The sequence below is a fragment of the Melospiza georgiana genome, chromosome 5, assembly GCF_028018845.1.
Source record: "Melospiza georgiana isolate bMelGeo1 chromosome 5, bMelGeo1.pri, whole genome shotgun sequence".
Taxonomy (NCBI): domain Eukaryota; kingdom Metazoa; phylum Chordata; class Aves; order Passeriformes; family Passerellidae; genus Melospiza; species Melospiza georgiana.
In genome coordinates this window covers 13,489,966-13,551,197 of record NC_080434.1, presented here as the reverse complement: position 1 = coordinate 13,551,197, position 61,232 = coordinate 13,489,966, and the positions used below count along the sequence as shown (strand labels likewise).

The 61,232-nt window shown below is 37.8% G+C and overlaps 2 protein-coding genes across 2 annotated transcripts; one reads left to right on the top strand and one right to left on the bottom strand.

The window, feature by feature from the left end:
- The first annotated feature begins 3,818 nt into the window (after positions 1–3,818).
- On the top strand, positions 3,819–15,136 carry TDO2 (tryptophan 2,3-dioxygenase). Its single transcript, XM_058024046.1, has 12 exons — positions 3,819–3,907; positions 4,277–4,382; positions 5,482–5,572; positions 6,397–6,467; positions 8,187–8,314; positions 9,959–10,145; positions 10,908–11,015; positions 11,975–12,086; positions 12,207–12,264; positions 12,761–12,840; positions 13,414–13,504; positions 14,336–15,136. Exons 1-12 carry the CDS (start codon positions 3,873–3,875, stop codon positions 14,487–14,489), a joined length of 1,221 nt encoding a protein of 406 aa, XP_057880029.1. The 5' UTR covers positions 3,819–3,872; the 3' UTR covers positions 14,490–15,136.
- A 56-nt stretch (positions 15,137–15,192) lies between these two features.
- Positions 15,193–24,319, bottom strand: CTSO (cathepsin O). Its single transcript, XM_058024047.1, has 8 exons — positions 24,188–24,319; positions 23,512–23,617; positions 22,387–22,520; positions 21,260–21,427; positions 19,721–19,842; positions 18,388–18,551; positions 17,833–17,925; positions 15,193–16,494 (listed from the first exon to the last, which is right to left on the bottom strand). Exons 1-8 carry the CDS (start codon positions 24,317–24,319, stop codon positions 16,460–16,462), a joined length of 954 nt encoding a protein of 317 aa, XP_057880030.1. The 3' UTR covers positions 15,193–16,459.
- Between the last annotated feature and the right edge of the window lie 36,913 nt (positions 24,320–61,232).

The following is a 61,232-nucleotide window of genomic DNA, read 5'->3' as shown; positions in this document are numbered from 1 at the left end:
GTCACGAGCTATCAAAATTAGAAAGTTACATGAATATTCTGGGGAAATTATTGCACTATAAGCTTGCTTATAAGCTTGCTTTTTAGTTTGCTGGGGTTGGTTTTTTGTTTTGGTTTGGTTTTTTGCTGATGGTGTTTTGTTTTGTTTTTTAACATTTGTTTCTTTTGTTCTAATAGCTCTTCCCAATCTTTTACTTTCTCTTTGAAACTTTTCAGCATGGCATGACCTACTTGGATCTTTGACTGACTGCAGGCATTGTAACATAGGTAGAAGCCATGTGTGCTGGGTAGCTCCTAGTCTGCAATTGTTGGACCAGAGTGCTGGGAAGCTTCAAGCGTCATTTGTTTGCAGTCAGAAGCTCTCTGAGCTCTTTCTTCAAGTTAGCAAACACTAGACAAACAAATTGATTTGTGAGGATTTTGTAATCAGGATGAGAGTTTGAGCAGTAGAATGGGTGACATTGTCCAAACCACTTGTGTGTGTACTTTTTCTTCTCCATAAGTGATTTCATGTAGGAAAACTTGAGATTTGGCTTGGGTGGACCGGTCACTTCCAATTCATACTTTTTTTGGATTCATGACAGTGTGTAGGACAGTCTTACTGACCTGTTCTCATCAGACCATAATGTTTCAGACAGAGAGCCCCACAGTGAGAACATGCCAACTCCTGGCTCTGGCTGTATCCATAAATCATGCTGCAGGCCACCTCTGCCTTACATGGGACCTCCCTTGGCCAGGCTGGGGAGAGGCTCCCTTTTTGCCCATGTGAATCACTGCTCTCAGTCCAAGCAAGTTCAGTTTGTCCCTGCTCGGCAGCCCTACTGCAGCCAGTCCAGCCACCCCACATCCCCCTGGGAAGAGCAGGTAAATGGAAAAGGGCCAGGGTGAATTAAGAGGGGTGCTTAACAATTCCCAGGCTTGGTCATGAAGGCTGTGGCAGTGCATTTGAAGGCCACAAAGAGCAGTTTTGGGAAGCTGTGGGGTTTTTTGTTTGTTTGTTTTGTTTTTAGGGGTTTTTTTGGGTTTTTTTTTTTTGGTTTTTTTTTTCTGTTGTGTGTAACTGTCTTGTATTCAGCCCAGTCACAAAACAGAACATTCTCACTGTCTGCTGAAGATAAGAGTCCCCTGTGATGAAAAGAAGGTTTTTTATCTGACTTTCACATGTTAGAAGTAAATTAACAAATAACTAAATAAAACTCAAGGGCGCACACACTCTTAGTTTTCACAGCCTTGCTCAGTCATCTGCAGCATGAACAGCAAGTCATGCATGTGGCTAGATCTGCTTCTTTCTGGTTTTGAGTGTTCAACATGAAAAAGGGAAGTGAAGGTACATTTTGAGAAAAAAGCAATACCATCAATTAAAATTAAAGTTATGTTTTGCTTTTGGATACATTCACATTGAAGAGCTTTTTTCATCAAGACTTGTTTATGATTATGCTAGTAGGAGAGATGACCAAGTGGCTATAAATCTCTGTCAGGATATAAAGGACACTCCAATAAAAATCATGTCCCTACAGTGAGCCCCAGATTTGAGCAGCATGGCAGAAGCACATTTATTTCTAAGGGTGTCTGCAGCCATGCCAGAGTTCAAGGCTCTGAGCTGATCCAAACCTGAGGGCTCTTGTAAGCTGTGCTGTCATCTACACTACCAACAGACGGTTTCATAATCAGGTCATACAAGCCACTTAAATTATTTTACTACCAAGTTAGTTACATACTTTGAAGCCTTATCGAGATGGCTTCAACCATTGTCTGAAAACCATTGTCTGTGGTTTTTTTTCAGGGGTTTTCAAGTCCTCATCAAGATATCTTTTTCCACTGATCTTGGAGAGTTTTAGATCTATTGTAGTTGCAACGGTTAGAGAGCTGAATTCAGCTAGTGTGAGATTAAATTTTCTTAAATGAATGGATGCAAATGTTATCCATAACATTACCCAGTTCTTTAGGAATTGATCAGTTTACAGCTTTGGGACCAATCAGCTATGAGGTCCTTAAACAAGGAATTTGACATGTTGGAAACACTGGAAAAAACTTTCTAAATTGCTCTTGTCTGGCCGATTTACTTGATTGACTGAAGGCTGTCTGTTGCTGAATTGGAAGGGGTGTTTGTATAGTTGTTGCTTAGACAATATCCCCAGCTAGATTTCAAGTGAGTTTGCTAACCCTGAGTGAATTAATGGTACTATTACGTCCCAAATAGGGAGTTAATGTTTTGTTAAGTAGAGAGTGTAAAAGGGCTCTGCTACTTCAAAGTCCTTTGCCTGCTGGGTAGGCAATGTAAAGGTTGCCTGTCAGAGATCATTGCACCGGAAGTTTATAATTCTCTGTATTTCACAGAAGAAAATAAAACTGCACAAGAAAACACACATTAACATGCTTTGTGAGGTTAAAAGTTCAATATTTTCCAACTGTCCTTATTTTTACTAGTTTTGCATTCTTACTTTCTTTGTGCCATGAGAAAAGATAACAGCTTGATTTCATTATGCAGGCTCAGTCTGGATGTTTCAGGTGAAGATATAGAGGAATGACAAGATAAATCTTCTTTTTCTTTTGAGATATACGGATGTGCAAGATTTCCACATTTGTAAATCAAGCAGTTTGAGTGCAAATATGTGAAAAGTGGCTTTCAGCATTTGGTTTGTGATGTCCTCACTTTCATCTCTAGTTGTCTGCATTGCTGAGCACATGTAGGTGTGTGTAAGGAGAGGATTATTTTCTTCTGTCAGGTTTTATATCAGGAAGGAAGAACTCCTTGACCTTGCTTGGTAGCTGCTTCAGTGAAGTCCTACATTTCTTGTGGCTCAACTTCAATTTAAGCTGATTTGTGTAAAGCCTGAGAAATGACATCTGGCTGAATGGGGTATCTATCCCATCACCCACATCCTACATCTGCCTTTTTTTAATGAGAAAACTATTCTTAAGGGACTGGAACAGCTGAAACCACCACACAGACACCACTAAGCAGAGTAAGTCTTGCAGAGAGCAAATGATCCAGGGTCACAGAGGTCCTGTAGTTTTGTTTGCAGTGAAACTGAGCATTAACTTTTTTTTCAGAAAGGGCTGGCAGGCAGAGAAGAAGTGTATGCTAGTTACATGTTACTTCATTGTGTGTTGAGCTGATGACCAGATAGAATTGAGTAACATTTGTCAATAAATGAGACTGAAATTTTTGTGCAAGGAGATAAAATTAAGAAATAATTCTGAATTAAATACTTGGAAAACCAGCATGAGAGGTTCATGATGTTTTTAGTACTTCACTTAATCTGTGTACATTCTTTAAAAATTATATCTATTACTTGAAATCTCTTTGAATAAGCACTATTTAGTCTGTCATGGAAACATGTTTTTTCACTTCCACCCCCATGCCCATCCCTCTTTTCTCTTTCCCTGTGTCCAATTTTTTAAACTTAATAGTATCCTGATACAAAAGGCTGCAGGTTAAAAACCTACTCTAACAATTCATGGTTTTATTAAATATTGCCTTTTTATCACACACAGACCTCTCATTGGTTTACATCTTACACGCTGCACCATACAAATGCATCCAAAGAAGCAACTGGTGGAAACCTTGCATAAAAAGCACAAAAAGCTTGTGGCATTGGACAAAACAAGCATTTCATCCATTCATTTTTTAACTGGCAGGGAAAAACACAGTCCTGGAGAGCCAACAACACATGAACTTCCTGACCTTTGTGCTGTGATGGTTTCTGCCATTATTGAATAGAGGGGATGGGCTGAGGGCTAAGGAGGGGAATTTGGGGGTTGGCCTTGGCAGTGAGATAAGGCTACATAAAAGGGAGCTGCAGCAGGTTTGGGGACACTATCAGGGTATTTTCCCCCGTGTGCAGCTCAGCGAGTTTGGATCCTGAAACCATGAGCCAGTGCCCCTTTGCGGGGAAGAATTACCTGTGAGTCCTTCCTCTTTCTGTTTTGCTCTATTAATTCCAGTCAAATGATAAGGTGTTAGTGCAAAATATGAAATCTCAGAGAGGAATTACTTATTATCAGCAAATAGACAGCTGTAGCTGTAGCTATCATTTAGCTGTTACTAAATAAGTAGAGATCATACAAGGACTTGTCTGAGCACTTGTTATTTTATGTGATGTTACCAGCTGTTACTGTGACAAGAGGAATTTCAGTTTTTATCAAGAGCCTGCTTTACTGGTTCTGTTTATCAAAATAAAGCATTGATTGAATTGTAGATGTTAGTAAAAAGGCAGGTATATTCATAATTCTTTAATTAAGCAACTCACATATTTACTTCATTTTCTTCTTAGATTTAATTTTAGCAAACTATCTTTGGAAGATGAAAATAATGACAAATCTCAAGAAGGCATAAATAAAGCCAGCAAAGGTGGGCTTATCTATGGAGAATACCTACAAGTAAGTTAACTGGTTTCATGTGTGCTGTGCTGGTTGCTCTTGAGGCAGCCCCTGTGACTGACACTGCTGCCAGCAGTCGGTCACTGACTGAGACACATCTCCAGGTGTAGCAGGCACAGGTGCCCATCTCACCTGGGACCTCAAGGTGGGCTCTCAGACTGCAAGGAATATGGATATTTTGTGGGGGTTGGTAGGGAATTATCCATGTTGGCAAACTGCAAAGTGACACACCACTAAAAGCTTTCTCTGGTCAGCAATTTCTGCACGTCAGCAGGATCTGCACAATGTCCTTGAACATCCAGAACACTTGGCTGGAAAAATCTATTTCAGGGGGAGGGTAAATCTAGGGGGTAGGATGATGACTACGGGGGAACATAAAAGAAACCTCCCCCAAATAAACCCTTTTCTGCAAAAGCTGGAAGTAATTAAGAAATAAGTACAGATAAAGTACCATAGATAGTAAAAGAATCCAGAAGTTCTTTTGTGTTTATTTTTTAGACAGTGTGAACTGAAGGGAATTACTCTTCTTTTGAACTAAAGTAAGAGTATGTTAACTTTGATTTGTTGACATACTCTTTAGAATTTTGCAAAGATTAATTTGAAAACAGCTATGATTAGATTGTAAATTTGACTAAGAAAAAAATTTAATAATATCAGAACTGAAATTATTATTACTGTCTCAACTCAGAGCTCTTATGCTGATGTTGTTGCATGATTACTAAGAATTTTACTATAGGAACTCTGTTTTCATGGGACAGGACAGTATAGATCTAAAATCTGGAAAACATGCTGGATATTTTGTTTTCTCTATTTTTTAAACTATGCATACATATATTTATGTAATTAAAATTACCCTTTAAATTATTGTCAAAACTTTATTATTTGAGGTACCTAAATGTTCCATTTCAGGCAAGATTTTTTCTAATTAAAAATTAAAAGTCATACCTGAGACAATTTAATTAAATTTTCATACAACCTAGAGTGTGAGGTCTGTATATGTATTTTTAAAAATATTATTCTTAAAAATTAGCTGTATGCAGTAACACTACCATTACTGATAGCAGAGCTTTACAGAACAGTTCTTACCTTTATTTTTAAGCTGAACAAAATATTGAATGCTCAAGAACTTGAGAGTGAGAAGAAAGGGAAAAAAATCCATGATGAGCATCTTTTCATTGTGACACATCAAGGTAAGTGGAGGGGTGCAGGGGTGGTTTACTTAGCCAATATTTTTGCCACAGAGAATTAATTGGTGCTGACACATGCAATACACCATTTTTTCTAATTTCAGACATTGGCACAGCATTATCTTTGTATTTTATCTCTTTTTGTATATGCATATATTCATCTATAAATTGTAAGGCAGTAATCAACTCTTTGCTTGTGAAGGCATAAGTATAACATTTGGATTTGGTAAACTAAGACATGGGTAGTTCTGTTCTTACAGAAATGAAGGCAGTGAAAACCTTGGGGTCATCCAAGCAACAGGATGCTATGCAGGTTATTGTAGGCAAATTTTGGGTGTTGCCTTGTGCCTTCTCTGAAACTCCAGTTTTAGCCATCTAGAATCTGTCTAGAAATCAGCACACCAGTTAGGTACTCCATAATGCCCATATCCTTCTGTTTTTCAGACCCTGGCATGATGATATTTTCTGTTACTGACAGAAAACACGTAGTTTGTAAGCAGGTGTTGAGTTAGACTTTATTGAAGTATATGATCTGGATTTTCTCTTTCCTCTTTTTGTGATGAGCAATCTGCCGATGAAATATCTGATGTGTAAAACATATTTTTAAAAATTTTGTCAGTATTCTCAACTCTAGATTATTTTGCCTAATACTTCAGGTAAAGGACAGAATAGTGTAACAAGTAATAAGTTAGATATATCTTCTTTTGCACTGGCAGTGTCAATGTAGGCTATTAATTTCAAATCAACATGTAAAAATTTTTTTTTCCTGGTGCTAAGAAGAAAAAGTAACTTTGAAGTTGTTGCTAACAGTGTCTTTCTTGTTGTAGCATATGAACTGTGGTTTAAGCAGATTTTGTGGGAAATGGACTCTGTGCGAGTGATCTTTCAAAATGGTCATGTAAGTTAAAACAAATAAGAATTTTGGGAAAATTCAGCCCTGGTTTTCTCTTGCTTCTTGCCTCTTAGTCTGATATACTTGGGTTTACTTAAGAACATGTGCTCTTTTTAGAAACAGCATCAAAAGACCAAATAAAATTTGGTCTTATATCCCATTAGTACAGATTTTTGATCAGCAAAATTTTACTTCCTCCTGAAGTATGCCTTTTGTGTAGATCACCTTCCAGGGCCAATTTCATTGGCCAAAATGCTCTCATAGTCTCTTGCTAGTGCTGAGTAACTGCAGAAACTTAAGCTGGAAATATCTACTGCAGAAAAGGCAGGCTCAGAGGCAAAACTAAAAAGCAGAAGGCTTATAGGTATTTTTATGTTGAAAAGTAATTTCTGCCTTTGTTCAGTTTCTGAAGTCTACATACCATCTCCTTCCATGCAATATCTGCTGTGAGGAGAACACATTTTTGTGATTGTGTAATAGTAAATCCAACAGAGAAGCAATAATCCAAAGCAGTGTAATACGGCACAAGAATTTCTGAAAATTAGAAATATAAGCAACTCTTCACATTTGTCCAAAGCTAAGCAGACATTATAAGAGTGGGTAAGAAAGGAAAACTCTTGAATTTGTACTACATCCACAGAAAAACCTGACAGCATGCAGTTTGAGAAATACCTTGAGTACATCATTAGCATGTGTCTAAGCAGCAGATTTGAAACTAGACCAGATTGAAAAAAGGAACTTTCTTTTCAAGGTCCAATGAAAATGTTCTCTGTTGTCCATTATATTCCTAATTTCATTGGCATTTTAGTTTAATATTTTATCAAATTGTAACTTAACCAGTTCTTAAGAGAAATTTTTTTTTTTTTTTTTTTTTTTTTGTGAAAAATGAAGCCTTGCTTGTGATCAGAAATTGAAATGTCAATGTTAAGGTCAAATACACAGCCAAGCAATTAGGGAAATGAATATCATCTGCCATTTTTTGTAGTTTGATATTTCCTGGTTGCATGCCCAGATTTCAGAGAGAAGTTGAATCCCATTGAAACTGAACAGAATTTTAGCAGACTCCTCTGCAGGCAGAGTGTTTAATTTAGTGAAAAAAAAGAACTTCTGCGTTTTCCATTTAATATTATCTATTTCCCACCAGATGGAGTCTTTTCGCTTCTTCTCTGCTTGCTAATGCACGTTTCTGATGAACATGTTTTAGATGTGCTCTCCTGATGTAGCTGTCAGATCAGTTAGCTTCTCAAGTTCTAAGTAATTTCCTTAGCTGCCTTATGGCTTGCAGAATGGAGCAAAAATAGAAATTATTCTAGAAGTAATTATAATGGAAAATTTATAATTTTCATATATATAATATCAAGTTACAATAATATTGCAAATATTGGAAATTATAAATTATTTTTAGAATTTATTTTTTTTTAATTCTATTTTAGTCAAAAGCAGAGAAAAGAAAAATAAAGAAAACCCTACATTATAGGCCTACCTATAATGTAGCATCAGTCAGAAAAAAATATATTTCAATCTTTGAAATTTAGAGTTTTAGTTTTAAGTTAAAACCAGAGTGCTCTGTTCCATATGAGATTCTGCTTCTATGGATTTCATATGGGAAGGACTTGGGAACTACAGTGATGTACAACAGTGAAAAGACATGAAAAAACTACATAGATCTATAAAAAACTACAAAGCACCATTCTGGTTATGATCTTTATTTGTTTTTTTTTACAGGTAAGAGATGAGAGGAACATGCTGAAGGTTATTACTCGAATGAACAGAATTTCACTGATTCTGAAATTACTTGTGGAACAGTTCTCAGTTTTGGAAACTATGACTGCATTGGACTTCTTTGATTTCAGGTAAAGACTTACTATTCCTCCACAGCAATCCAGGAGCTGGTAATTCCCACCCTTAGAACGGATTGTGAATTTTGCATGTGTGTTGGTGTCTGTCAGCAGGCTGAGAGCTCACCTTGGAGAGGCAAACATGACATTAAAGTGCAAGGGTCAGTTATGAAATTGACCCTGACTGTGAGTCCAGAATGTTCTGGAAAGAAGTACAAATGAATTGTTGACTCTTTTGTGTAGGGTGCTGCTGACTGGTTTCAGGGTCAAAAGTTAAAACAGCAGAAACAACAGAAATAGCTCACGGTTCTGATAGCAATTTAGTTGAAACTTGGCACTGCAGATTGAAGACTTGCTCAGTGGCAAATCATAGAAGAGCTTGGGGGAGAGACATGCCCTCTCTCTAGATTATCAAACAGGTATTTCAGCTGTCTTGGTTTGCATGGTGCTGCTTTGGCCCTGCAGTGCTGGAGGCTGAAGGAAGCATTGCTGCCCCTTGTCCTTTTCCCCAATAACTTCTGCTGTCCAGTAGCAGCTCAGTGCATTGCTGGGCTGGGTGGTTGTACCTCTTCTGCCTTCTGCTCAGGCTTTCTCTGGATCCTCTCACATTTCCTTCTCTTCCCTCTCTACATCTAGGCCCTTTCACCACACTACCACGTGTTACAGCTTCATCCATAGTCTCCCTTCCCTATTCTTCTCCTGCTTGTGTCGCTTGTGCATATCTGTCTGTCTTGTGACCTCAGTGCCATCCAGCATCCCATCCACTTTTGCATTTTGGCAGCCTTTCCCTTCTTTTAATGTTCCCCATTGAAAAGAGCAGGAAACTATGAATTTTCTTCACTGGTTTGAATTGAGCATTACCCTACAGCAGGGGAAATCCATGGGCTAATCATCCATTTTCATCCATACCTGCTTCAGCTTTTCAGCCACATACTCATTTGATAAGTAAACATAAGATTAAATCAATGATGTGTCACTGTCAAATCTTGTACTCACAATTCAAAATGCATTACAATTATCTAGCAATGTGGGATTTCAGGTTGCTTTTATATATAATTGTTTTTCAGCATGGTCAGATGACTAAACTCTTTAAGATTCCCATTAATGAATCCTTCAAAAAAAAACCTCCACTGGAGTTCTTTTGAGCATTATTCTACTCTATAGAATAAGGCAATATACAATATTGCAGATCTATATATTGCATGTATAGACTATTATACATAATAATATATAGGAATTATGTTGTGTATCAAGACTATTTAAAATGGCATGTTGTTGCTGTGAAAATTTTTGTAATAGCTTTTTGGAGTGCAGCTGCTTAGTCTATTTGGAAAGGAAATTCTATTCACTGACACTGCCTCCTGTACATCACATGCACAAAGCTGCCCTTTTAAAGCACAAATTCACATGTTTACGTTTGCACTACCTGTGTATGCACAAACAACACAGAACTAGAAAATGAGATTTTAATTGCACTGTAGTTGCATAAAAATTGCTTGTTTTTTTTTCTTTTCCTAAGCACAGTCATATAAAAAAGTCTTCAGATAGCTATTTGATATTCTTCAGATGTGAAATATGGGGGATTTTTAGAGAACAAGAAAAACCCACCATTGTAAAATAACATCCTGCATTTTTGTATCTTTTCTTCTGTTCCCAAAGGTACTACCTAAGCCCAGCCTCAGGGTTTCAGAGCCTGCAGTTTCGCTTGCTGGAGAACAAGATTGGAGTTCCCCAAAGCCTGAGAGTGCCTTATAACAGAAGGCATTACCGTGATAACTTCAAGGGACAGGATCATGAACTACTGCTTCAATCAGAGCAAGAACCAACACTACTGCAACTTGTGGAGGTAACAATGTCTGTCTTGGACCTTGCCGCATTTTCCCCATCTCCCAAGAATGTCCTTCATTAGTGTCAGTGACAAATTCTCCTACCTTAAGAGAAACAAGCATGTTGGCAAATTCTGTCAATTGTATTTTGGATTCTTGACAAATTTGGCATGAAAGAGAGTTAATTGTTAGTAAACCAACTGGTTTTTCACAACATCTTGCTTTCATCTGAAAATTCTGGCTGTTAAACTGGTAAATAGCATTGTGGAAGTGTGAGCTAAGAATGTAGATGCACTGTTTCACTTGCATTGCTTTTTGTGACTATAAGCCCTTTTGGGAGGAAAATTTTAAAAATAGTCCCACTGTTAGTGATGGCTGTTAGAGAGGTTAAAAACTATAGATGGCTCTGTCTTCCTTCTGAGACTTATCATTACTCTTATCTTATATACATGTTGGAATAAGGTTTGTTTTTCTGTAGTTTGCTTTAAATATATCCTTAGAATGAGACAGCTTCTGTCTTCCAACATTGTCCATGCAACCTGGAACCTGAGGGGGCTGGTATGGCACCATTATGGTATGGCAGGTGTAAATCATCCACATGGACATGCTGAATTTAGCACTAAGCACTTCTGCAGGATACTGTAAAGTGCTTATTGCTAAACCAGAATTGTAGCAGTAGAATTTATATTGCTATAACTTGTAGTTCTAAGATAATGCAGTTGCATTGCTATTGTTTGAATATATTATCATTACTACCACTACTGCTATTATTATTATTAAAGGCATGGCTGGAAAGAACTCCGGGACTTGACTCAGAAGAATTTGATTTCTGGGGACAATTTGAAGAGAATGTTTTAAAAGGCCTAGAAGAGGAATTTGCCTTGATACAGGTATATAGTTTACTCTTGAACTAATCGTAGGCAAAGACATCTGGCAAAATGATATTGTGACATAAATTTAACTTTTGGCTTATTCAAAGTTTCTCACTCACTTCACTTAATCTTCATCAGTCTTTTTCTGCAAGAAGCAGAAAAAAATGCAAATTCTTCAGGAAATAGGAATATTTTTTATATTTGACACCTAAGATGATTTAAAGCATGAGATACATGGATGATCAGGATTGCAAAAGGGATGGATTAGTATCAATGGAAGGGCTGAATTTGATTTAACTGAAACTACAACTTCACCATTAATTAGTGCCTGCATCTACAATATAAAGTGAATATGAAGTTTGGACTCTTGAGCTGTGGATATGGAATGTCCCATTAAGAGCCCATTTCTGTTTAACAGTATATGGCAATTTGCTGCTGTGTGATCATTTGAATTGCAATGGCAAATAAACATCAGAAAATCCCTGACTATTTCAAGATCTGCAGCTTTAAATAACATTTTTTAATATTTTCATTTTTAATGAAAAAAAAAAGAATTTATCAACTTCCTGAGAATATCTGTTTATGTCTTTCTAACTTATCTAAACTTTTTATTTACAATTTTCTTGGCCACTGCTCTGCAAAGATGTAACTTTTTTGCCTTGAAAACAAATAAATCAGACTTCAAACAAATTATGATTAACTTTTTAAGGCCTCTAGATCAAGAAATGCAATAAATTGCCAGTTTGTTTGAATATTCATTTATCTGGGTTGTGTTGGAATCTATTTAATTGTACATTTCTTGGTAATTGCACTTTTCAAAGGACAGTGACTCACATATCTTATTTGAAAATACAGTTCTTACATCTAAGATTCAAACTTCAGAGTATTTATTTAAATAAAAATTGCAAAATGAGTCATTCAAGTGCTTAATTTTCCCTGTTGAATTCTAAAGCCTGTCTTTGTTTTAAATACCAAAGGCCAAAGCAGAATCAGAAGAAAAAGATGACTTACTGTCTGAATTCCAAAAGCAGAGAGACATTTTACTTTCATTGTTTGATGAAAAACGCCATGAACATCTGCTCAGTAAAGGTAGATTTTATTACCATATGTGAATATGTACTTTGTATGGTTTATACATGTTATTTATAAATGCTTGTTGTAGCATTGAAGGAGAATGAGCAGCCAACTGAGGACACTTGTATTTTGCAGGAGAGAGGAGACTGTCCTACAAAGCACTGAAGGGGGCCTTGATGATCTACTTCTACAGGTGATGTTGTGTCTTTGATGGTGACTGGCAGGAGGAGAGGTGAAGGTTAAGAACAGCAGCACAGGTTTAGTTGGGCTGGAATGGGCTGTGGGAAGGAATCTATTTCAGCCCTCCACAGGAACCCTGATTAGTCAGATGCAGCTCAAAGGTCAGACCAGGCTGCTCAGGGCCATGTCCTGATGAGTTCTGAATATCTTCAAGGATGGGAGGCTGCACATCCCCTCTGGGCAGCTTGACCAGATGCTGCTCCTCAGATTGTAACTAGTAAATGCCTTGTTTTACCTGTCCTAGAAAGGTCTGGAGTCTGTTTCCAAGTTCAAAAATAAAGGGGCAGATCAAGACTTACATAGCAGAAGCATTTGTTAAAATATCTAGTAATATTCCAGTACCAATTTAAGAAAAGCAAGCTTTAAGTCACTAAGCACTGGTGAAGTGCAACTTAGAAAAATACAGCTTATGCTGAGAGCTCTCACTGTCCTCTCTTTCATTTTCCAAGGGAGGAGCCTCGTTTCCAGGTTCCATTTCAGCTTCTTACCTCCCTTATGGATCTTGATGTGCTCATGACTAAATGGAGATGTAAGTTTGACTTTTTTGACTGTGACACTCCCTCTTCTAGATGCAAATAAATTGTTCTGTCTCTGAGTTACACCCAGTCTTAGAACTGAGCTTTGGAGTTCACGCAATAGGAATGACTCCTTTTGTATGTACTTCAGCCAAGAGGGAAGATAAAGAGATGCTTCTGTGATCATTAGGTATAGGTATAGCTATTACTTCTCTGACCTGCTTTAAGTGTACTATCTTATCTAGGGACAGGTATCTATTTTTCAATGTATCCCAAAAAGTCATAATGTCATGTCTTTATATGCAAACATTCCTTCTGCCTCCTTCCATATCTATACATAAGTGAATGTGTAATTCTGTATTCACAGAGCATAGTAATGTGTAATAATTAGTGTGTTCATTCTGAATTCATTCTGAACAATAATTTTATATAATTGACTAAAGAATGGCAGAATTAACTCCTGCATTGCTGAACACCTTAGAGTTCTGTATCCCTGTAAAGATCTCTGAATGACCTTCAATAAGTGTGACCCTTTAGTTATATTTAAATACTGAACATGTGCTATTTTCTCCTGTTGTATCATTTAGATAACCATGTCTGCCTGGTGCACAGAATGATTGGTGGCAAGGCTGGCACTGGAGGCTCCTCAGGCTACCACTACTTGCGTTCCACAGTGAGGTACAAATAATGTGTTTCCCCTGTACCTGCAGCAATGCAGCTCACAAACACTCTAATGCTGGGAGACATAATTCAGATGGCTCACTGGAGGCCAGAGGGCTGCTGACTCTCTTCTGGGACTCCAGCACATCTCTCCTTGGTTGTTGTACATTTATTTATTTATCAGTGACATATAAATTCCAAGCCTTCTAAGGCAAAAAAGTCCCTTTTGATCACTCATGCCATCTGTAATTCTCAGTCAAAGTGTTACAGTGATAGCAATAATATGAACCCTGCATTGTTCAGCTGGTGTGCCAGCTAGCCCAAGTTAAGGAGGTGACACAGACTGGAAGTGAGCCCCAGCTACTGTGTGACAGAGTTTCTTTATTCCCTGGCATGACCTCTAATTGCACAACCTCCTTCTTTGAGGTTTGCTGTCAAAGAGCTGTGAACCACCATGCAGTGCTGTGAGCAACTACTATCACAACCAATGGAACAGAGGGCAGAGCAGAAAGCAGATGTTAGACTGATGCTGAGGACTGAATGCCTGAGGTCTTAGAAAGCTCTCCCACTCTAGCTCAATGTCAGGTTAACATTATTGTTCCTAGATAAATTCTGCTAGAGATCACACCCTATAGACTCTGCATTTTCAGAAGAAAGATGTTACTATAGATCCCTATTAAGCCTGATCTTCTATGCCCTAGGAAGTCAGGACTGGATTCTTGCTCTGCAATATTCCGGACGGTTGGTGCAAGGAATCTTGTTATTTGCATGAGAAGGAATGATTACTGAGGATTTAGAAATTATGGCCTTCTATGCTGACAGAAATATTGTTCCAATTGTCTTTTTCAGTGACAGATACAAGGTGTTTGTGGATTTGTTCAATCTTTCAACATTTCTAGTGCCAAGACACTGGATACCAAAGATGAACCCAAGCATTCATAAATTCCTTTACACAGCAGAATACTGTGACAGCTCCTACTTCAGCAGTGATGACTCTGACTGACCTGCCTTTCTAGGCTGTTGCTGTAAACAACCTCCTGACTTTCACCTTCAGTGGTGCTCCCAGCCATTCCCACCAAGATTGTGGGTGTGTAAATATGTATTTATGTATGACAGCTTTGTGAATAGAACAATTGTCCTGTGGAAGAAATTACTTGCTTGTAGAGAAAATAAATCTGTATTGAGATAGCCTGTGTTAAGAGTAAAATGATACCCCAATTCAACCCAGGGCAAATTTAACTCTTGGCTGGCTTCTTAAAGCCTGCACCTAGAGAAAGGGAGAAAAGTACATGCAGTTATTATGATCATGACTTCTTTGTACATATTTTTGTATTTGCTTGTTTGCCTAATGGCTGCTACTAATTTATGACTACTTAAGGATATAATCAATCTCATCACCTTCAGAAGAATATTCGTTTCTGAGCTCTAATGCAATTTCAAAAAGAATTTTGGGTTAAAAGTTTCCAAAGCTAGATTCAAAAACTAAGTCCTGAATCTACAGAAACCAAACCATCCTGAACATAAAATACATCAAGAATCATGTTTCTATCTCTTTACATGTGAATGTAAATCCCTTACACAGAAATACTGTTAAAAATAGCAGATATAAGTACTTACTTTGCATTCCAAATAAAGCAGTATTAAAGCTCATCTTTTGTTAAGTCTCCTTCTAAAGCAAACTATAAAGTTCAAACAAGAGTATTACAGGCATTTAAAGTGATTTTTATTCAAATTGGTATACAATAAAAGGCAACTTTGGCTATAGAATACTGATAAAGCACTGCCATCTTATAAAATGGACTTTTGTCTTTTTAAGTGCTCCCTTTGGAAAGACACAACCAGTGTAGGCTGGAATTTCTGGTAAGTTCCCTCTACCACAGTACTTCAGGTACTTATACCTGTCAGTAGCACCTCAAAAACACCACAGGCACATCTGTGTTTCATATTGCTGTGACTACATTACTCCTATCTGTGCCCATTAGAGACTTTGTTTTCCAGTTATGAAAGAGTGCTATCTTTGTTTGTAAGCCACTCAGGGAAGGCCAGACTACACAACACTCAAGAGTACAGAAGACTTCACATTTTTTAAAACTGAAGTTTTCAGCCAAGTAAATTCAGTAAGTAGCAAAACCTGAAGTAAAGAAACATCATGCTTGGTCTTCCTTTCATTTAAAATATTAACAATTAGAAGGAATAAAACAGCATCACCTAACAATATATAATTATAAATACTTGTTGCACTTGTCATAAAAGTTATAAAAAACTAATCTAAAAACATGGTACAATAATTGAGTGCAAAAAATTACAGAATTGCTTTAACACTTTTCATGGTAGGCCTTCTTAAAAGATACAGGTAAAGCATTTGAGGTGAAAAATTCAGAGCATTTTAGAATTACATGTTTCATTGTGAGTTCTAGTTACAGTTGCCCACAGCTGCAGTTTCACAGCTCAGCAAAGCTGGGACACCTTTTTATTACCAGCAAGTTGCACGTCTGAATTCAATTAATGAGGGAAATTTAACACTCACTCTATTGGATATATTCCATAATTGCTGACTTTCTAAACTGTTACTCATGATTCTTCTTACACTCAAATGATTTCAAATATACTCTTATAGTATTGATTTTTTGATTCAAATTCCTTCTTATTTGTCATAATTTCTTTCCTTTTAAGACTTTTCTATGGAGTAGTATTCAACACCTGGATAAAGCTTTACATTTGAGGCTTCAGTCCATCTTTGTAGCTTCCCTTTGTGCACTCTGCAAATCAGTCTTCTTAGTCCATGAGAAATTTGGCATTCAACACAAATTCAAAATAAAAACATTTTTAAAAACTTCAGCCAGGAGTTGCAGGAATTGCCCTTACAGCCATTTCTTATATTTGAAAATGGTTTTTTGAATTCCACCTTCATATACAGTGTCTGTACTCATGATACTTGTGGTCTTTGACCAGTTGTAGAGGCTCACAGGAATGTCAAACAAATACTGCTGAGACTGTATCTGCTATACCTAGAAATGACATAAAATTTGGTTTTAATAAATACAGAAGTGGAGACTTCCCAAAATTCATGTTCATATAATGCCCTCTCCCCTCCAAGCCAGGACAGTAGGAATCTAGGGAATCATCTGCAACCCTTTTATTTCTTCCTCTCCTGCCACTGTGTATAATTGAAGCCTAATCTCTTCCTTCCTCTGCTTTTATGTTCAAAATTTTATGTCCTGGTGGTTTCAGAGCACCTCTAAATCAGAAGACAACATCTCTGTGGGAAAAGGAGGAACTACTGTCTTTGCTGGATTGTTCTTGTGTGGTACACTACAGAAAATATGAAAGATCCTGCTTTTTGAAAATAACACATCTGTTCTCCCTGCCATGTCTATAACTGATTTGCTGTATCACTACTTGTAAATTTCTCTTTCCAAACTGTTTATACAACAACAGTAAGAACAAAGATTCAGTAACATGAGAAAGCTATGATTGGATACATTGCTCTGATCTTTACTAAGTGCAGGCAAGCTGAATATTGTCTATTCTTTATGTGCAGATGATTTAGGTAATACAACACTTCCTGCAATGACTGAGAGCTGCTGTGAAACACACATGGAAGGGAAAGCCAATGGGTTACTCTAACACATAAAATTACAACAGATACACAACTCTTCTTATCTAGTGGAACCATCCCACCAATTTGGCTCAGCAATCTGATGATAAACCAGAGCTTGACTTGCCTTGCCTCCATGTCTAGCAGAAACTGGGTATTTAATGCTACAGGAATCCCTCAAACACAAAGAAAAAAATCATGCAAACAACAATAGGGCAAGAGATTGAACTAGCACTGAAAGGATATATCTCTGTCCTACAAGGAAAGCCACAAGCAGGGTACACAATTTCCAGGTAGATTAGTTTTTCATATTTGTTTGTTAAACTGAGCCCAGAGATACTGGCACCCACCAGACAAGAACAGCAGCTGTTTTACCTACAGGGAGTACAGCGATGGCACTCACCTACAAGGATCACACATGCCTGGATATTTTACAGTGCCATTACCTTGCATGGTAAGGGACAAGAGTACTTTGATTATTTGTTTTGTCTTATACAGCTTTGCCTTTACATGGTGTTTTTCAATCATTCAACTACATGCCTTGGTTGAACTAGCAACCACTTCATTTATTTTTCCATCTGGACTCATTTAACCTCTTTTAAAGCATAGCAATGATTGTACTGCCTCTCTGAGGATCCCATTATATTTTTATTATATATATTATATTATGGTGATAATTAATTTTTATAGCTATTGGAAAACATATCCCAGCCCATGGCTTTTACCACTTACTTTTTGCCAGACTTACCACAGACATTGCTGCCCATCTTAACACGAACGTAGCCATCTATTCCCCACGTTGGCCCCCAAGAGTTCTGTACAATCCAGTAAGGAATGCTACCTGGAAGAGACATTTCATGAACAAGAGAAAATGGGAGTTGGGAAGTTTTAGCCTCCTAACACTCCACAGAGTTAATCAGCATTTCAGTATCTCACACAGCTTCTGATGGATGGATGATACAGGCCAGTGAAACCTACTGCTGTTCACATAGATAACAGAGCTAATATTCTGGTATGGGAACATTGGATATGGGCTCTTCTAGCATAAGGACACATACAGCCATGGTCTTGGCTTTACAACGATGAAGTCCTACAAACTGAAGAAGCAATGACAAAAACAGTTTTTCTTCTGGCTGATGTGAAGATGATGTGATCTTCACAGAACTTCCAGAACTGATGTGACATCAAACCCAAGAGCTTCCAACAGAAAACCGAGTTCTGGATTTTAATCACTTATCCCACAAAAGGCAAGTTGCAAGTCAAAGAAACCTACTGTGCTGAAGTTCAGCTGGTGGAAACGCACCTGTTCTGTCAAAACCAGTGATAAGAACAGCATGGTTTGCTCTTCCACTGGAGCAGTGATATTGTATGATTCCACCGAGATAATCCTGCCAGCTAATGGCATCGACTGTCACTGCCAAAGGGCCCCAGCTGACAAGCATCCTCATCATTTCCTCCTCTTGACCACTGCAAAAGAAGTGAGTAAAAATACCAAGTTACTTAAGTTAGCACACTAAAGTGATTAGAGTGATTGTAATCTCCTTGTTAAGAACAGTTTAAAAGTCAAATAATTAAACTCTTTCCTCCAAGTTCTACGTATCACACATCAGTAATTATATATTTCATATACTACAACACAGTGATACAAATACAGGACACACAAACTATGGGACGGGTGTAGATCCAAACACATAACATTATTAAATAGCAAAAGGTATCTAGGCCAAGCCAGTGGCAGTGGAGAGCACTTCATACTTTTTGTACATCACTCTTCTCAATCAAACAAGCTTTGAACAAACCATTAGTCTGTATTAGAATTTCCCATTGCTTTTTAAACCTACACAAGTACCTCTTTACCTAATAATACACTAAAGTATGTGCCTCAAACATATCAAAACGCAGGACACTTCCACTATCAGACATTTATCATAAGCACCCTCGCACAGTTTTATTTATCTGGAGCAGGAAATTTTCATCACTAAAAATCTGTTCATTAGCTAAATTTGGCAAATACAGACTGGCAAAGATATGATTGATTTTGGTTACTTATAGCTAGAAGTAACGCAATTCCTAGTCAGAATAATACTTCTTGTCTTTTTTCAGTAGTTGTACTGCACTGATAAAAAATAGAACTGAAGTTTCTTCACACAGAAACCTAAAAAGCTGAAGTTTTTACAGAGTTCAGTTGGCAACACAGTTTCTAAACTCATGGGCTGGAGAGGATGTGGGTAGATATGTAAATGCATGAATACTGAAGTAGTTGAATGCTTCCTGTTTTTCAATAAATTCCACTTACTATTGATAGGATTTACTGTTTCTGACAAAAGAACTGTAATGTTCATATATTAAAAACTGTAACTGACTATGTTCCAGTTTATAGCCAATTTAAGAGACCCAATTTCAAGCCTTCTCATTTGAACAGGCTTAATGATGGCAGTGTTGAGCGGATTCATTGTGGCAAACCTTAACTTTTAAAGATGTTATGCATTAATCCTTCTCCAGCACACAGCTACAGAACTGATGCAACCAACCTCACATCCTTTGCCTGGTCAATGCACTGTTCACTCCACCTAACTCCATGACTGCTGTTCGCAGAAGGAAAAGGACAGCGAAAGAAAAGAATGAATAAAAGCTACCTGAAGTCATATGCAGCAAATCCTGTTATTGAAACTCCAAAATCTGAGCGCTCAAAATAATGGCACAGTCCTGTCTGAGCTTTGAAAGTGTACTCTGAATCTCTCACGAGTTTTACTTTGGTCTGCAAGAAGGTAATGGAGCAAGAAATTAATGCATTTGACTTTTCTTCTATGCACCTCAAAATATATGGAGAATGACCACATAACCCACTCAAAATTCAGTGTGTACTGGGCAAGATTAGAAGTAAGAATGTCACATTGTGAAATAACTATTTACTAGCTCTAGTTTCCTTGTTGACTGAGCTTCAGCAGGGATTCAGAAATCTTTAAATAAGAAACTAAATTTAAAAGGCATCTCTGATTTAAACTATCCTCATAAGCAATTCTGTCAATTTCAAGACACAGATGTTCATTCATGAACTATTAATTCTCCTCAAATGACTTCCACATACAAAATTATATTCTCCTTGGGATGGTTAAAGAAGGAAAATTATCCCGAAAAGTTATATAAAATACTGTAAAGTCCAGTTCTGTTCTTAGCATGTAATTCTCATGCTAATACATGGCATATGCATCAGCCTTTCATGCTTTTCATGTCTTCTGGAGTACAGCATATTTATGATAGTGACTTCTTCAGCCTAATTCATTTGTGGTTCCTCTGCAGCCAAGAGGGAATGTTCTTTCAGAGGAATAAAAGATGAGTATCCTCTGTTGTTCTTGATATTCAAACTTATACAAGTTATCTAGACTGTTATTAGCCATGGGTATATTACTCTATAGGGGTAGAATTATGCTTTCTTAAATTCTGAGGTTTTTTTAATTCAAAAAAAAGAAAGAACTCTTTTCATATTTTTGTAATTCAATCTGAGAGAGTATTTTTATTTTAATAACATTAAAATGCTTCTGTGTACCCATGTTATTAACACACATTTTGAATTTTTAATGAAATGAAATATATTAGCAACAATTGAAGTAGAAACTTTGAATGGATTTTCAGTGTCCTGGTGTTCAAGGGAAACAAAGGTAAATGCAGATCATTTTATTCTGAGGTTTTCCACATACACTTGTACATAATTTTACAGTGTTTGCAAGGGAAACTACTGAAATTTGAAAGCAGAAAATGTCAGGATCCCTTCTTTTCCCCAGAGGCTGGTGCTTTAAATCCACAAAATGCCATATGCATAGGTGGCTCTGTCTACACTGGTACTGTATGCCTGCAAATGAATTCAGGAACATTGTTTTCAGCCCCTGTGGACTGATTTGTTACGTCCACAAGAACATATATAGACCATAAAATTTCAATCAAATTTGAATTCTGCTTGAACTAATTCTCACCTGGTTCCAAACTAAATAAATAAGCATATATACATATACACAAGCACATATGTGTATGCATATATGTACACAAACATGTGATTAAAAAAAAAAAAAATCTCTGTACATTTCACCTTCCCCATGAGGTTTTTTTTTTCCAATAAATAAGAATGCTAATAGAGAAGCTGATGAAGCCTTTTGGGATTTTTACTAAGAGTTTCAAACCTGGTTCAGCCAGCTCAAAGCGCTAACGGTGGATCCCCCGCTGCAGCCATAGTTATTGTATGAGCAGTCAATAACTTGCTGTACACTGAGCTCTTCCAGGGTGTTTCTTTTAATTGCATAGGCAGACTCTATGCCACCCACCACGCTGAAAGCCCAGCAGCCTCCACACTGAGAGAGACAAAAGGGAAATGGCAGAGAAAGCAGAAGTCAGCTTTGGTTTCAAGGCCTGGTATGAAAAAAAGAGGCAAGAGTCTTCCAATGCTCTTCATTTAATACATCGTCCTTGAATTCTGTTTTTAAGGCAATTAAAAAGAAATGTTATCATCAATTTAAAATGCTGAACTGTTTTTCCCCCTAGATTGCTCTCTGAATGCTGGAAATGCATTATGGGCGTTTTTTAAAAGACTCTTTCCTCATGAATTTTTGTTCTTGATGATAGGTCTGAGGATGCTTTTACTGTGAGATATCCATTTTCCAAAAAAAAAGTGGCCTTAGGATGAAATCAGTTTTTAACCACACTAGTAAGTTTTTCTAGAATTTTGTACAAGTAGATTACAGTTTAAGAAATGATAAAATGAAATTAAACATAATAGAAAATATCTTAGACAATAACAATCTATACTGCAATTCCAGGCTCTTTGAACTGTGACATTTAAAATAAGCAGCAGAATTTATTCCTTATAAGGTCCTACATGAAGCATGGAAAGGAGACACTGGGGATTGAGCCGCTTGTTTCTTAACAGGGACCATAACCACTTTCGCACAAACTGTAATTGTGTGGGGTCTGGTTACAGGAAAGGATCTACACCTCTCCAGGTGGGATGAGACCAAGTACTGAACTTGGTTCCTTCAGAAAAATACAAAACACACATGATGCAAAATATTTGGAGATTCACTCAACTAGATCAAAAAGAATATTACAATTTCTAAATGCACAACTCCTACACCTCATTCTTTTAAGCCAATACCTCTTTACATAAAATGCTACATGACTTTGTGTCTGTTCAGCTGGCCACTCTTGTGCCAGTGCTCCAAGGAGTCTTCAGGCAGAGCTGGTCCGTGCAAAACCTTCCCTGTGCTCTACAGCCCACTGCTGAGAATCAGGAAGGGAAAACACCTGGACTTACTGTCTGCTGATTTCTCACTTCTGCAATGACTTTCTTGTCCCTCCAGTCAAACTTCTTTGGCAGAGGCTTTTCCTTCCCCTTTGGCACTTTTATGTATCTGGGAAGTTTGTGAGGCATGCTTCTCAAGTAAATAGCTAAACACAGAATATAAACATATTTAAATCTATGAACAAAAAGAAAAAAAAAATCCCCCTAACAACTACTTTACTAGAACTCAGAGGTAACTTTGATCTACAGTTGCAACCATGAGATTGTATCTCATTCTAAAATCCATAGAAAATTCATGTATTTTAAAACAATCATTATGCTCCAGAATGAATGTATTTCTACAGTTTCAGAAAGAACAGAAATACTCTCTGTAGGGAATGTGGTTCTGAAGTTGAACAATAACCATAACGACTCCATAAAAAAAATTTTTACTTGAAAATTTGCAAAACATTTTACTAACTTAAAAAATACTTAGTTTTAGTCATGTACAAGGGGAAAATAAGAGGAGAATAAAGTAAGGATTCTGAAACACCTTAAAGTTGCTACGTTTTCACTAAAAAATGTTGTTTAGTTATTTAAAATTAAAGCAAGATGTTAAATCCTCTGATGAATAGAAAATGTAACAACAGACATGAACAGCAAGAAGGGAAGTTTTATAGAGTTTTCTAGGAAAAAAGAAAATCAAGTATGTCATGTTGCTTGAGAAAGCTCCAGCTGTCATCATGCAGCCATGGACCTCCAAGCTTTGTTTGGACTGTGGTCAACCTTGTGCTGGGGTAGGGAATATGAACTTACTGCAGAACCTTCTTATCTTCCTTTTTCAAAAAGGAAGAACTTTGTGTATCTTCCTTTCTTCTGTTGTAATTGAAGAAAGCTTTAAAGAGCAGTGAGAAGAAAGAAAGAAAACCAGAACTGCCTGAATACTAAAACATATTCAGGCTGTGGGTAATTCAACCTTGCAAGACTACAGAACACAAAAAGGATTGTTGTGTCCTCCAGAAGTACTTACAGTTTGGTACCAGCCATTGTAAATTAGCTGACTATCAGCACGGGAAGAATCTGTAAGTGTGAAAGACACAAGGTTCTGGGAAAGAATTAAAAAATGACAGAAAAGGACTAGAAAACCAGAAAATGTACCTTTGAACTCTTCAGGAAACAGGTGAGAAAACTGATTTATTCCATAGACAGCAGTTGTATTATCTTTTGATAATGAATTCAATAATCTAATTCTTTCGGCACTTTCCTGAAGGAATACAAAAAATAATTGTGGGCATTATTGAGTTGGTAGCAGGAACAAAACTGTAAGAGCAGAAAAAAAAAAAGGTCAGTAACAGTAAACATGAAATTGGATAACAAGAACTGTTCATCTCAAATTCTCAAATTCATCCTGCATCCCTAGCAATAGGAAAGCCATTACGGTAATTTCAACTCCAACAGATACCAAAAAAGCATTTGTTAGGTGCAAAAAATTGACATGAAACAGACAAAACAGAGCAAGCTGCGGCAAACTCATCTGATGTCCTTCTTTGACAGTACAACAAATCTTGTGGTTGAGAGATACACAAAAACGTCTCCAGATACGAGTTAACCCCATCACTTCACGGACCCAAAGAACAGCATAATGACACAGAGGCCTCCTCGCCTCCCCCGGCGGCCCGATGTGGCTGGGCAGCCGCTCCGGCGGCCGGCGGCGAGCCCCGGGAGGGGCACCGGGAGCGGCACCGGGGACGCGTCCGGGCCTGCAGGAGGGGCGCTCCGCCTGCCCCAGCCCCGCAGAGCAGATGGTGAGGCCAGCGCGGGCTGGGACACCTACCCGCAGAGCCGCCGCCGCTCCCCCTCGCTGCCGGCCGCCGCCATCCCGCAGCCGGGTGCCCGTGAGGGCGGCACTGCCCGGCCGCAGCAGGCACAGCAGCAGCGCCAGCACCGCCATCGGCCGCCGCGCCATGGCGGGGCGGGCCCGGGCACGCACCCCGCCCGCGGGGCTGAGGTCCGACGGGTTCCGAGCGGGAAAGGGGCCGAGCCCGGCTTCCTTCCCGGCCCGCGGCCGGAGGCTGTCACCGCTGCCGCTTCCCGCGGGCCGGCGGGCGGGGCGGGCCCGGGCGGGGTATGGAGGAGCGCCCGCCCCGCAGCGCCGATCCCGCAGCGCCGCACGGGGCTGGGAGCGCTGCTGCGGATCCTTCTCCTGGCGGCTCGGGGGATGGCGCCCAGTCCGAGCTGTGCCCGAGAGCGCTCGGCAGCGCCTGGGCAGAGCCGTGTTTGCAGCCGTGTTTCTCATGTGGGAGCCAGGCGCGCAGGGCTGCCAGGGAGGGGAGGAGGGATGCTGAGCGTTCAGGTATTTGCCAGGTTATAAAAACCTTCTCCGAGAGGCTGGTACCTGAGTCAGGTCCTGCTTGGTACCTGCAAGCTGGGCTGCCAGCAGGAGAGGGAAGCAATGCAGGTTAAAGGCTTTAGCAAGGGAAGGCACGGGTGGGCAGAGCAGAGCTGCCTGGTGCCCGCAGCCGTGCGTGCCAGTGAGAGAGCTGGTGCTGAAAGAGCACACGGAGAGAAACCATGACTTTCCTCAGAGACTGGTCATGCTGGTACTTGGGTAAGCAGGTCAGTGTTCAGCGTTTAAAAGCTCCATTAGGCCGCTACGAGTTAATAGCGCCCTTTTAGTTAATTTCCATCACCAGGTATTTTTATGCAGTGCCTGTAAATAGGATCTTTGTCTGCTTTAAACCTGCTGTATGTTTCAGTTCTCTCTGCTGTTTTCCCCCCACGTACCCTCTTGTTAACACAGATGTCCTGTCCTGTGGTGCCAGTAGCACACCTGGTAGCACTGTGCTTGGGGAACAAACCTGTGGGATCACAATCCAGCCTTGCCTTTGCCCTCCTCCCATGGAATTAGCTGAACTGCCACTGGTTTTGTTACAGAGAAGGCTATTTCTGGCTTATTACCAGTGTATGGAAGAGCTTGTTAGCAGGGCAGATTTTATTGGTTATTCTGACACGGTTCATCACTGTAAACCCAGGATTGGTGCTGGAGATGTTATTCCAATTTATTACAAATTCATCTGGAATGATGAATGACAGATTGAGGTCTGGGATCAGCATAGGGACTGAATAGGATGACATAAGAACTGAACGGTGAAACCTTTGTAAGGATGGTTTGAACCTCAGCAGCCAAATTCTGAGGCAAATTCCATCAAACCGTGGCTGAGCACTGAGGCCCTCGTGAGAAGTGCAGGTGTAGGGTCTGGCAGGAGTGTCAAAGGACAGCTTGCTGTGGTCACAATAGCTTTGGATGTACTGGCTGTGGGAGGAACAGCAGCCTTAATGCAGCAGTCACATGGTTTTATTCTCTATGGTGCAGCAGAATGGAACAGGAAAGATCTTACTTTGCCAGTTAATGTAAGCAACAGAAAGATGTTGAAATTATGCTTTATTTTAAAACATAGTTTTCATAAAAAAATTAGGATTTTCCATCAGTCTAACATGATCAACACTCTCTAAAATGGCCTGCTGCCCTTGAAATCTGTTGTTCCAGGATTATGATTATCTCAAGCTGAATATTTTTTCATATTTTTAATATATAGTCATTAAATTTTAAACAAGCCAAGCTAGCTTTAATATAAAAAAGGCATAAACTTTCAGCTATTTTTGGGTTATTATTTGTATAGAGTATGCAGTTTTCAAACAGAAGTAATCCTGATTGGAGGAGCCGTTTTGGTTTGTATGTAGACTTCAAGGGTTACTTTGCCCATGAAACACATGAGGGCAGCAAAGGACTTCTGAAATGTAGTTACAAACCACACAACTTTCATTTTTATTTTAATTAAAAGAAATAACCTCCAAACAAAGAAGCAAAACGAAAAAAAATCCCCTCCTATTTTTGGAAAATAGATGTATCTCAGATTGCTTTGCATTAAAAATTCTGTATAGTATAGGATGAGGAAAACGTTTGTTTACCCTGGATTTGCTCTCTGTGTACTAAATAGCTGTTTCAGTATATCTTGTTCAGGAGAAGAGATTGTAAGAAAAGTCAGTGTCTCCTCTGGTGACTGACTCAGGGGAAAGAAAGTGTAACAAACAGCCAAAGGCAGGTGACTGACAGCCAAAGTGTTTCAGATGGCTTTCTTTTTCCACTGAAATACCTACCGTGCCATAAAAACATTTTGTACCTGTGCTCAGATGAGCAAAACCCCACCAAAGTACACAGAGAGCTCAGTCTGCAGGCATGCAGTCCCTGCTCTGCTTTACATTACTCCAGTGTAAATTTAGCCATGCTTCATTAAGATAAAAGAAAATACACTTGTAAAAATAATGTAAGAATAAGGCCTATAAAAAGAATATGGTATAGAGGTGTTTGTTGGGTATATTGTTTTGGCTTTTTTGTTTGGTTGAGGTTTTTTAAAGGTTTTACCGATGCAATTCTTATTGGTTCATTGACACAGGTAAGCCATATATTAGTTACACTGGTCATCACAGACAGATGATAAAAGTATTTTTATGCTTTTTTTTTCCCCCCATTTTTTTCTGATTTAAAATTTTATAACTGTAAATAGCTTTTTAAAAATATATTTTAATGAAATTTTACGTATCTCTATCCCTTTCTGGCTATTCATTATTATTTGATGAGCTGAAACAATGCATACCAAGGGAAGAAGCAATAATGAATATATATTTAGGAACCTCTAAACTCTACTACTCTAAAGAATATCTTTTCTTTAAATAAGGATATTCCTTTCCTAAGAGAATCAGCTGCAAAACACCAATTTTTAAGATTTCTCATGGCACACCAGTATTATTAGTGGGTGGGTTTTTATGGTATTACAGGTTCAGATTGAAAGATCATGTTTATATTTACTAGTCAGGCTTTTTTTTTCCTCCAGTGATTTTTGCTTAGATGTTTGAAATAGTTAATTAAATCTGGTTGGACATCCTAGCTTCAGTGACCCCTGGTCTCTGTGTTTATAATTAGCATAGCAAACAGGGCAAAATACAAGGAATTACTTGTAAGTTGGAGACAGGTGTGCCAAGGATGGGTGTTGCTGCTCCTAAGGGCATTAATGAGATGTATTAATGGACCTTCAGGTAAAAGTGATGCCTTTAAAGCACTTGGGGAGGTATTTACTTAGCAGCAGTTTGGATTTCTGTTTTAGACATACAAGATGTATAACAAATGGAAAAGAAATCCATTTGTGTTGTGTGGTCTTCAGCCTTCTGAGAGAGGGAAATTGTCTAAATCCAGCAGATGGAGCTAAGTGCCTTTCTTAAAAATGCTTATGGGGAAAAATTGTGTTTGAGGATTTGCTTATTTTAGGACCTTGCAGAGGTGTTGTTTGCTAATACAGTTGCACTGGTAACAATTATTAAATGCAAGCAAAGCAAGTGAGAATTGCAATCTCGGGATGAAATGTATTCCTGTGAGGGCAAATGAGTGCTGTTGATCTAGCAAATGGTCAGAAGTTGCCTTTTTTGAGCCCCAAGCTGGACTTTTTAAATTTGTGAGAAGCAATGAAATTTACACATGGGAGCACTTGGGTTTGCAGGAGTAACCAAACCGTGCCCGGGGCTGCCTTAGGTGGATCATGACAAACATCTGTGCTGGCCATGAAGTCTCTCCTGGTAGAATGAACTTCCTTTGCAAATAATGGAATAACTGTAGGATCTGCTTCTCAAACCTGACTTTATCTCAGCTGAATATCCTAAACACCAGGAAGTCTCTGGCTCCTTTTAAAGGGTTTTGCTTCAATCTTGTCAGTAAGGGATGAATTATGAATGAAGAAGGCTGGCAGTGGAGCTAATATTCAAAATCAAACAGTGAAGCAAAAAATAAAAATGCAGAAAGGAGCAACACCTGTTCTGAGTGAGAATGAAGTAAGAAGTCTTGTCAGTTTTAGGGATCTGAGAATTGGCTTTTCTCTGAGAAATCTGATTTGCTCTGCCTTCATTTCCAGTCCCACTTGCCAGTGTCTACAAATTCACATTAAATATTCTCAGCTTAGAAAATTTCTCATAACCAGGCCATTCAAATCTTATTTGCTTATTGGCTTTTTGCTTGTTTGTTTTCAGTCTTTTCAGAAAGTGGGTTAAGTGGTCAGCTTTTCAGGAAGAATTTCAGGCAATATTTGCTGCAGCTTGGCCTAAAGGCATAAGTACAGATAAACATTTTTTCACTTTAATGGTTCTGATTTCTTCCATCAAACTTTTTAACCATGGGATGTGGACAAAGGGCTTATATGTAGAAGTAATGCTGTTTTACAGAGTCTAGTTTGCAGATTTCTGTAAATGCTCCAGTTAGTTTTTTGTATATCCTTCATGAATTCCTCTTCAGTGACTTTGTTGGTAGAGGAATCCAGCAGGAGATTAAGAAGGTTTTCAAAATTCACCTGAAAGGAGAAACAAAATTAAAGGGAAAAAGCACCATTTAGGAATCAAGGTATTTCTATCCTACATAGATTTTTGTTCTCCTTTTTGGAGGATCTGCTTGCTGACTTTTTTCACGGGTGATTATAATTCAAAAATGCTGTTGAATCGTCTCAACTTTATATTCTTTCTGTTTCATTATTCCTTCTGTTTCATATGCAATACCTTCCTCTTTTGTTTTACTGTAGAACTTAAAGGAATGGATTTTACAGTCACGTTGGTGTGAATCAGTTGTGACTTACTGCTGTGATTATAATACTGTTGAAGTTACAATTTGTCCCTGTAGTGCTTCTTATCCATACAACTCCAATGCTCTTTGTGGGAAGGTCAGCAATGTAAAACTAATGTCAAATTTCCACCCAGGCATGAGTCTGTGTCCACGACTAACCTGTGCAGAGAAATAGAGGGTCTGTTTTACATCAGTGGTTGATTTTTTTATTGTGTAAAGTTTTGCTGGAAGTTAACTTGTTTTGTTGCTTTACCCTTTGTTCTAAAGGGCTTTCATGCAAGAGGAGTGGCAGCCCTGCCTTCCCTGCTGTTGCCTGTGTGAAATGCACCTTGCCACTGTTTCCATGCATGCTGCTAAAGAGGATGAGCTTTTCGGAAGTCTTGCAGCTCTGACATGTTAGGAGGGTATTAGGACCCAGCTGCCTGTTGAAAATGGGAGGATTATTATGCAGGAAAATAGATTTAGAGAAAGATGTGTAGGACTATGCCCTTGTTTCCCTCTTTTGTTGCCAAGGGAAGCACACAGCCTGCCATGGTTGTCATCTTCAGTCTGCATCTATGGCTGGTATGAGAGTGCCATGTTGTTATCCTGGTATTTTAATCACAGAATGGATGAGATTGGAAGGAGACACTGGCAGTCATCTCATCCAGCCTCACTGCTCAGGCAGGGTCCCCTAGACCATGTTTACTGAGGATTGACTCCACGACCTCTGTTGGCAATCTGTACCAGTGCTCATCACCTGCACAGTGAAGTTTTTCTTCAGGTGCAGGTGGAACCTTCTGTACATCAGGTTCTGCCCACTGCCTCTTGTCCTATTATTTGGCATTACTGAGATGAGCCTGGCTCTGTCCTTCTGTACTGAGAGACATTGATGAGTTCCCCTCTCAGTTGTTTCTTCTCAAGGCTGAACAGGCCCTTTTCTCATAAGAGGGGTGATCCAAACCCTTCATCATTTTTGTAGTGGAAGATTGCAAAAATGATGAAGGGTCTGGATCACCCCTCCAGCTCCAGGAGCTCCATGTCTCTCTTGTCCTGAGGAGCCCAGAACTGGACACAACACTCCAGATGTTGCCTCATCAGGGCTGAGCAGAGGAGCAGGATCAGCTCCTTTTCCTGCTGGAATGTTCTTCCTAATGCACCCAGGGACACCATCAGCCTTTCTGGCCACAAGAGCCCTGCATGTTCATGGACAAGTTGTCCACCAGAACCCCCAGATCCTTCTCTGCTGAGTTGCTTTCCAGCAGGTCACCCCCACCCTGTCCTGGAGCATGGGGTTGTTCCGCCTCAAATGCAAGACCCCACAGTTGCCTTTGTTAAATTTTGGACAACTGTGGGACAGACCCCACAGTTGCCTTTGTTATATTTTAGACAGTTCCTCTTGTTCAATTGCAAGAAATTATTCTTCTTTTTAGAAAGAAACAAGTGCAGTAGGAGTGTGTCATATATACATACATTGATAAAAGTTTGGAGACAAAGAAAAGGTAAAAATGCTTTTGTCATGCAGAAAGGAAGGATATTTCAGGATTCATAAAGGTGATATTTTACTTGTAGTCATCTTGTAAATTGGAATTTGAACGTATTTTGAGATTGGAGGATCATAGGATAATTTATTGTGTGTATTTAAAGCAAAAGTCAGGAAAATTCTGGGCTTGTAGTTGTTTATACTTCATGTAAATTTTGGACTTAAACTGTTATTTTAACATAATTTCAAATAAATGTTGACTTTTCCTGTGAGCTGATGCTTTTTTATGACTGTAAGCAAAAGTTTAGTTTCACCATTCTGTGGTCCTGGTGGAAGTTTTAGATGGTGTAAACAAGGAGGAGCTTTGTGTGAGTGTGTAATTATAGTGATATGAAATTAATGTTATGGTGGGCACAACTGAGCCTTGTATATTTGTTTTGTTCCAGACTTTGAACTTGTGTCTACAGCTTGTCAGGGGGAAGGGAGAAATCCTATTACAGCTTCTAGTTTTCTTCTTACAAACCACTACAGTGTAAGGCCATACATGGCAGTGCACTTAGTTTCCCAGATGATTACATTACATTGTTTTGAAAAAATTAGATGATGTCAGGAACTGTTGTTTCATAAGTTACTCAAATATTTATTGTGTTTGGGTTGATTTAAAACATAATGACAGCTGACTTCACCCTTTCTCTGTTAGCAAAAGTTAGTTGTGGTTTTAAAAGGGTAGTGCCAGGTTTTGGGTACTAAGTTCTGACTTATTTTGGTTCATGAGGATACTGAGCTGCACTTCTGATTTTTCCCAGGAAGTAGAAACTTTATATGTAATATAAGGCAGATTCTTAATGACGGGGCTAGCATTCTATTCTGCACCCCACAGCTTCTCATGTGTAGCTGAGCACAAAGGAGAACTGGAGAGGCAATTTCTTTTGAAAAGCCTCATCGTGACAAGTGTTACATGTTACCTTCTGAAAGCAAAACTTTCTTGTATCTCAGCTTTTCCTTGGAGTATTGAGAGCTCATTCAAGTTGAAGCCCTTCATACTAGGGATGATTTGAGACATCATTCTTTCAAAAGGACACAGGAAATACGTTCTGCTTTTACAAAAGCCTGTGACAGTATCATTTTTCTCATATTTTTTATATGTTTTGATAACCAGGCTAGCCATGTACAGAACATCTACAGCATGTTTGTTGTGACAGCTCAGTATCCAAAGGCTATGAGTACACAACATGGTAGAATTTGAGGGAAAGTAGTAGATATTTAGTATTACATGAAAAGGATTTAATATCTATTTTAACACTTACATTTAAGTTTCACTTAAAATTAACAACACTACAGTAATATTTTTTTAAGCAACAGTTTTCAAATAGATTGAGGTAATTCTTGAGGGAACGTTTTGTCTGAAGAATGGTATATATGTATAGGAGTTGCTCATGCTGAAGGTGTGGAAGCTTTTTAGGCTTTGAGCCTGTCAGCCCCACTGAGATGCCTGGATTGAGTTACCAGCATGTCACTGGATTTTAATGCTGATGGAGAAACACCATGTCAAACTATGGTTTTTTTTGTCTTTGTGTGGTCATTTCTGGGGAATGTAAACATAATGTTCATGGCCAGATGTGGATGTGTGGCTGAGATTGGTACATGCTCTAAGAGAAGCAATTATCTCTGCTAGTTGTTCAGGGTGTGTTGCCAGTTTTAATTTTTTTTTTTTTTTTTTGAGACTGAGAGGGTTATTTTTATTTTGAACTTAACATAATTGAACTTAACATAATTAACCATCTCTTTGGGATGGTTAAAAAATTGTAAAATCTCTACCAGACTACCTATGGTCAACATCAGACATGCTGCTTCTTTTGGTTGACCATGAATATATAATAAGGTTAATATTTTCTGTGCTCAAAACAATTTTTCCCATTAGGTTCATCATGCTTAAGTATTTTGAAATGATGGAGAACTTGATGAAATTAAATAATGTATAATTTGAGCTGAGAAGAACTGCATCTCTTTGGACTATGTTTCTTAACCCAATGTACTTCATTTCAATGTTGAGAGGATATTTTTAGTTAACACCACCATTCATTTCCAGCCAAAATGAATGCAAAGAGAGTATAAAGACCTACAAAATTAGATTTCACATTTGTAGACTGCAGCAGAAAATAGGCACTAATGAGTGCTTAGGACATTTTTATTATATACCTTTGTGTCCAGTTTTGGGAAGAATATTCATTACCTGAGATGTCATCCATTTACAGCACGGGCTGTCTGGCCCTAGCAGTTAAATAACTGAGATGTTATTTGCCTTAATTTGTTGGAATTCGGAGCCAAGGACATGTGTGCAATTAAAATGGACACTAAATGCTGTGGCAAGAGGTGCTTACCTAAGCCCAGCTTCCAGAGCTTTCAGGAGCTCATTTTCCCCAACAGGCCTGTCATATTACAGTCTGCCCTTGCTAAGTACACGGGCAGGCTGCCTTGAATTGCTTTTCTTTTTATAAAGAGTATATTTCTTTGGAGTGTGCAACCACCCTGCACTAGCTGCACCCTCTGAACTCATCTTTGCAGAGATAATGTGCTTATCAGGGATCAAGTGCTGGGAATGCGCTTTTCCTTAAGATTGGTCTTATAGCTGTGGGAGGACTCTACTCAGAGTTCCTTTGTTTTGAATCTGAATAGACTTGGGTTAATTTTGCTCTTTTGTTTGAATTTTATTAAAGGGAATATATTAATATTTCTCATTCTTCTGTTCTGTTGAGGGCTCTTCTGTCCAGGTGAAGGTATCCTCTGGGCCATGCAGCAGGTGGGGAGCAGCACAGGCAGCCAGCTGGGCAGGGAGGCAGGACAGGAAAGCAGCACCAGGGAAATGGCCAGAGAGTGATGGTTTCTACCTAGGCCTGGCCAGGCTGTCTTTTCAGGGCATTTCAGGAAACGAAGTAAACTCACTAGGGTGGAGTGACTTTACCCTTTCACAGCATTAGAAATTACATTCTTGTTGGAGTCAAATATATTGGAGAGAGAGCGAATTGTGCCTTCACAGTGAGAATGTGACCCCTTCAAGATTCCCAGTTATATCCTGCAGCAGCCAGCCATGTTCCTGGTGAGCAGCTGGTGCAGCCATCCCATGCTCAAGGTACCAGGTGACATGCAGACAAAAATGGAGATATTCATTGTCTTATTTGGATGTTGGGACAAATGGCTGGTACTATCTCATTTTCCTTTTGATAAAGGTGTTGACCATTTTAAGGACCAAAAAGTTAAGACTTGAGTCAATGACATCTTATTTGAAAGCCAAGTATGCCATGCGCTGTCTTTTCCTTGTTAAGCAGAGAACATTGCATCAGACTGTGTTGTTTTGATCACCCCTTTAGTTTAATCCTCTTGGGAAGTGAAGATTGTATTCTAACCTTTTGCAAATCAAAATAAGAAAGAAGACAAAGACTGGTAGCTGCTCTGTCTGCTATTAATCCAAGCATAGTTCTCTCCTGAAGTATAGATAATAATGCCTAACTAGAATTGCAGGAAGTCCTGCACCATGAAAATTTTGCTAGGTCATTGGTAAGTTTCACACCTCTCTGGCATGCCTGTTTAGCCTTCCTTAAATGTATGGAAAAGCTCTCAAGTGGATTTTAGCCTCTGACTGCTTTTTTTTTCTGGACTTAAATTGCAGTTATTGAGTTACCACCTGTGGGGAATAGGAAAAGAGTGTTATAACATGATAAAAATCTAAATAATTTTGTCCATTGCTGGCCAAATGAAATATCCCTACAAATGCACTTGGTTCATTGAAATATCAAACTCCAGATTGGAACTGTGGTTGGTAATTGTAGAGAAGATAAACTGGTTTAAGTACAAGTTTAGCTCTTAAATACTGATTAGTCATCAGAGATTACTCCAATTTTGACTTCAACTTAGTCCTTCCTTGCTTCCCTTTGATTCTTGCAACCACTCTGTAGGCTGAAAATGTCAAGGCAGCAGCTGTGTCACTAACCAAAATGCAGCACGAAATTGGGTGCTCAGTGAGTTTTACTGAGCAGTCTTATGTTCTGTGAGTAGGAAAAACATTCTTGAAAATAAGTAGTCCCACTGCTTTGGGAAAGAGTAATTGAAAAGGATGATTAATTTATGAATTCTTTTCACTTTCATTTAAAATAAATTACTCTGGAGGCAATTAAGAATTTCTTCCCATGTAATAAGTTAAAGTGATGAATTGTGCTCATCTAAAAATGGCTTAGATTTATTTTGGGCAAGTGCAGTCTATCAAATTAAAAGTTATTAATACATTTTCTAACAGTCTTTCAATAAACAAAGAAGCCTCAGTGGTACTGATAATATAAATGCTGTCTGTAAGTGATTTATCTTCACCTCACTCTTTGAGGTCTTTGTCCATGACTTAAGTTCAAATTTACGTGGTATTATTTCACGACAAACAATTGATGCTTTTGAGTCAATTAGTTGTGGACAAAAGACATTCATTTGCTGTACAGTTTTAACCTGAATAAAAGATATTTAAAGAACTATATATAGCATTTAGGTTGTCACCTTCGAAAATATTCTAAGCAGTTTTACTTTTCTGCACTGGAGCTACTTATCAATAGTCGGGAATTTAAAGCACAAGTTTCCTTGTGTTAAAGAGTTATTTTTTTTTTTTCAATTTGTCCTTTAATGGTGCAAAGCCTGTGGAGAAGCTCTATCACCAATTTCTAGTCCTGAAACCTCTTGCATCTTTTCTAAACACAAAATCCAACTAATGGTTTACTATGGAGTTAGTTTACTATTAATTAACTATAAACCCAGAAGGATCAAAAGTAGGGTTCTACAAAAGGACTTGAACAATATATTTCATCAACTCTCAGCTCATTAATCTGTGGCTAGAGAAAAACCGAGGTGCCCCAGCTGATAGCATGGTGTTTGGGGTACTGTGGAGGCATTCAGGTGTGTTCCTGCTGTGGGCAGGGAGAGGACTCTTCCAGGAAAGCCAGAGCCAGAGGAGAGGGCATCGTGGAGATGCTGCCATTCCTACTTCAGCCTGATCCATGCCAGCTTGTACTGGCTCCATGACATTCCATTCCCAGTCTAAAATGTAAACGAATTACAGAGAACTTGATTATTATGATGATGATAATAATAATGTAGTAATAGAAGAAATATGTACATGTATGTAATTTACACAGTGCAGTCTTAAAAACAAATGGTATTTTTTATTATAGAATATAAACCTACTTTATATGCATAACTATATTGTCTAAAGTTATAAGCTTGAATTGCAGTAAGTTTGAGGTGCATATTATTTATGAAAGAGGCATATAAGAGTTGCAATTCAGAAATTGAAATGTTTTTAAACAGTGTTTTACAATTATCTTCACAGTTATTTTAAAAAGAAAGTATTTTAGTTAAATATTGTTCAGAGTGTATTTCAACAGGTTTTCTCCCAAAAGATTATGGGCCCTGGTGGTAAAGACCTACATTTTCCAGGTTGCATTTACCAAAACAGAGGGTCATACTCAATCTTTACTGAGCACCCATTATTTTAATAGCAGAACCACTACTTGATGTAAAAGTATTTAAAAGGGAGCATGGATTTTTGTTGCATCCTGTTTTTATCTGTCAAGCCCTGTAGTCTGTGGGAAAATGCTTAAAAATATCTCAGTGCAGCTTAGATGAGCAATATGCTACATGTGAGCACATTTTTAAAAAATCTGTAGCTGGAATATAATATCACAAGAAAGTTGGGCATAGAGGTCATCAGAACTTTTAAGATCTGGCTGTCTAGAAACCATCTCTAGGTGTATTTCACAGCAAGAGTGAAGTGGGCTTTTTGTACAGAACAGTAATCAGACACAAACTGCATCAATATAAGATACTGAGTAACCTGTACCGCAGTGACATGTATCTGCTCTTAGAGTTTCAGGGGTTAGTTTAAGCCTCAATCCTGCACCATATTACCATTTGAAACTTTTTCTGGTCTGATGTGTGCCTGTGCATTCACTCAGGCAGTAGCAGGGATGAGAATGGTATTCTGGAATGCTGTACGTAGGATAGAGGTGCTGGTTGAAATAGATCTCTGTGCAGCTGCTGTGACAGAGACTCAATTGCACCCAAACAAAACTTGATATCAGGGGATAGTGATATTGTACGTGGTATCTAAGTCTTATTTCCAACTACTTTTTCTTCAATCATAATTTGATGCACTCTGTAAGAATGTAGCCATTTAAAGGGTGGTTACAATGGGTAGCTGTGAAAACATCAACAAAAAGGTTTTGTTATTCTTGTGCTGTTACATGATAGCTTTCCTGAATAAACAACTGCCTAACCAGAAAGGTAAAGCAGTCAGGGCTTCTGTGCCCTATTTTTGGTGTAAACCAACCCTCTTTCCTTGTCCTATCCCTACATAACCTTGTAAAAAGTCCCTCTCTAGCTTTCTTGTAGACTACTTTTACATACTGAAAATGTCTTTGTTTTAAAAGCTTTGCTTGGTCAATCAGAAAAAAACCAAAAAGCAACAAATAATCCCCAAACACACCAAACCCCCAAGTTTTGGTTTTTATTTTATTCTGATCCTATGCAGTTATCTTTTCTCCCCTCAATGCTTCAAAAATTGATTTTATCCACTTTCTGTGATCAGAAAGTAAGCTTTTATTACAGTGTTTCTTCTGTTGTGTCATGCTTCATACCTGAACTTCAGATTTAACTAAAATTAACTTGTTCTTTTCTATCCTATGTCTACAGTATACCTGTTTCAAGGAGAAAAATCTTAAAAGCGGCAACTGAAATTTTCCTCCCTGTGAAATAGGTGTAGATTTCAAAGAGATTGCTGCATCTGCAAGGAGATACAGACTGAGAATGTCCAGAAGGTGCCATTTCCAGCTGCACTTCCTTATGATGGTAAGCATGATTACTTCAGAGATTCATCTAACTTTGTGGCTTCTTAATATGCTGTGTCCCAAGAGCTATGAGCTGTGACTTCTGCTTTTGTTATTCCCTGTGCCCCCTGCTGATGCCCAGAGTTCTGTGTGGCTCAGGACTCTGAAGATTCTCCTGGCTTCACAGGCTGTGGTATTACATCTCACATGCTGCTCTGTTATCCCTTTCTGTATTCCTCTGGTTCACTCAGTCTGGTTCTGATGAGGCTGTGAATGGAGTTTCTGAGTCTGCCCCTGCCTGACAGGCGTAAGGGCAACTGTCTCAGGCTGGCAGTACTGCAGTGCCTGCAAAAAAAAAAAATTAACATTATTGTTACAGTGCTGCAGTTCTCAAAATGGATTCCTTTTATTAAGTCAACATCTTGGTATTAAGTGCCTTAACAGCTGCCATAACCTCATTAACTTCTCTTGCTGTTGGTATAGAAGTACATATTTACAGTGTTCTGAAATAGCTAAGCAAGATGACAAAAGGTGAAAATAACAAGAAAACCATGGAGGTTACTAGTATTTTACTACTTTGAAATCTGTAGAATCCTCTTAGCTAAAGCTGATATTGAAATAGGAACAGCTGACATTAGGTAGGTGTTACATAATTTATAAAATAGTGTGTCTGATCATGAAAGCTATAGGTGAGGAAATGACTTGAAGCTGTGAAAGGGTAAATTTAGATTGGCTTTTAGGAAAAAGTTCTTCACTGAGGGAGTGGTCAAGCATTAGAACAGAATCGTCCAGGTAGTGATCATGACCCCAAGACTCTTGGTGTTAAATAGATGTTTGCTCTTAGATATAAGGTTTAACTTCTAGGTTGTCCTGTGTGGATTCTGGATGATCCTTGTGGGTCCCATCCAAATCAGGATATTCTATAGTTCTTCGTGTGCCCACTGTTGAGTTTTTTCCTGGAGCTCTTGTCTTCTCAAATTCTATATTATCACAAGTTTGTAATACATTTCAAAGTTTTCAATGCAGGGTTTTTCTGCTGTCCTATTAGTGTCTCTGTGACATATCACAGTTAATGCATAGCTTTTATTGACTCATGCACTTCTCTATAAGATGGCAAGAAAGAGAGTAATATTTTTTCTTTTTAAATGCATTAGTAGAAGAGGAGGTAAGAAGTAGGAGTCAGCACTGTATAGCCATTCTGATTTTTTTTGATAGCTGATGTGTCCATACTTAATTTTTGCAATTATTTCTCACTGCTGCCTTAGGATATTTTACTAAATCTTCATGGAAGCTCAACTATGGTCTCAAAAAGTTTTATTTTAGCAGTAAAAATCAGTTTCAGACGTAATGGCTGCAATGAATCAACATCTTGCCAAAATCTCTTTTGGATGTTTGACAGATTTTACTCTTTGCTAAAAAGCAGAAAATTTGTCTTGCTAAAATGGTAGCATTTTACTCCCATTGTTTAGAGATCCATAGGAACACAGGCTGTAAAGGAGTAAAGAATTAGGCATTCAGTTTTGATACTGGGCTGGTAAGATCATTCTGCTTCTGGTAAGCTACACCAGGAAATCACAATATCAAATGCTTTGCAGCATTTATTTTTCCAAAGCAAAATTTTCAGTGCATGATGTTATATATCATTCTAACTTCTGCTTACAGATACATTGATCTTTATATTGAGGGAAACAGTGCAAAGAAAATGAGGCTGAGATTTGGTATCTACTCATAATGAAGTACTACTTCCAGTCCCTCCTCCACAGGATTAATTACATTATTTAGTGGTCAGACACCCAGTGGCATGACAGAGATTGTTTTTCTGAGGCAAATGAAAGCTAATGAATACTACTTTCTGTGCATCACATATCAAAGGACCAGAACAAGGAAGAGGAAGTAAATGATAGTATGTTCACAAACAAAAGGCCCAAATGCTTATTTTGTGGCTGTTAGGGGATGCTATGAGGACACTCAGGTTGGTGTAACCTTAGAGCATTTGAGAGATGACTCATAGCAGCCTTTTCCTAGCTCCATATGAATGTGAGCTGAGTCCAGGATTTATGAGGTGAGACACAGTAACTTTGCTTTCTGCCAGCACTGTCTTGGCCTTGGCTGCAAAGCCAAGGTTTTTTTGGCTTATGAAAAGGTTTTGTTTGCCTTTAGTGCTTATGTGCTATGCTAGAGTAGAGCAATAAACAGAGCTTGTCTGGTTTGCTGTGAAGAGTTATGACACTGTGAAGTGCTCAAAGATGAGATACTGTAGCCCAGCTCTTAAAAACATAAGCAATGAAGATGAGTTTACTATCTACAGGAATCAAGGTATAACAGTCTAGTCTGGAAATGTGGAACTGCAGGAAATCATTTAGGTGTCCCTGCAAACAAGCTGAACATATGAAGGTGATGTATCCTCTCAATAAAGAAGGCCAACTGCATACTAGACTAAAAGTAAGGGCCTGGAGAGCAGGTGGAGGGAAGTGATTATCTTCCTCTGTTTGGTGCTTGTGAGACTGCATCTGAAATACTGTGTTCAGCTCTGGGCTCCCCAGTACAAGAAATACATAGATATACTGGAGTGAGTTCAGAGAAAGGCCACTGGGATGCTAGGACAAATCATATACAAGGAGAGCCTGAGAGAGCTGGGATTGTTTAGCCTGAAGAAAAAAAGAGGCTGTTGCTGTCCTAAACTGTCTGGTGGGTAGTTACAGGGAAGAGGAAGCCAAACTCTTCTAGTAGGTGCACAATGAAAGAACAAGTCATCAAAGAGAAGTTGCAATGAGGTAAACCCAATTCAATAGTAGAAAAAAAATTTACCTTGAGGGTGGTCAGACATTACATACGAGACTGATTGTGTAATCTCCACCTTAAAAGATATTCAGAACTTGAGAAGAGAACCTCAGCTAGGCGAATTTGATCTCATGTGAGCTTTTAAATCTATTCTTATTCTGATTCTTATTTCTGATTCTTATTTTGGAGTCTGCCAGAAATGGTAGAAAATTTTACTCATAGATACTATTCAGCGAAAGGTTTGCCTTGAGTTTCAAAGGGGATCTTTCAAAGCAACCTGAGGTACTGATTGTGAAAGCTCATTCCTGTCTCAGTTGCATGTAGCCTTTATTTATCAGAGTGCACTAGAGTGAAAAAGTGTTCAGTCCCTGTTGTTTGAGCCAACAGCTCTGTCTCTCTCCAGACAGGTAAGAAAGAGAAAATTACTTTCCACCAATGGATATGTTAGAGAGGTCTGCTGTACATCTCAGTGTATACCTTCAAACTTCAGCTTTCACCAGAAACTATGTGGGTTCACTTGTCCTTGTGTTGAAGCTGACATTTTATGCTAGAGTATCACAGAGCAATGGGACTTTATTGCTATGTTTTGCCCTGAAATTTCTGATATTCTCTTCCATTAAGCTAGGTGAGAACATTTGTTATGGCTTTTTTGGGGTTTTTTAAGTAATAAGGTATTGGAACTTGAAAAATTGAAGAGTTCTTGAAATATTTTTCCATTATGTGGATTAAAATATAGGGTTTGAATTGGAATATGTGGGTTATTTGTCCTTTTCAGGCAAGGACAGAAGAAAATCACACTTTCTGTGAGTTTATTCACCAAGAGGTGCATAATACACATAGGCTGGTGATGAAAATTGTCATGTGAATTGATACTGTGCTTAAGCCCATCTGAAGCTTCTCCTCCTGATTGCTGCTGCTTCTCAAAGAAAAGGAGAGCTTTTATGCTGGTGCCACTTTTCATGAAGACTCCAGTCTCAATGAAAAAGTACCCAGTTCCTATCTTAAAGTAATGGATTTCTTGCATTCAAAGTAAATGCGATACTTTTTAATGCTCACCTGAATAATAATCCATGTGATTTTGAAAATAACAGGATTATTTAAATTGTTGTTTAAGGCTATAGAGATTAAATCATCTGAATTGTTTATTTTTTACACCAGCAAAAATCAGGGCGTAGATTTTTTTTTTACCTAGTTATTTGCTTACATAATTTTCTGATGAGAGTCAAAAGTAGTGGTATTAGTGATAGAGATGAGAGTCATGTCCCCATCATTTGTACATGGGAGATCAAATAAAGATGAGAAAAACTAAATGTGAAAAGGGACAGAATCCATTAACTTAGCAGAATAATTAAACATATTTTAGTGAACAGGTTATCACTCTATGATCTGATGTAATGAACAATTTGTCTTGTAACCAAGATGATACTTAATTCTGTTTGTCCTTGTTTGTTTTGACAGAAAAGGAGGAGGTAATTTTTATTATAGAGGAACTTTTTGATTTGAGCTGTTTGGAGAACTGTAGAATTGTTATATATGAAGTGTGTGTTGTTCTAGGGACTCCACCCTCCTGTTGTATTTGTTTGTTTCCTTGCATGGTTTCACTAAGAGCCTGTTTTGTACTTGGGTCCTGCCTCTGTGCCCAGTTATGTGTGTGTAGCTAAGAGAGAACCCCTGCTTTAACAAGGGATGGAAAGAAAATATTTATATATATCTTGCTTTTGTTTTAGTATTTTCTACAATATGTGTCAAACACATGTAGGAAGGTTTAGATCACAGCTTCACAGTCTTAGGCCCAGTTTTATAACTCATCACTTACCTAAATTCATTTTTTTCTCAGTTGTTTGTTAATAATTCAGTTAAATTCTAAAGGTTTCATAATGTATAAAGGATTATTTGCCTCAGAGGTACTCATACTATTTGCACTAGATAATTTTCATCAGCTGTCTTAATCAGTTGTTGGGCACGATGACTTCACAGTGCTGCCTTTAAGTAGCTGAGAGTAGGCGTTATCAACGTTTCACGGTTTTTAGAGATATTTATCTGTTTTTTGCAGATTCTAAATTGGATCTTCATCCCTGCCCTTTAAGCAGCAATGAGTATGTTAGATTAAAAGGAATAGAAATGTCACAATCTGTCTTCTTTTTTCAGAATTCCCAAAAGTGAGTAGGAGCACAGGGAGTGTAATGTGAGAACAGTGTCTTGAGTGTGCCCAGGTGCCATGGGTTAACTGGCCAGCAGCTGAGCACCCACCCAGCCACTCACCCCACAGTGGCACAGAGGAGAGAACTAGAAGAGCAAAGGCTGGCAACCCCTGGGCTGAGATGAAGCAGCAAAGCTGCAGCATGTGCAAGCAGAATAGCAAATAAGAATTATATTCTCTATTTGTTGTTGGCAGGATAAAGTCCATCTAATTCCTGAAAAGCAAGCACACATGATGGTTGGTTGGGAAAATGAAAGCCATGACCAAAACCCCCATCTTCCTCCTCCTTTCCCTGAGCTTTTATTGCAGAGCATAATGGCATACTGTAGGAAATGTCCCTTTGGTCAGTTTGGGTCCACTGTCCCAACTGTGTCCCTTTCCAGCCTCATGTCACACCTCTGGCCTACTTGCTGAGGTGGGCAGAGTAGTGGAAAGAAAACCATGCTGCTGTGAAAGTCACAACACTGGTGTGTTTATAACATTGGTTTAATCACAAGTCCAAAATACACCATGGTATGGGCTGTACTCAGGATTAACTCCATCCCAGCCAGACCCAGCACACCAGGGAAGGCAGCATTTGTTCAGAGGAATAGATTACTTGCCCTCTTCCTGTAGTAAAGTTATTAGTGAAAAAAAATAGCAGGGTATATAGCTTATAAATATAATGTCTGCTAAAACTCTGCTTCTTTTTTTGCTTACTATATGTTAGACTAAAAGCAGGAAACTGTACAAACTTATATGTACTTATTAAAAAAATAATAAATTGATGGATTGTCTGAGATCTGTGTTTGTGCCACCATTAAGGAACTTACAGCATTTTCAGCCTTGCTGTTTTTCACTTTTTACATCAAAATCAATTTTAGTTGTCAGTGTTTAATTACTGTGTTTTATAGACATACATTTCACATTCTGAATTGCCTTCAGGTAGTTTTTTTGTGATTATATCTTACACTGATTTGTACAGAATTTCTCAAAATAACAAATGAAGGTTAAAAAGAAAAAAAGAAACAATTGATTAATAAATGTTTTCCTTAAACTAATCCACTGAGGAATTTCTGGCTTTCTGTTAGCACTAGCACCAAAGGACGAGAAGGGAGAAAATAATAGATCAAATGCTGTGCTTCTGTGCATAAAGTTTTGTTCTTATTTGAACGTCCACTTTATGGTAGAATGAATTTAGCTTGGTTTTCAGGAGCAGGAAAGGTCAAGGATGTATATCGCTTTGACTTAAATGCTTTCTGAGCTAACTGCACTGGCAGGAGGTTGCCATGCATCACTTCTGTTGATGCACAGTCACTTCCCATGCTTGTGGATATTTTGTGCTCTCAAAATGAGGCTGAGTCAGATGTTTTTAGAAATATCTGGAAAAAAAGTTGTCATCCTGGTGATATAAAGGCCATAACGAAGAGAATAGACTCTTAGATTGTTCTTAGTCCCTCTCAGTTCCCAAAAACACACTTTCCCATATCACTAAACCATTGTGCGGTTTCAGCTCTGAGTTTTTGCCTGATTTTGTAGAATCAGGTATAGAAATCAAGTGGAGGCTTCATCTGGTGCAATACTGTTGACTTCAGGATTCATTTCTTGCGTGGTTTTTCTTATTTGCTGAGTTTGTCTGCTGCAGTTTTCTGTCTCTGTGAAAAGTAAGTAATTTAAGACAATCCTGCCTCTGCAAGACTGTGAAATGGAAACCTAAAACAACTAAAATGTCTTATTTTGTAATAACAGTCCTTGTTGGGTTCCAACAAAACTAGTGCAGTGTTTGTCCAACATCAACATGCTAACTTTGTAATAGTAGTGCAATTGATTCTCTGAGATCATGATGAAAACTAATACTAAAACTATGCAAATTGTGGAACATAAAGGACACATTTCAGGTGGCCATGCATAACTGAGCCTTTGGTATTTGGGCAAAGAGTTGATTTGCATACTTGAATATATTTTGCACCTTATTTGATCACTAACTAATCAGTGCATACAGATGGCAATCAGATTTCTGATCTGAATACACAAATAGTACCTTGTGAATTCAATCAAGGGCTGTGAAGCTGCAGATGGGGAGCCCTACTCAGTTGGAGTGAAAAGTTATTAATATATCTCCTATGATTATGAAAGTGGAGGAAACAGGGTTTTTCATTAGTACTTTGAAAGGACTTGCTAATTTATTCATATGTGCAAGATAGTTGAGAAAGTAAAAATTGGCTGTGGACTGACTCCAACTTCACTTCCAATTTTTATTTTTAAACTTTATCTGCAAGAGTGCTATAAGTGTTATCACTTACTGAGGAACAAGTGAATGGTTATGAGTACTTTCAGAGTACTTTCAAAGATTTTTTCCCATTTCTTTCTTTCACTTTGCTTAGGAAAAAGAAGAATTTCTGTGGATGCTATGTGAAGGTGCCCACATGGGCTTGCATATTCCAGACAAGATCACTGAGATTATAACACTGGAAATGATTCTTGCTTCCTATATGATGTAAGTTTTCCTAGCAGTTTAAGACTCTGTGTGTATGAGTCTGAAATCTGAAGATTTCACTTGATGTTTGCCAGTCTTTCTCCTAATTTTTAATTCTGTGTTGATAGTTGGATGGGTAAATTGCAATGAAAGATGTCCCTGCGCACAGCAAAGAAGTTAAATGGTCTTTAAAATCTTTTCAACTTAAGAAATTTTGTAATCTATTAGAACATCAAGCAACTTTTATATGATCTTCAGATTTCTATATTGTCTTGTAAAACATTGTATTTTTGCTTTGTATTTCAGCAGCTTCTGGGAGATACATTACCCAGCTTTACTTATCAGTCATGCAAGTAGCATTCTTTAAAAAGTTGGTAAATGGGGAGCTTAAATACTTTGTGACTTGTAGAGCTACTTTTTTCCCAATCTTGTTGTTCAGTGGTCCATAGCCACTTCAGCCTTGGAAGTTTTTTTTTTTCCATGAATGTTGTCAGCTATAAAACTCAAGCTATTGACCTATCAACAGGCTTCTCCCTGAAAACAATTCAATTTCAGAGCCCTGTTCTTTCAAGGAACTTGACTTCTAACTGGCTTGACCTTCCATTGACTCCCCAGCCTGCTTTTCACTGAACTGAAATTTCTGTAATGGTAACATCATTAAGAATGCAATTTCCTTTCCCTCTGAAATATTACCTACATTGGCAAAAGCCTTTGTAGAAGCATTTTCATCTGTGCAAAAAGCTGCTGTTCAAGAGAAAACACTGGTGTTGCTTCTTGCAATAGGGTGTTGATTAGATATGTTGCAGTGATAAAGTACCATGGTCCCTGCATTACGTGAATCTATTGGCCTGTCTCTTGAAAGGTTTCAATCCAGGTGTTGTAATCCTGAACAGCATTTTATTATTTGTGTATTTTACTGAAAGATGCAATTGATATGCAAGCTGTGTTTTTGTTATCTTTTATGTTGCAAACCAAGCTGCTGCTGATTTTTAACTGGAACTATTGTGGAGCTGTTTCATTACTAGTTTACTCAGCACCAGCTTACAACAATATTATTTTAAATGTAAAAATTATAAGATAAATGAGTTTTATGTTTTGTTATTTAATTTACATTCCTATTAGATGGAGTAATCAAGTAGACTAAGGCAGCTTCTTAAAATAATGAGATTTTATTTTATCAGAGTAGACATTTGTTTTAAATGAATCATTAATCTTGTAGTTAAGGCACTGATTAAGAATATTCTCTGATTTGCATTCCTTTGTCTAAATTTGATTTAGGACAGAGGCTATTATAAAAGAGGTTGACAAACCTATTTATTATAAAAATAATTTCTCTGGTATCTTGTATATCCTTAGCTATTCATCATCTGTGCTCTGTTTTACTTATTGGACCTAACCTTTCAAGCTCTGAGACAAATTGGTTTAATATTTTTGTTTTCAATAACTCAAGAACTATGGGACTAGTCAAATTAATTTGAAGTACTGACTCTGCATCATCAGAGGTGTCAGTGAGTGCTTGGAACTCTGGCTTCTGGGGCTCTCCACAGGCCTTTCCTGCCCCTGTTGGCTTTGCTGTGGTGACCACATGTACCCAGCCTAGGGAGGGGCAGGCACACACTGCAGAGCCTGTGCGGGGCTGGGTTTTGGGTGGGAGGAGGCGGCTGCTGCGTGTGAGTTGCTGCTGCCTGGCAGCACAGCCCAGCAGGGCAAGGACCTGCTTTTCCACAGCTGGGGAGCAGAAGGCTTGACGTTCCGAGGTGTGAAACCTAAAAGATGTGGAATCACTGTAAAGAATGAACTCTAGAAATAGAAATAGTTCTAGAAAACTGTCTGTTAGATGATATCCGAGTCTTTTTTAAATATATGTATTAGCACAGATTTTTATGCTCTTCTGTTTGAAATCCTTTTTGTCATTCAAGTTAAGTATGTAGGGAGTTATTAAAGAAGTGCAGTGAGTCCCAATTGCACCAAAACAATTTTGATGTGAGTGTCCTGTAATGGGCTGTGAAACTGGTCACTGTTTCTACTCTCCACCTCTCATCTCTTTTTTTTTGCAGGTAGGGTACTCTTTGCAAATTCAAGATCAAGGCTTCTGTTTCTATGCAAGAGTGTATGACTTTCCATGTTTGTCCTTTTTCTTTCTCACTTGTTTCCTTACACTGTATTTTAGTCTTTGCTTGAAGAAAATAAAACGTGTAACACTAATCTATTCTCTTAATTCAGAGGGCAGGAACCCACCAGAAGTTTGCAATTTTTCTCCCTTCCCCTCTGTCCACTTAGACACATTTCAGAACTGAAGCTTCTGTTTTCATAAGTTTTAGAAAAAAATGACTTCTCTTGCCCAAAATTAAAAGCTCTAAATATAAAAAATTATTCCCTTATGAAATCTCGCAAAGATGCTGCAGGGAAAGTAAGAAGGTTTTAATGTGATGGCAAAAATATCTAATTTCTCCATTGCTGAGCAGCCCACTAGTATGAAATATTTATTTTATCTCTTAAGTAGTTATAAGCTAAAATGGAAAACAAAAATCTTTGTGGTAACATTTTGGATGCTAATTGTATTTCAGAAGCATATCTCTTAAACAGAATTCTTGTTTAAGAGTCCTAAGTGTAAGATTTGGAAATCTAAATGTAAACTAGCAGTTAATACCTGTAAATTATGATTTTTTTTTTTAGTTTGTTATTACTCTGTTCCTTTTGTGACTTTGAAACTTTGCCTCAGGGTCAGATTAGAAAAGAGTTGTACATAGCCAGTCATAGGTTCCTGGAATTCCGTGTTTACAGGCAGAGTTACAAACATCACTTTGTAAAAAATTCTGATAAAAAGAATGTACCACTCTAATGCTCCAGACCAAAGGAGGATATGGAAGTGATGTTTGTCTGAAAGAGAAAACATCTCCATCTCCTTCGTGCAAAGATGTGAGCAGTAGTGCAATGTAAATCAAGAACTTTCAGGTGGTGGTGCTCCATCTTCTCTCCTTCAGGAACACGGAGACCACTTAACAATGACTGCAAATATTCCATGCAGGAATTTAGAGCTGTAGGTTGGGTTTTCTTTCTTGGGGTATTGACATATATTGTCTCAATTGTTTCTTTTGTTAAGTTGCATTGAGAGATCGTTCATTGGCACAAGTTCCACAGGTCTGTTTTAGTTCTGCAGGTGTGTGCTAGGCTGGGCTGTGCTTTGTTATACACCCAAGTCATGAGATCCCAAAAGCAGAAGAAATCTGTTTTCAAGTCAAATGGTCAATGAGTATTTCTAAGCTAATTTAATACTTCTTTTTATGACTAGGCTATTTTGTGATAAAGGTAATAGTATTAAGATTGGACATTATTTTTTATTTCATTAACTTTCAGAGCTATAGTAAACCTGTAGAAGAACTAGGGCTCACCTTCCCTCGTGATGCCTTTCCTAGGAATTGTTCTCTCATAGTGGCTGTGTCTGGGCTCCTTGTTTGAAACCATACACTGAAGTGGGACATTTGTGTACCTTGGCTGTAGCTGAGGCTTTGGCTTGTGTACAAACTGCTGGGTATGATTGAACTTGTTGTTAAGTAATGTTTTTTGCTAAGTTTGTGTTTTCCTGCTTTTGCTGGTTCCCCCCAGTGTTGCAGTCAAAGCTTAGAATTGGATACCTTTTGTTTGGTCAGTGAGATTCTTTTTGAACTCTTCACTTTTGGTTTCATGTCAGGTAATTACCATTTCTGGTGCTCGAGTATCTTCTGTGGAAAGGCTTGATCTGGCACCATTACTTGGAGATGGAAGCTGAGTGCTTTATCTGTGAACCTAAGAACAGCCTGGGAAGCACAAAAGTGAAAAGGAATAGGTTGGTCATTCTCTGCATCCAATTGCGCAGGGCTGCCATAACATATGTGGTGATTGGCTGTGTCAGGGCACACAGTGACAGTTCCTCAGAATTCATACTCATGGCAATGTGCCATTTATCCACCGCTGATGTGACAGCTCCTGCCCCCATAGCAGAGTGTTTGCTCTCCAGCCAGAGACTTGTCCTGGTAGCTTAGTCTTAGATTTCAGTTTGCAGCCTGCTCATCTTCAGAGATGGCAGTAAATTCTCTTGATGGAGTGCAGAGATTGTGTTCCAGAGGCCCAGCTTCCATCTAATCCCTCCCTAGCCTTTAGCCGCCTAACTTTTCTTACTCTGGCTCAGAGCTTCATGCCAATGCAGCACATGGCCTTCAGAAATGATTGGTTTGTTGTGCTATGCTGAAAGAATCTATCTACTTTAAAGGAAAAAAAAAAGAAGAAAAGAAAAAACCCACAAATAGTGTCCACCATTTTTAAATTGCAGGAAACATGGTTTAAAAATATCAGGACTTGGACTTTTTTATATGTACTATTTTCTGTGGTCATTTCTATAGACTCACTGGGAATCATTTCTGCCTATGGCTGTTTTGTAATATAGAAACAAATTTTCTGTAATAGTATCTTTACACTTTCCTCTAAAATACTTATGAGCAGTGTTTTTGTACTTTCCTACATTATGATGCATTGTGGATTTCTTCTAAGAGAAAAGCATAGTAGCAAAACATAGTTGTGTTTCAGATTTCAGGCAAGCTAAAAAGGTTGGGAGCAGTGGTGGAAGCTTTTAAAATATTGCAGTGGGCATCTCAAATCTGGAAATATGTTTGGAGGAAAAGGGAATAAAGCCAGGAGGAAAAGTAGGGAACTGGTACTGGTCAGTGTAAATCTTCATTGGGATGGGAGAAAAGAAACCTGGGGCAGCAGAGGGAGACACGTTGCGATCTGAGTTTCAGAGCATTTGGTGCCATGAAGCATGACTGTCCCAGCACCTGTGAGTAACAGCCTGCTTTTGGGAGGAAGGGGTGGGGGATTGTTGGTTTAGAACTAAATTCTGGCAATGGTTCTCTGCAGGATAATATGTAAGGAAGGGATCAACAGTGGGAGGAAAGACTCGCCAGCTGGATCCTGGTTTTTGATCCATAAAGTGAAGTTCCTAGGCCAAACCTGAAGAATGTAGGGTGACAAATGCCTTCCTGAGGATATAGGTATAAGAAAAAGAAATGCCCCATGAGCTGCCTGCAAAGCTTCTATTGTCTAGATTTGAACTGTATGGGAAAGAGAAGGTCTCCTGCAGGACCTGTGGAGATAGCATTTTTCTGATGAATAAACACTGCCTTGATGGTCTCAATTGGAGTCTCAGATGCTTCTGCTGTCCTATCAAAACTATATTTTCTGATTGCCTGACTTCTTTTTCTAGGTAAATGTAAAAAATCTCCGTTGTCTGAGAAAAACTCAGAAGTTTTTACTAAAATGTGGGAGGTATTTCCATTTCTTGGGAAGTAAGATTAAAGAGAAAAAATTATTCATTATCATGCTGGGCAATGTCTTACACAGACTAATATTGATTGACCATACTGATTATTCTAAAAGTTATCCACAGTTCCTGATTTTGATTAGTATACTTGCTGGTAGATATGATGGCAGGGAACATTTGCATTTGTTTGGAGTTTTGGAGTTCAAACATCCTAACTTCAATCTGCCAATTGGAGAGGATTAACACATCACTTAAATATTGTGTCTGTTTTAATTACAGAGTCTCCCCAATTTACTCTGTAATTGTGAGATTATGGGACTATTTAGGATCTCTGTATTATCTCTGTTCCTTTAAACTCTCTTACCCAGCTGTTCATGCTGAAATGTTTGTGCCTTTCAGGGTGATTTTTTTTATTTTGCTTAGTTTTGCTTTGTGGAACCCAGTCTCTGAGATTTTTGAATAGTTGTTAAAAGCATCTTTGTTTCAGTGGTAAAATATTGTTTTGTTCTGACCTGTATGGGGATTAGTATATTTTTATTCTTCTCTTGGTGTGTTGAAAAGAAAAAAATAGGTTTGTATGGAAAAACATGCAATTAAGAGGTAAGCAATTAATTTGCATTATTTATTCCTTCAAGTGAAAAATGTCCTCAAGATATTTTGTTATTAGGATCTTTGCATAGATCAGGACAACACAGACAACCATGAATAATACTTGATCTAATTGTGTATTTATTAATCATGTGAATCACACAAGGTCTGGTGTTTTTTTTTTTTTTTTTTTTTTGTTTATTTGTTTGTTTTTTTCTGGAAAACAAGTTTTTTTATCCTTAGGCCACTGTTTTCTCCTTTTTCATGGTCAACAAATATACTAGTATATAGGCAGTTTATTGATCATTATTCTTTACTCTCGGAAAATATTCTATGTGTGCAGTGGGCACAAAATTCCTCAGTAAATGAACTGGATGTGCTATTGCTATTTTCTCCCATAAATCCAGACCTGCTGGAACAAGCCTCAAATGAAATTTCCATTATCAAATCTGCACAGAAAAAATCCCCCAACCTTTATCTGCCAATTGCTATTAAAAACAGGCATGCTGAGAAGCCAGAAGGCTGCAGTAGGGAAGGGCTGGTTTTCTATTCAGTGGATGGTCCTCTGCAGTGGGAGTCCTGGATAATCATTCTAGTGTGTGATTTTCTCTTTCTGATGGAAGTTCAGAATTCTGCTTTATTATCCAGTAAACCATATTTAGTGTAAAATAATTCTGTATTGAAATAGAACAGTTCAAAGGTATTTGATAGGGCAGCTACAGCAGTGTAGCTAAGAAATAAAACTTGGATTGAATTGAGGGGGAGGAATTGTGCCCTTTAGTCCATATTATAGCACGACAAGTGTCAGGCCTCTAATGCATCAATCTCCTTGTTTTCATGGTTTGCAATTTACAGAGCCTCAAGAACATTGGTTAGCTCTTAACCCTTATTTGAACAGGATGAGTTTTAATGTCCTGAATACTGGCATGTTGGTCTCTGTTGGCCCTAAGGCAAGCCAGAGCATGTGGCTCTGGTTAAGTCTGTGTGTCAATGCTGGCTTATGGAACTGGTCTGGAAGTCAGTGGAGATTTGAAAATTGGAGGGTGGTGGGGATTTTGCTGTTGTTGTCCTGGTTTTTTTATCTCACTGCAGAGAAGCCTGTTTGACTTCTGAAATAAAGGAAATAAACATTCAGAAAACACTAATTGCTCTATTATTCTTTGTAAATACATTAATGCATCATAAATATGCCAAATATTTTTTTAAGTTTAAGTAGCCATAGGAAAAATTACATATTGTCTTAAGGGTGCAAATTAAAGGTGTTGCAACTATCAGTAGTTGTAGTATGAGTGGCTCAGAGTTGCACAGCAGTTATATTCCTCATCTGCCAGGAACAGGTTCACACATGCTCACTTGTTTTATGAGCATCAGTATTTGATTTCCCAGGCAGTCTCTTGGGAGATTAGACTTGGCCACAGCAGCAGCCTTAGAAACTTTTCTTGATCTCCTTGCATCTGGTAAGTGTTAATATGGATCAAAATAAAGACTTGTTTACATAGTACATGTGTATTTTTATCTTACCTTAAAAATGAAAGCAGAGGTTACAGCAGCCCAACTATCCCTGGATTTTTCAAGCACATGCTGACCTGATCACTCTCTGTAGTGCATTTTCTTTACTCATTCATCTTTTTCACCTGTCAGGGAAATGTAGTAGAGATGGTTGTACCTGTTTCAAGTGCAAAGATCATATAAAGTGTCAGCACAAAGCTTTAGAACAAGTTTGTAAAACCATTGTAAAATATTACCTGTGCATTTTAGAATTCTAAGTATGTGACTGTAAGTCTTCTGGCATGTCTCTCAAGTCTGTTCTTAGTGATATGCTGGCTTCTTTGCAGCATGTCTGCCATGCAGACATGTCTCCCGTGTTCACCTTAGCTGCCACTCTGGTCCGTTCCTAGGAGTGCTTTTGTGCTCTCAGTGATTTCCCAGTGCTCTGACTCCACTGACAGCAAATGGTGCCTTCTGTATGTGACCTGTGTCTGTAGCCCTGTTAGTAACTGTAGGGCTATACAAATTGTGTGAAACTCCCTTGTGAGACCCCACCTGCATTACTCTGCCCAGGTCTGGGGTCTTCAACACAAGAAGCACCTGGACCTGTTGGAGGAGGGCACGGAGATTGTCAGAGGTATGGAGTACCTCTCCTTGAAGACACCATGAGAGACCTGAGGTTGTTCAGCTGCACAAAGAATCAGCTTTGGGGAGACCTTACAGCAGACTTGCAGTGCCTTGAGGGGGCCTATAAAAAGGAGAGAGAGAGAGAGGGCCTTTGTATGCAGGCAGATAGTGATGGGACAAGGACAGTGGTTTTAAACTGAAAGGGGAAAGGTTTACTCAGATGTTTGGAGGAAATTTTTTTTGCTGTGATTTTAGTGAGATACTGTAGCAGGTTGCCCAGAGAAGTTAGGGATGCCCCATCCCTGGAAGTGTTCAAGGCCCTGAATAACTGGGTCTAGTGGGTTGCATCCCTGCCCACAGCAGGGGTTTGGAACTAGGTGATCATTAGGGTGTTTACCAACCTAAACCTTTGTGAATCTGTGGTTCTCTACTGATTTTTTGGGACTGTAACGCCAATTATTTGGGAAAAGATTCAGTGCCATTTGGGCATACAAGACACACTATCTTGTTTGCAGTCTCAAAGTTCAAATTCAGACAGTTCAGCATTTTTCAATATTTTATTTGTGAGAACTCACAAGCTCTGTACAGTAAGCATGAGATTATTCATCTGTAGAAAATTTATCTCAACACTTTCAATTAGACTTTAGACATATAGTTAAAGTAAGTGCCTCAATACTTCAATGGGTTGAGTATCATATAATCTTTCAAGCATTCAGTGATAAATCTGTCAAAACACAATGTATTTTCCTTAAGCTGTGCAATTAAGAGTTTCTATTTTGTTATAGTATTTAAGCATTTGCAGACTTCAGAGAAGATATGTTTTTAAGGTGGGTTTTGTAGCCTATTTACCTTACCTTAGTATGAAATCCCTTTTTGTATACATAAGGATTGAAAATCATGTGATTTACTGTAAATAAAAAGCAAACTTTATTGTTGTCCAGAGTAACATGAAGAAAAGAAACTCTTGTATGTGTAACTCCCCACTCCACCTCCTACTCTACTGGAATGCTGAACTATTTTTTACTGTAGCCAGTAGCACTAAGAATTGGTATCTATCAAGCAGTATTCCTTCCAAGAGTCTCATAGTTCATTTCACAGTCCTTGCTACAATTACAGATTAAAGGCGAGCTCCCTCTCTTCTCTCAAGAATCTCTAGAAACGTGCCCTATGATACTTGTAATTTTGAATGATAATAAATCTGATAGGTTTTATTCCTAAAATAATGATTTAAGTGAAGTAGTGATGGTAATGAGTTGATAGCTCCACCAGACAAAGTGAAAACATATGCATCTAATTCCAGTCACATGAGCTTTTATGAAATAGAAATGTCACAGGGCTAATACAATGAGCAGCATGCATGGAGGTGCTGTTAACTATACAAGATGCATCCACTGAATATGCTCTGAAGTAATTTAGTGACTAAAGATACCTCCATTTTTGTTGCTTTTGTTTTTTTTTAAACAGATACTGTATAACAAGTCCTAAAAATGTTTGAACAACAGTTACTTGTCATTCCATAGGTTTGCTGAGAAAATACAGTAATTCCGTAAATGTTTCCATAAAGATTTCTGTAAAGATTTTTAGTTTTTAAAACTATCTTAATTATTACTCAGTTCACTTTGAACAGTACTATTTAAATTTTGCAGCATTTATTGCCTTAATTCAGGATGTCATTCTGAGAGTACCGCTCCCAGTTTTCAGGTTATGAGTTTTGCTTCATTTCAACAACTTTTAATTGTGATGCGGCATCAAATATAAAACCTTGCTTTGATTTTCTTTTCACTTTTTTTTTAAATTGCCTTTACTAAATACAGATTTTTTTGCTTGCTATTATTCAGTAGGAGAAAATGTGTGTCAATATTTGCGTGTTCTTCCTCTTTTTTTTAAAATGTTCTCTACAAGGTGTATATGTATAATCCTGATATTTTTACAGAAATATCTACATAAAAGAATAGATAAATATGTTCTCCTAGGGAGAACCACAGATGTATCGGTTTTATGGCAGGGAGGGAGAATCAAGCACTCCCTTGGCCATAAGGATTTCATCTGTGTTTCCACTTTTTTTGAAATTGTAATACACTGTATATTGTATAAGGTTGAGGAATCTTTATTACTTTATTGCAGTGAATGTACATCAACCTTAATACCTGAATGTGTTTCATCATAAATTTTTTTTTTCTTCCCATTTTTCAAATTGTTACTTGTAAAATAATAGTTTATTACTGTTTTCGAATGGTTTATTACTATTTTGCAGAATATGTTGTGATAGAGGTTTTTTCTTCAAAGATATGTTGGCATATTTCATGTTTTACTCTGTGATTTCATTGAGACTAACTCACTAATTCATCCTTTTTGTGTTGTGTCCTGTTTTACTTCTGCTGATGTCAACGACAGTAATTTATTTTACCTCACTTGGTATAATTTTGCTATAATTTGGTATAATTTGCAGTGTAAGAATTATTTTGTCAAAAATTTTTTAGGACTAATATGTAAGAAAAAATAGTATGGGACAATTTAACTATCACTTGTGCAACTTGGTAGAAGTTCACCCTGCATACCTGGTGAAGAATAGTGAGCATGCAAAAATTTATTCAAGTTTATGATGAGCACAGGGTGCCAGTGGGGAAAGACAAATAAAAACTTGAAGCTCTAAATCAATACCACTGAAATGGGAAAATTTCCAATGAGTTCTTAGATTAGTCTTAATGGAAATGCGGCATTTAAGTATTGGTGATCTTGATATTTCAGCTGGCATGCAGAAGCATACCATTACCATAATTTTGCACAGGCTTGCAAAAACAAATCCTCAGATCTGTTTGGGAATGCCTTATGTAAGTAACTGGGAATATGGTTGCTTATCCTGTAAGCAACAGATACACTCTGTTCAACTCAGAGTTTGCATGTGGACCACAGAGTGAATTCCATGTGGCTGTCCAGGTCACGTGAATTTTGCCCTCTAAAATGTTGTTCAATATTTTTCTCAAATACTTAACTGGAAGGAATTTTTCACATTTCTTTCTTTCTATGATAGAATAACATTTTGACTCAAAATGTACTTATTTTTGGACTCTTTTTTCTAAAATTAAAAAAAAAAGAGTTGAGTAATATGCAAAGCTTAAAACTACTACAGTTGTTATAATTTGTATGGCATTGTACTTCACAGGCAGTGGTGCAACACAAAGAATACATAAATTATTTTCAAAGCATCACATAAGAAATTTGGATTAAAGGTAAAATAGTTTTCCAAGTCAGTAGTTAAAGATCATTTTCATTTGGTCATTCTTTACTTTTATGTTTACAGAGAATGAGTCCATTGTATTCTCAATCCTTGCAGAAAATAAAATCAGGAGTCTTAGATATTATTTTTTATTTTATATACCTATTTCATTCTTTAAGCTCCACTTACCCTTTCTGTGCACCAGAGTGGGTTTTTCTTTTTTTTTTCTTTTTTTTTTTTTTTTGATAATAAGTTATTTGAACTGCTACAGATGTGGTTTTGATTTTATTTTTTTTAACTTGAAAATGCACAGAACTTGTGTGGAAAAACTGTAAAAATTTATCTGGAAATACTATTCCAACTCAGGAATCGTATGCTGACCTATTCAAGGTTAATTTCTCACTTAAATGACCCGTAAGAAGTATCTGAATGTCAAAATAAGGTAGCCTGTCTAGGTAGTTACCTAGACAGTTATTTATATAAATGAGACTGAAATGGGCAGAGAGACTGACAAGGAGTCATTTCTGTCTGACTCCTCTCTTTTTGTTTGCTGCATGAAAATCTCAAAATGTCTTAGGTCCATTATGGAATAGTGCTTATGGAATTATGCTATGGAATACCATAATAGCATTATGGAATAATGCTGTGGAAGTGCTTATATTTTGAAAAGGCATGATGGGTCATGAATGCCAGTTCTCTTCAAGTTCTGTGAAAAGTAACAACCTTTCAGAGTTTTGGTTTTGGTTGGTTGATTGGATTTTTGTATGTACTTAGAACCTAGTTGACTAATAACCAAGAGTGGGTAGGTGTTCTGTAAATAAATATTTGTGTCCTAGCAGTGTGATTTAGCAGAATGAGAACGGATCAGTAGGAACCTGACTCCTTCCTTCATCTGCCTTCTACAGGGTGGATTCCACCTCTCTGTGTAGTCTGGAGCTTCTATCAAGGTGAGAGCTTAAAAATGCAAACAGCCCATTTCAGTAAAGTGCAAAGAATCCTCAGTTAATTTGGTTGATGATCTGTTTCTAGAATTATCAAGAAAGATTTGCCTTGATTGTGATATTATGGAGAATGTATGATTTTTTTTGCTAAGTTGTCTTACATTTAATGTTTTCTGGGTTCATTTTTTTATTTTCTTCTTTGTTATTGTGGGATATGTCCCTTTTACATAATTCAAGTAAATGCCTTTTGTATAGTATATAAATACAGAACTTTAAAAAGCTGTATAGGTTGCTACTGCTATTTTAATCAAACTAAAATTGATAAGTGAAACAGTTGATACAGAAATATCATTCTGACAATGGAATCTGTAGGAGTCTTCTGTGTATTTCTGTTACAGGATATACTGGTTATATTGTTATTTCAGAAAAAGGTATTTTCTTATCAAACAGCTTCGAGTTTGTGGACTTTTCCTAGAGGAAGGCTCCTGTGGATATCCTGCATTTCCTATCTGAAGTATGACATTAAGCTCCTGTGTCAGGTATTTTGCAAAAACACCCAGCACATGAGACCTTCCATGCTACCACTGATAGCCTTTATTTAAAAAAAAGTTTTAACTAATCTCTTGAGAATCCTTCAGTGATGTATGGATAATGATTTGGTGGGGAAGGAGTACAGGAAGGAGTGCCAAGCTGACCTGTGATTGTTTCAAACTGTTGGATAGTCTTGTACTTCCCATCAGGCATTTAGTGTATTATAGTGGTATATGGTCAGATTACAAAACTAAGTTTTTATAGTAGCTATCAACCTTTATTTTCTAGTTAAAAAGGGGAAAATTCATTTCATTAAACAGTAGAATGTAGAACATGGAATATAAAATTTAAGCACCTTTTTTAATTTTTCATAGTGACTTATTAAAAATAAATGGATATTGAAAGGTAGGACTTCAAAAAATTCACCCTTTGGCAGTCTCTTTTCCAGTTTCTCTTGTTCTTCTTCGTGGTAAATTCTAAAAAACGTGAAGTGTTCTGAGCTGTGTTTTGTGTCTGTTATTCCTTGTACTATTGATATCTTGTTTATCTTCATCCAGATAATTTATTTGTATTCACCTGTGGGTAATTTTGTATCCTGTCACACGTAGTAGAAAATGCATAGAGTGATCCACTGAACATTGATATAACAGAATTGTGGGGTAATTCATTTTGCAAGGGATCTCAGGAGGTTTCTGGTCCAAAGTTCAAAGCAGGGTCAGTCCTCAGGCCAGCCTGGGCTGCTCAGGGCTTGATCCAGCTGGATCCTGAAAACCTCCAAGGCTGGAAATTGCACAGCCTCTTTGGGCAGCCCTTTACAGGGAAAGAACTGGCTGATCAGGCATGATTTATCCTTAGTAAATCCATGCTGGCTCTTCTCAATCACCAAGCTTGGCACGTACTAAGCAACATGAAGGCTAAATAACTTCTCAAGTGCATGAAATGTGACAGATTTGTTAAGCCATTATCCTAGCGAGTAATTTCAGAGGAACCTTGGTGTACATTGGAAACACAAATGGAAACATTTTAAAGGTCTGGTGGGTACTATTGACCTTGTATCCTTTATCTCAGATTCATAGTTTCTCCATGTCTTTGCATTTAATTTCTGTTTCTGCTGTGTAAAGTCCTGGGCACAAGGGAAATTAGGAAAATTTTATTTAGACCTTTTTTTAGCTTCAGAATGTGAATATCGATTTTTTTTTTTTGTAGTTAGTTCTAAAATTTCTGTCAGTGTTTTGTCATTCTGAAATGTCTCTGAGCCGCTGAAAATCTTTTACTTGCTACTGCAGTACAAATAATGGATATTTTAAGAAATTAACGGTTATGCAACTGATAAGCCTATCTAAAAGCGTGAACCTTCTTTGCTGTTAAGCGAGAAGCAGTTGACTATAAATGTAGCAATACTTCAGTGAGTAATCTCAGTTTAATCAGCTTTCAGTAAGTTTTTATTAGAGGAAATATTAGAGTACAAACCAATTTTTAATGTCACATTCTCTCCTATTCCTTATGTTTTTATGACATAGGCCGACATGACATGACTAGACCCAAACTCCAACAGAATGACATATTCTATATTCTAGTCAGATTGTTCAGGCCTTACGTCTCAACTGGGACAGAAACCAACCCCGGAGATGAAAATAGATGTACTTTACAGCCTGACTGTCTGAGATATATGGCCCATAGGTAAAATTATTTTTTTTAATATGTGTAAGGAAAGAATTCATGAAAATCAATTAATTTAAAAACCTGTTTGGCAATGGGATCTGTTAGCTATGGACAGAAATGAGGAAGAGGTTAAAGGAAAGATCTGTAGTAAATGTTGAGGTAATCTCGAATGTCTTTAATAAGTGTATTTCTTTTCCATTTGATTTTAAAATTCCATGAATGTTAAATTAGTCTAAACCAAATCTGAAAGAAGGTGGAGTATAGAAGGTTTAAATATAGTAGAACCATTGTAGCTAACAAATCAATTCTACATAAGCGGACTTTTCCTTAAGTGTTTCTTTTTCAGTCTGGCTGAAAATTGTATTTGTTGGATGTATTCAAGATCAGCTAACCAAAAATATTAATATTTCTAATCTAGTGTAGTATAGTAGTGATAACTGTGATAAAAAAGTGGCTCCTGGAGTCAACCTTCATTCATTAACATGGAATTAATGAACTAGGTTTTATTACATTAATAAAAAATACTTCCAGTTTATAGAAAGAATTTATATTTAATAGAAAATAGAGTGTATTAATCATATATTGTAAATGCTTAATGAGAAATGTTTATATCTTGATTTTATATTTTGATTCAGAATGATTTCTCCCATCCCATGTTGGACAGAAGGGTTTGCCCATTGTGCAGTTAAATGAAATAACTGAAAAACACAGGAGTTACAGGCTGGTGGTAGTGCTATTACTGTGCCTAATATAGATCACAAGACACTGAAATGCTGCCTGTGGGGGATATTCCTAAGAACACATTTTCACTACTGTAACTCTACTTCCCTTTTTATGTGTCTTGCCAATTTTATCTTTAACATATTTAGTTGGCTTTTAATTTCACCAGTCCATTTCAAGAGTGCAATGAATTCTGTAGCTAATACACAAAAAACGACAAAAAGATGCTTGTGAACACAAAGCCAGATAAATTGTAAAGGCAGCAGGGGTTTTCAGTTACCAAATGTTTGGGCTTGTAGTCAGAGGTTCATCATGCAAGGCTTGTTTTTATTAACTGTTTTTATTAATTCCTACTTTTTTTTATTAATTCTCCTCAAGAGTGAAAGAATGAGAATGAGTGGGTTATATAATGCTTAAAATTACCTTTTTTTAGTGTAAAAAAAATTGGGGTAGAAGTTGAAAAATTGAGAGCCTCTATTTTTTTCTGTACAAATGAATGTATTTGAACAAGGAAAAGGATCATTATGGTTTGCATAATCCTCTGTCACAGGGATGTTACAATGCAAAATAGTATTTGAAGTTCTTTAACTTATTTAGGACTAAACTTATGACTTTGGAGAGTTATGTCTAATGGTTCATCATTAATAATAAACATTTGAACAGCCTTCTGGCTTGATTTTAACTTGTGGAGAAAAAAGACTATTAAAAAATAAGCTGTAAAATGTAATTCAAGTCATATAAAATTATTCTCAGGTCCAGATAATTATTTTATTCTGATCTTTTTAATAATTTAATTTTGTATTGCATCACTCTTTCCATTTCAAAGGTACCTGAAGTGAACCAGAAAGAATAGTCCTAGTTGTCATCGCAGTACCTATTTTCCCCCAGCCCTATGCTGTTTCTTGCCAGCTTGTGGCTCAGTTCCAAGGTTACAATTACCCTGTTAGAGAAATAGAAGAAAGTGTCCTGTCAGTCAGCTATTAGATACCAGATAGTCAGCAAGAGATACTGGAAATAAAAAAAAAACTTCCTTATTTGTACTTACATATTGGATTATGGAGCAGAAATAATCTGTAGCATTCAAGACTACAAATGCTTACACTGACCTTTATTATTTCTCATGAAAGAAGCAACTATTTTCTCTTAAAATAAAACAACCCTCCCCAAATGCTTAACTGATGTTTCCACTGGCACTTTTTTAGGTCTATTCCCTCTTCTATGCTGCCACTGTCTTTTCTCTAGATACTGTGGTTTTTTGGTATTGTGAATCTTTTTCCAGGGAAACAGGGAGAAAGGAATTGAAAAAATAGCAAGGCTAGTCTCTGAATTGGTTTTGCCACTGCTCTTCAGAAGATTTGTAGAGGTGGGCCCAGAGCACCTGTTACCTTGCCAA

Excerpts from the sequence above, each read along its gene's own strand:
- TDO2 (XM_058024046.1), top strand. The coding sequence starts at position 3,873 with ATGAGCCAGTGCCCCTTTGCGGGGAAGAATTACCT. Across the intron at positions 6,468-8,186 it reads TGATCTTTCAAAATGGTCAT|GTAAGAGATGAGAGGAACAT; the intron begins GTAAGTTAAAAC and ends TTTTTTTTACAG. Across the intron at positions 12,087-12,206 it reads TGAACATCTGCTCAGTAAAG|GAGAGAGGAGACTGTCCTAC; the intron begins GTAGATTTTATT and ends TGTATTTTGCAG.
- CTSO (XM_058024047.1), bottom strand. The coding sequence starts at position 24,319 with ATGGCGCGGCGGCCGATGGCGGTGCTGGCGCTGCTGCTGTGCCTGCTG. Across the intron at positions 23,618-24,187 it reads GAGCGGCGGCGGCTCTGCGG|GAAAGTGCCGAAAGAATTAG; the intron begins GTAGGTGTCCCA and ends GTATTCCTTCAG. Across the intron at positions 21,428-22,386 it reads AAGTGAGAAATCAGCAGACA|TGTGGAGGCTGCTGGGCTTT; the intron begins GTAAGTCCAGGT and ends TGTCTCTCTCAG.